Source organism: Dipodomys merriami, unplaced genomic scaffold, assembly GCF_024711535.1.
Source record: "Dipodomys merriami isolate MVZ:Mamm:240054 unplaced genomic scaffold, mDipMer1.0.p SCAF_21, whole genome shotgun sequence".
Classification (NCBI taxonomy): domain Eukaryota; kingdom Metazoa; phylum Chordata; class Mammalia; order Rodentia; family Heteromyidae; genus Dipodomys; species Dipodomys merriami.
The window spans coordinates 2,765,341-2,826,288 of NW_027203493.1; the positions used below are offsets into that span (position 1 = coordinate 2,765,341).

Below are 60,948 nucleotides of genomic sequence, written 5' to 3' on the forward strand. Positions count from 1 at the left end.
CTTGTTTGTCCCCATCTCCTCCACATGTTATACTGACATCAAATATAGTGAAAGCGGGGGTTACACTGTGGGGGAGGGACATACAAAGCAACAAAGAAATAATCTTATAAATGCGTTAGAAACACATGCATGAAAGAAACGAAAACATTAAAATACATATTTAAGGGTTCATTTTCCTAACATCACATTATCTGACCTTTTCCGCTTGACTCATACCTATACTAGATATTGCAAATAAGGGAAACCATGGGACCTATGCTTCTTTGGGCCTGGCTTACTTCACTTAATATAATTTTTTCCAAACCTTTCCATTTCCTAACAAATGGGGAAATGTCATTCTTTCTGATGGAGGCATAGAATTCCATTGTGTATATATACCACATTTTCTTGATCCATTCATCTACTGAGGGGCATCTGGGTTGGTTCCATATCTTAGCTATGGTAAATAATGCTGCAATAAACATAGTTGTGCTGGTAGCTTTAGTGTGGTCTTGTTTGTAAACATTTGGGTAAATGCCCAAAAGTGGGCTGAATATTTCTTTAAATAGTTGCTAGACATTTTACTGATCGTTTTGGGAACTATTCAATTTATTTGCCCATTTAGCAAACTTTATTTTTGGTATTTATTGTTGTGTGTCCTAGATATTAATTCCTTGTCAGATGAAGGGAGTCAGATGTTGCTAAATCTGTAGATCAATTAGGGGAATTTACAAGGCTGCCTTAGCCTTTACTTCCTGATTGTGTGGAGCATTCATGCCAGCTACAGATAAAAGGTTAGGAATTCTAAGGGTATTTCCAGGGAATGAAAGAATCCTGTATGTGCACATGTGCAGGACTCAATTCCTATTATTTCTAGTTATATATTAATTTTCCTATTAATTTTGATGTTCTATATTTGTTTTATTATGTATAAGACATATGCATTACAAAGTATTGGCTCATGTGATGATGGAGGTTAAGAAGTCTTATGATCTCTATCTACAAACTGTATATTAAGGAAATCTAGTGATGTAGTTCAAGGGCCTGAGAATCAGAGAGTGGATGAAAGAGATTTTAGCATAAGTCTAAAGACAGGAGAGCCAGGAAGGCCAAGGACAGAAAGATCAATTTCCCAGCTCAAGGGTATATCAATGCTAGAGAGCTAATTCTAGAAACTTCAAAAACCAATTCAGAAAACTCATCCTTACAACATCGTTGCTTTAGAAAGTTGATCAGAGGGAAAGGAGAATAGAACAAAAGAGGGAAATGGGTAAATAATTATGATCCAAGTATATTATTTGCATGTATGGAAATGCCACAATGAAACCCACTATTTTACAAAGTTAATATATGCTAAGAAAACTCTTACTTTAGAACAAGTTTTTGACTCCAAAATGTATTCCTAAGGTTGAATGTATAGACTGCTGGCCCCATAGGTCTATAATGGATATATATATATATAAAACTATATATATATAAGACTATATATATACATATATATGTATATATATAAAACGTTCCCTTTTGAAGTTGTGACTATGTCTTGCAACATATTTCTCAGGTGTCTGTGGTGATTTTGGTGTAAACAAACCTACTGTGTTTCAGCCGTATGTGTAGTACTACAATTACATATAGCACACAACACTTGGCTGTGGTATTAAGTGGCTGATGCTAGCTTAGACACTGTACTATATTTTAGTGATTACGTCATAGAGCACCCTTTGAAATATTTAAAAAGTGAACTTTAAAATAGTGCTCTAACATCATACTCCTGGGAGATCCATTTCATGCTTGCTGTTTATCTTGATACTATTAAATTCCAAGTTAAGGGATTGGTTTAAACATGTAGAGCTTTGTAACTATGATAACACATACGCTTTTTTCTCTGGGAAGCAACCTTATCATTTAAGCAAAATAAGAGTATCATACAGTCATACATTTCTATTCATTTGTTAATGAATATGTATTTTGACTCCAGAGAAAACATTTACCTAGCACATTATTGTATATTATTATACACATAATATATAATATATATTATCTAGGATATGTAAAGAAATCAAACCCAGCAAAAATTTAAAAATTTAAAAAATGATAAAAATATGGGAAAGACCTGAATACACAATTCTTAGAAGATAAAAATCCTCAGGGAAATTATAATAGTTAAATCTGGAATGAGGTATCACCTTATCACATTGTGAATGGCCATGGTCGAACAGAGATGATGGGGATGTGGAGAAACGGGAAGTTTTTGCAGAGTATTGGTGGGAATGAAGTCATTATGACCATTGTGAAAAATAATGAGGGGATTCCTCAATTACAAATAGGACTACAATGTGGTCCAATACTTCCAGCCTTGGAGGTATACCCAAATTGATGAAATCAGCATGTTGAAGAAATATAGTGTATTGTAGTTCTTTTTTCTAGTTCATAAATGAGACTCAATTATAGGAAGAACCTGTTGAATGACAACTGCATTATACAAACAGGTTGTACAACTACTTAATAATAACATATAATAATATTAACAACAAAAAACACATAAAGACTGGCATACACACACACACACACACACACACACACACACACACACACACATAATCAAACATACATATGAAACTTCCCTCCAGAAACTGTAGGTCACTTTCCTTAACTTTCCTATCATCCATTTCTATCATTGATACAATTGCCATAATACTTTTATCCATTGGAGTAGGTGACTGTAATAAATCAGAACATGTTGAATGCTTGGGATAATTGTGCATTTAATAGGAAGTACTCATTAGTATCAACTTCTACAAAATACTTGTTATAAGTATTTTGACTCTTTCCAGTACTGGGTATTGAACCAGGGCCTTGACCTTTTGCTCAGCTTTTTCACTCCAGGCTGGTGCTCAACCACTTGACCCACACCTTCATTTCTACACTTGCTATAATGGTGTCAAATTCATAAAGCATAATAAAATAATATAAATAGTGAAACTACATTCATAAAATGATAAAAATATAAGGATGTATATTAGATTCTTGACCACATTTTCTTCCTCTTCATTCATCTACCTCTTTCCCTTTGATTTCACCCCACCCATTTCGAGTACTCACTTCCTTCATTTTACTGAAGTTTGATTTTGACTTTCTAAAGAATTACACTATTTAAGATCTCCCTTGAAACTACCATATTTCAGTGAATACATTTATATACACCTGCATGCTACCCAATGTAGTTAATTACAAGTTGATAAGCTAAAGGTAGCTTCTACATATAAGGGAAAACATGCTTCCTTCGTCTCTCTGGTCCTGACTTCATTTTTTCCAGGTCCTTCCATTTCTTTACAAATAGTATCATTCTTTCTGTTGGATAAGTAAAATTCCATTGTGTGTGTGTGTGTGTGTGTGTGTGTGTGTGTGTGTGTGTGTGTGTGTGTGAGAGAGAGAGAGAGAGAGAGACATATTCTTGATCCAGTAGTCCATTGAGGGCCATCTAGGCTGATTCCATACCTTGGCTGTGGTGAAGAGTGCTGCAATAATCATGGTTGTGCAAGTGGCTTTATTGTATCCTGACTTTTAATCTTTTGGATTAATGACCCACAGTGGTATTGCTGGATCATAAGGTAGTTCTATGTTTAGTTTTCTGAGTCATCTCCAAGCTGCTTTTGAGAATGGTGAATAAATAAAATTTAAAAAAAATCCTATTTTACCTCCAACAAAATCTTTGTGAATGCATTCTTGACCTCCTTGTTCCTCAGGCTGTAGACCACAGGGTTGAGCATGGGGATGATCATAGTATAAAACACAGATGAAATTTTGTCAGTGTCCATGGAATGACTGGAGCTGGGCTGTAAGTACATGAAGATAATGGTGCCATAGAAGATGGAGACTGCAGTGAAGTGGGAGGCACAGGTGGACACAGCCTTCCGATGTCCAGCACCTGTGTGCATCTTGAAGATGGTGATAAAAATGAATATATAGGATATCCAGATAACCAGGAGAGCAAAAAAGACATTAAAGCTCACTACATAAACAAGAACTAGCTCACTAACATGTCTATCAGAGCATGAGAGAACCATGACTGCTGGGATATCACAGAAAAAGTGATGGACCACATTAGATTGACAGAAGGAGAGACTGAATGTGTCCCCAATGTGGATGGAGGCATTCAGGAAGCCACATACATAGGATCCTATGGCCAGACACACACACACACTAGCTCTCATGGTGGTGGTATAGTGGAGGGGCTTACACACTGCTGCGTAGCGATCGTAGGCCATGGAGGCCAACAGGTAATTTTCCACAGTAGCAAAGGCTACAAAAAAGAACATCTGAGCAGCACAGTCATTGTAGGAAATGGCTTTGTTTCCCATGAGGAGTCCAGTCATGACTGTGGGAGTGACAGCTGAAGAGTAACAAAAGTCCACCAGAGAGAGATTACTGAGGAAGAAGTACATGGGGGTGTGGAGACGAGAGTCCAAGAGGATCAGGAGGACCATCCCCAGATTCCCAACCAGCGTGAGGATGTAGATGATGAGGAAGGTGATAAAGAGGGGCACTTGAAGATCTGGGTCCCTCGTCAGTCCCAGTAGGATGAACTCTGTCACCTCTGTTCTGTTCTCCATCACCGTTAAGTGAAAGTCACTGGGTGCTCTGTAGCCATGAACAAAAAGAAGGAATTCCATGATAAAGAAAATGAATTAAAATGATAAAGCATAACTACAATGCACATTCTTGCATTGAACAACAAGTTGTATTTTAATTCTGTAGATAAAGCCTGAAAACCAGATTTGGCACTTCAATTTGGTACTTCAAAAAATACATAGAGGGTTACATACTTCAAAGAATATTAATGGAGCATCTTCCCAATTTCTTATAAATTTTATGATTTATAAACGGAATGTAGCAATAATAGCAAAGATAACTTGATATACTGGAGATGACTTGTGCTCATGAATCTCGCTACCGTTTCACTTTTCCTGAGCTCAGTAAAAGACCACTTTTCTTTGTCAGTCATCTGCCATAAGTGGCTGTTCACAGGCTAGGTGAGATTGGTTGGTTGTTAGGTTTATATGAGTGAAGTTGTACAAGTACCTGAGTAACGTATTTATATTGCTCAAGTTTTCTCTGGAAATCTGTTCTTCAGATCCATAGCAACATGTAGCTTATAGCCCGTGGTTCTCAAGTCTAAGTCTAAACTAAATTTAAACAAAATGAAAATAACTAAATTTCTTTGTGGGTTCAAGTGTTTCCCTAGGAATGCTGTAAATGTTTAAATAGTGTAACTTCACTAATATCTTTTTCACTATACAGTTCCTTCTCATTGGAGGTAAAACAGACAAAATCAGAAAAATGAATGATCTTTTCAACTGCAAAAGCATCCTAAAGCGGTGTAAACTTTCTGAATGACATTTTAATACTCCCTAACCCCAACTGATGCTCATTACTACCAGCCGATCTGCATATATTTATTGTGATACAGAGAAAAGCATAAAGTTTTTAAAAAATTAGGCTGAGTCAGACATATACTAGTTATTGCAAATAAGGATAAGTTGATGTTAGGGAACTGAACCCTAAGATAAGTATTCAAATTTTTTTTTCTTTCATACGATTGTTTTTTTAACACATTTATAAGATTATTTCTTTGTTGCTTTGTATGTCCCTCCCCCATGGTATAACCCCTGCTTTCACTGTATTTGATGTTGGTATAATTTGTGGAGGGAAAAGGCAAAAACAAATCGTTTAAACAGGGATACAGGTGGACCCATTGCAACAATGAGATGTACAAGTCGTTATGTCGAAAACGAACTTTACAGCTTTGGTGGGGGGCGGGTTGAGGAAGATTGGGTGTGGGGGACGGGGAAGAATGGGAAGGGATGGGAAGGGGAAACAAAGGAGCAGGCAACAATGCTTGATAAGAAATGTACTCATTACCTTGCCCATGTAATTGTAACCCCTCTGTACAGTATTTTCACAATAAAAAAAATTAGGCTGAGAAAGAGTTTTACTGTTGAATCAATGTAGCACAACTCTACTCATCATGGAGGTGGTGGGAAAACTGACACAGGAGCAATTTCAACCTGTAGATGTGATTCTGCAAACAGCACGTCATGAGCTGCAGGAGACACAGAGCTTGGATTCATGGGAGGGATGCTGGGAGGGATGCTTGCCATACCTACAACTACCCTCTAGGACTCCCTGCTCCTACCCCGACTTCCCTGAACACCATTTCCATCTGCAATACCTTCAAAGATAGTAGTGAGGCCTGCATTGAAGAATGAGAATTAATGGCAGGGTATGGCTGAAATAGTAGAGCATATGTCTAGCAGGTGCATAGCTCTGAGACCAACCCCTCACTGCTGCCCAAATAATAAGATAATGTAAACTAGTAAATCCCAGGTCTTGAACATTGATAATGAGGTCTAGTAATTGTGTTAGTATTAGGGTGGGATAATGACTTTTATGTGGGTTTTGTTGAAGTGGATGCTGACATGCAGGTCTTCAGTTACAGACGACTTTGACTTCTAAAATCTTCCCAAGTTTCCTTTCCCTTCTTCCATTTTTCTGTACTCTTTAATCTTGCTTGTTTCCTGACTCTGAGCATTGATTGCTGCTCTGAAAAATCTATGTTCCTCTTTCTCAGGATTTCTTTCTTGACTTTTCTTGTTCTTTGGACATAAATGTTATTTTTTATTAAGCAAAGTCTTTTTTGTTACTGTCATTTCATAGCCAAATCATAGAAATCAAGGCTGGAAAGCCTCTCCACCCCCTGCTTTATAGGCTATCCTTAGATTGCAGGGTTTTATAAAATTTAAATATGTTGTCACATAGTAACAGCATTTTAAATTTCTTTCTTTAGGTCTTTTGTTTTTTGGGGGGGAGGGTTAGCTCTCACTATGATATTCAGGCTGGTCTTGAATTCCAAGCCTGAGTGATTCCTGTGACTCTCAGCCTTTTAAGTAATTGTAGGTACATGTGTGAACCAAAATACTCTTTTACATTTCTTGGTTTGTAATGAAACCATTAGAAGAAGATTATTAGAAAAGTAACAACTATTACCTACTATTTTTCTATTGAACCTTTGTCTATTTAAGTTTATGAGTCTGCCATATTCAGACATTGTGTTGGCTAACTCTTAATCACTTTTAGAAAATACTACATTCTACAGTCAACTATGAGGTCTTTATGAATGTGAGAGGTTATGCATATCTACTTGTGTATTTGTATGTGTATGTGTTTGTGTGAGATCGGAATGATTGTTTTTATTACTACCTGGCCATTAATACAATTGAGCATTTAGAAGTTATCTTCTAAATTTATAAAGGTTGTATGAGACAAACTTTAACTTAAAGCCATCTTCAACCTAACTAAAAATGTATGCTTAAGCTCCATTATTGTCAACAATAAGTGCAATGATAACAATAATAATTGTAATAAGTATGAGATTGTAAGGCTAAGATGAATTTCCTAGCACATTAATCCTCATCCTAGCTATTTGTAGTTTAATAAATCATCCTTTTCACTCTTCTGGGTTTTTGTGTGCTTGTTTTTCTGTGTTGGCTTGTTTGTTTACATCTAATGATAGGTAAAACCATCAGTCACATAGTGTCTTGTTATTTTTTTGCTCATGTTTTTAGAGACATGGACATGATGTTTCACGATACTATCTCACCTCTCTACAGAGGAAAATTTAACATTTGCATAAGAGACACTGAGTTTTACAGTATTGATCGAGGCCATCTCTCTCTCCTGTAAAATAACTCACAGCTAGGCACATGGACTTCACTGCTTTTGACTGCATTGTACTTCTCATTAACAACGTTTTTAGGACATAGAAACTTACCAGTTTCCTGGAGGAGAAATAATAGTCAGTCCAGAGCAGTGAGTCTGAAGTCATAAAAATTCCATATAGAATATTGCATATATACCTTTAAAGAAACTGCTCTCTCTCATGTAGTGGTCAAAAATATCCAAGTCATCTAAGGCAGCGGAAATGGAGAAACATACATTATTATAGATCAGCTTTCAAACCTAGCACATTTTTTTGTTATTTCATGCCTCCTCCTTTTTCGCATAATAATTTTGATAAGATATGGCTGTCATGTAATTTACAAATTGTGACTACAAATAACACACAAGAGATGTCTGTCTATACGGCATCTTATGAACAGTTTATGAAGTCAATGAATATGCTTTTTAAAAATAAAAGTTTTGGAATTTGAACTCAGATGCTTAGGTAATTTTTTTCTTACCACACAGCCATGTCTCCAGCTGTAAATTTTTTGCTCATTATTGTAGAGGTAAACTTTCTCTTTCTATCTGACTGCCTGGATATCATCCATCATTGTCAGGCTTCTGAGGAACTAAACTAACAGGCATACCCCATCCCGATCAGTCCTTTGTTGAGAAGATGGTCTCACAAACTTTCTTTTTTCCTGCCTGAGATAGCTTTGAATTGTGGTCCCAACTATCCTATCTCAGTTGCCCATGTAGTTAGAATTGCAGGCAATAGCCACTAGTGTTTGCCTTATCAATGTGGAATTTGTTTTTCCATGTTTCCCCAGATGATAGCTGAAATCTCAAAGAAAATCCTCAGTTCAGAAGCCGGCCTGTATGAGCAATTGTCATTCAAATGAATAAATAATGTCCAGCAGAGTATAAAATGAGATGAAGCCTTTCTAATGCTACCTGGCACTGATCATGTTGGGATTTAGAAGGCAAATTCATGGATCTGGAGAGAATCAGATAGGCTTGGAGATCTCTGGAGATTTCTCCCATGAGAATATCTGCAGCCCTCATCTTGCTTTCCTAGGGAGAAGCAATTAAATAGTGTCTGGGATGGAGTTATTTATTTTTAGTGGGAACACACATCTTGCATTGCTTCTTATTTCTTGTTTCCAAAATTCTCTAATTAATGCGTAATTTACATACACTAGTACCTAGATTTTAATATGTACAGTTCTAATAATTTAACCAATGTGTTCTCTTGTTTTGCTACCACTATTGCCTCAAGAAATTGATCTTAACTTCTCTTAGATAAAGTTCTCTCTCCTATTGCTCATGGTATCAATACATTGTTCTGCTGTTATTTTGAAGTAATATTACTTTTGGTAGAGTATTCTTAATTATATTCTAAAATATATAGTCTTTGAATCTGGCACCTATTTATGCAGTGGGTTTCCATTATGTAGACATAAGAAATAATTCCATCTGAAGTTGAGAAAATTGTGTTGATTTTGGTATTTTGTGGTTGTAAATAAGGCTGATTTAGTCATTTGCTCAAGGCTTTTCATATGGACATAGGTTTCCATCTCATACAAGTAAATACTTGGCCAAGATATGGATCTGTCAAGTTTCCTGTGTCTTAAAAAACCTGAATAAGAAGTTGCTAGCAGTTTTCTAAATGGCAATTTCTAGTGTGAACTCTTCTTTGCAATCCACTGAAATAGGGTTATATATTTATCAAAATTTACAATTTCAACTCTAAAAATTATGATTTCACTTTCACTTTTGTTCACTCTGTAGCAGAAGTAAATTAAGCCTTTATAATTTTTTTTAAAACCAATTAATGTTACCATCCCAACACTGGCCAGAAAATGAATTTTTCTGAAAAAAGGGAGGGATTTACTTTTGTCCTTTGCACAGTTGCCTCTTAGTCCACACTCCCAAGCAAACTTATCACACCTTTTCAAAGGCACATGTGGTTGAACATTTGTCTTGGGTAGCTAGGCTCTTTAGTTCACATATAAGGAAGGGTTCATCCTCTTCAGATTTTAGTCTTTCAAGGGATACAAGTGGACCCATTACAACAATGAGATGTACAAGATGCTATGTTGAAAAAGGAACTTTACACTTGGTGGGGGGTGTAGTCATGGAGATGGGAGGGCAGGGATGGTAGGGGAAAAACAAAGGAGGAGACAACAATGCTTGATAAGAAATGTACTCATTACCTTGCTCATGTAACTGTAACTCTCCTCTGTGCAGTATTCTCACCATAAAAACCATTAAAATTGCTATCTTGTTATTCTCATAGGATTTTCAAAATGATTATGGCCCTCAATATACCATTGGTCTACATAGCAAGAGCCCATAGGTCAAATATTAATATTCATTATTCATACAATTTGGTAGAATATAGCACAGGATTTAATGTCACTGGATTAAGCTATTTGCTTACTGTTATGCTCAAGTCCCATTTCTATAAAAGGGACATGTGATAGTTCCTCATAATAAATGGCTTGAATTACTATGTTGGCTGAAATGTTGTAAGAAAACTCAGTTGGGAGAAACAGAGAAGCCACCGCTTAAGAGGCCAAATTGTGAGTCTTCATTGGAGAGCCGGAGCACTGCATGTGGACTCATGCCTCAAAGAGCAGCAGCCCCGAGTGCAGCTAGCACAATGCTTAAATAGGCCAAACCACATAAGGTGTGAGGAATTAGAACTAACAAAAGTGTTAAATAAAAGCAAACCATCTAGGCAAACAAATAAGGGGAAATCAAGGGCCAATTATCTAGGGAAAACATAGACCAAGTCTTCTTGCTTTATTCCCCACTGGTTTTATGTATGTGGAGTCAAATCATTGATGTTGGAGGCCTAGGCTGCATTTGGAGGCCTTCGGATCAAGGGCAATGCAGAAGTCTGACTTTCAGTGGATTTGAAGTGGCTTGTGTCTTTCATTCTGAATCAGCAGGCTTCAGTTGCAGGCGATGGTGCCAGGCAAGAATCCCCTCTTCCTTCACCCCTGAAGATAGGCCCCTTGGCCCATCTTAAGTTTTCATCCCTCTTGCTGGTTGAATGTTCTAGAAAGTGGGTCTATAAATGGGGAGGTCTTCATCAGTTAGAGTGACACACGAGATCAAGCCTTTCACTCATCTCTACCCACCTGTGTAGAGAATGTTTAGACCATAAGTGAGAAACAAATCTACTAGAGGCTAAATAATGACTGAATCAGAACTTGAGACTTGATATCTGTAAATATTAGCTTACGTGACAATGGGATCACAGTGGTGATTAAATTCAAAATTTCAAACATTCAGCAAAACGTTAGAGATATGTAAACAACAAGAAAGCATGTGTCATTGCTAGAAAAAATGAAAAACCTAGACCTTTGCCTAGTAGTTAAATATTCAAAGTCTATGGATATAAATATAGCCAAAGAGAGTGAGGAACGGTTGTTAGAAATATAAATAAAAGAACCAAGGAAATTAGTGCTTCCAAGGAGATAAAAATGATAAAAATGAGCTATATAGGAAAGCTCTGTGAAATCAGAAATTTACAAGAGGGTTTTAACAACTGACAAGTAGGGAAAAGAAACAATCCATGGACTTGAAGGTAATTGCAGTAGTAATATTGCAGTAATTTTGAATGAAGAGCTCAAAAGAAAAAAAAGAACAATTATTTGTAAAACAGAGCCTCTGCGATGGGAATGTGGCTTAATGGTAGAGTGCTTGCCTAGCATGTATGAAGTCCTGGGTTCAAGTCCTTACCACATAATCAGAAAAGGCCAGAAGTGTTGCTGTGGCTCAAGCAGTAGAGTGCTATCTTTGAGCAAAAGTTCAGGGACAGTGCCTAGGGCCTGAGTTCAAGGCCCAGGACTGGCAAAAACAAACCCCCCAAAACCAAAAAACAGAGCCTGTGAGACATACTGCTTGCCACCATGTATAATTACACAGGCATAATAGGAATATCTGAAGGAGCAATGAAATACTAGTAAGGGTAGGGATAATTTTTGAATGAGCATGTCCAAAAATGCAAGTAAGTTTTGAACGAGCATGTCCAAAAGTGCAAATTTGGTGAAAATAACCTTATTTCCAGTAAGTTTAACAAAGTCAAGAAGGATAAAGATAAATACCTCCAAACAAGTTTTAATCAAGTTGCATACAAGGGAAGCAAAGCTTATAAAAAATAACTTACTGCAAGAAACAACCAACTTGAGACATGGTTTTATCTATCAGCCTAGGAAAATGAGAATTTGAGGTACCAGTACAGAGACTGTGGCAGATACAGCAGAAGAGCAATAGGAACAATGAAAACAGGACAAGTACAGAGACACTGAAACGTAACAGAGTAAATTGGGAAGTCTGCACTTCTGTCCTCTACTTTCCCAGGAGGAGGGAAAACCAAAACCTCCACCATGAGGTAAACTCGGTTGTTTTCATATCTGACTTGCAGACAGGCTAATATGGTCATGAAAGACATTTTTTCACTCCTCATACCTCAGAGAGCCATAGCAAGGTGCCATTTTGGAATTGAACTACTTGTTGACCTTGAAAACAAGGAGCCTTCATGAGTTAGGGAGTCATGGGAAATCCACTCATTAGAAAGCCACAGGAAGTGACCATGGAAAGGACGACTGTCTGACAGGGAGCAGCTGAGAAGCTTTAGCAGCTGGTAGCTTAGAAAAAGAAGCATGAGTGTTCGAGAGTGGTCTCACCCTTCCAGACTAGATCGAGAAAGCAGAGAAATGGCTCTATGATTGACAAGTATCTCAATACTAAAATCTCACTACTGAATACATTTTTTTTGCAGAAGGGCTGGCTTTAGGACTGAACTATTTGGGGAACATTAAAAACCAGGAAAGAGCGATTACCTACGGAGTCTCTGCGCACTCTGTCGCAATGGATTAAATTGGTGACAAAATCAGAGGTGGTAAATAGAATACACAGATAAAGAAAAAATGAAGTATGGATGAAACATACCACTTTGGTAAAATTAAGCGAAAGAAGGAGGAAGACCCAGATTAATACAATTGGAGGTGAATAGGGGATAACACAATAAATGCCAATAAAATTTAGGAGATCATGGTGCAATACTTCAAAAATACCTATTCTAATAAACTGAAAAATCTAGGAGAAATGCACAAATTTCTAGACAGATATAATCTATCTAAATTGACTGGAGAAGATAGATATCAGTCACTTAACAGATCTATACTGGTCAATGACACAGAAGCCGTAATAATGGATCTTACAACAAAGAAGACCCTTGGAGTTAATGGATTCATGGCCAAATTATATCTACATTTAAGCAAGAACTAACACCAGTTCTTCTCAAACTATGGGCTGAATATTGAATCATACACTATTATTGTGTTGTGTCTATCTGTCCAGTAGTGTTTTACGAAATCCAGTGTGTCAAGCGATAGATGTATATTTTTACAGTTGCTTTCTACCTTTGAAGGATTATTGCCATTCTTGCCATTTTCTTCAGAAAATATTTGGTTTCAAACTGGCTTTGTGAAATATAAATATAAATGTCCACTTTGCTTTGGGGTGCCATTGAATGGGCTTATTTTTTATTCTTTCACTTTTAGCCTGTGTTTTTGACAGTGAGGTACATTTCTTAGATGCAACAAATGGTGGAGTATTTTTAAAATATTTAAATAAAACTGTAGCTCCTAGGCATGGGTAAAACTTCCTAAGTAAAGATCCAGAATCACAAGAAATCAAAGTAAGACTGAATAAATGGTATTGTATCAAACTGAAGAGTTTCTGCATGGCAAAGGACATAGTTAGCAAGATAAATATAAAGCCCATCGAATGGGAGATCTTTATCAGATGTGCATCATATCTAAAATATATTTAGAGCTCAAAAAATTATATACTTAGAGCCTCAATAAAATAATCCCCCCCAAAACATCAACCAAATTGATAAATGGCCTGAAGACTTAAAGAGAGACTTCCCCAAAGAAGAAATAAGAACGGCCAATAGACACATGAAGCAGTGTTCATCATCTCTGGTCATGAAAGAAATGCAAATCAAAACCACATTGAGATTCCACCTCACTCCCGTTAGACAAGCCATTATCAAGAAAACTAACAATAACAGATGCTGGTGGGGATGTGGCCAAAAGAGAACGCTATTACACTTCTGGTGGGATGCAAACTTGTCCAACCACTTCAGAAAGCAGTATTTCAGAGTTAACAAATTTCACATGGCATATGTTTCTTTAAGGAGAAATATTTTTGAATTCCTGAAAACCAAAAGTAAGCCATGAATATTATGGTTCATGTTATTAATGTAAGTGTATCTTGTGTTTCTTCTGACAAATAATGTCATGCTTATATTGTACAGGGAACTCAGCATTTCAGTTAATTTTATAATTTTATGTGTAAATTATAATTTCTGAAATATAACCAGACATGAATCCTCTCAATAATTTCATATTCATTGTTTTATTGTGAAGTATGAAATAATACCCATTGTGCTACTAGCCATTTGATGAGACATTACTTCCCTTTAAAAGTATGAGAAAGTTTGAAATGATCCATGGTGATGGGATATTTAGGAAATTATTTTTTCCTCCAGTGAGAGTGAAATTTGAGTGGCAATGTAGACAAAAATACTCTAGCAAATCCAGTCTGTCTCTTGTGATAGATTGTATGCTGAATGTGAAATTGATTTTATTATGCATGAATACCTATCAGAATGATTGCTTTTTGACAATTAACATGTACTTATTTTATTCATTTATTTATCAAATATATATGGAGCGTCTATGATGAAATTCCGGAATTGATGTGAGAAAACATGTAGTGTCACTACTTTTGTGGTATTCACATTCTTGTTTGGGCAGAAACAGGTAAACAGAAAAGAGATAAAGACTTAACAAACACATGGGAAGTAAAGGTTGATAAAAAAAATCTATAAGAAATAACAATCACATGCAGATGGAAAAGTGTTAACAAGGACTCTGTGACAGGGTCAAAGAAAAAGAAAGACCTGAATGGAGTGAAAGCATTTTCCCCAGAGAGATGCAGAGGCTCAATTTCACAAGTATGGTTGGTGCTCTGAAGAAATGTCAGGAAATTAGTGAGAAAGGGTAGAAGTCTGGTGGGTGGGGTGCAGAGTTGGGTGACAACAAAGACAACTCAACAAAACAAAAAATGAATGGCCAGCATTATCAACTGGAAAGCATTTGCTGAAAGGAAAATTGAATGGAGGAGGATGGGGTAAGAGAGAACAAGAGAAGGGCATATTCTGAATAAAACACAATGGATGTCCATGCACAATACCATGGTGAAATTGTTTAGTACAATTGATTTATACTTAAATAAACAAATGGCAGCAGAGTGGAGTAGCTAAGTTGAGGGGAGGCTATCAGGGTAGAGAAGGTGAATAGATGGAAATGATGGTGAATATAATTGAAGCACGTTATACACACATATGGAAATAGAACAATGTACGTTGTTAACTTGTCTTAGGAAGAGATGAAGACAGTATTAGAGGGGATGAGGTTGAGGAGCCATATAATATTCATGTATGGAAATGTCACAATCACCCCCACCCCCTGTACAAATAATGGATACCAACTAGTAAATATCTTAACAAAACCTCTTAACTTCAGTGCAGACATCAAATATAACTGTCTATGGAAAATATCAAGTTATACATGAAGTAATTAACATCCTAGAAAATTAAAGCCATAATCCTAAAGATTTCTGTTGCATCCACATAATGAATGCATTCTTGAGATTTAAAAATGCACACTTAACTTCCTTGTTCCTCAGGCTGTAGACCACAGGGTTCAGCATAGGGATGACCGTGGCATAAAATACAGACGCAATTTTGTCTGTGTCGGAGTGAGCCACGCTGGGCTGTAAGTACATGAAGATAACAGTCCCGTAGAAATGGAGACCGCAGTGAGGTGGGAAGCACAGGTGGACACAGCCTTCCGGTGTCCCAAGGCTGAGTCCATCTTTAGAAGGGTAATAAAAATGAACATGTAGGATATACAGATAACAAGGAGAGCAAGAAATATATTGAAGGTCACTACATAGACAAGAATGAGCTCACTAATGTATCTGTCAGAGCAAGAGAGAACCATGACGGCGGGAATTTCACAGAAAAAGTGATGGACCACATTGGACTTACAGAAAGAGAGGCTGAATGTGTCCCCAGTGTGGATGGAGGCATTCAGGAAACTAATGAGGTAAGAGCTTATGATCAGCCAAGTACACACATTCGTTGTCATGGTGGTGGTATAATGGAGGGGTTTACACACTGCTGCATAACGATCGTAGGCCATGGAGGCCAACAGGTAATTTTCCACAGTAGCAAAGCCTGAAAAGAAGAACACCTGAGCAGCACAAGCATTGTAGGAGATGACTTTGTCTCCCATGAGGAGCCCAGCCATGACCTTAGGAGTGACAGCTGAAGAGTAACAAAAGTCCACCAGAGAAAGATTACCAAGGAAGAAATACATGGGGGTGTGGAGACGAGAGTCCAAGAGAATCAGGAGGACCATCCCCAGGTTCCCAACCAACGTGATGATGTAGATCAAGAAGAAAGTTACAAAGAGTGGGATCTGCAGGTCTGGGTCACTGGTCAGCCCCAGCAGGATGAAATGCGTCACATCTGTCCTGTTCTCCATCAATATCATTGATCCAAGACTCTCCAGATGATCTGCAACCACAACACAAAAGGAATAGAACAATTACAAGATTGAACTGAAATTGTAAAATATGAGATGTATTCTCTCACTGAAGTCATAACTTGCATTTCAAGGTTTCGTGGAATCAGATTAGGCTGCTTCAGAATATACTGTTGAATCTAGTCATTGAAAAGATCATGTACACAATATACATTTTTATATGTCTGTTAACTGACATGTGGACAATTATGTAACTGGATGACAATGATTTGCCTACTCATATCTAGCTTCTAGTTCACTTGTCCAGATGATATTTGCTGTTGCTCACCTCTTAAAAATGGTTATAGTTTCATTGTGTAGTTGCCACTCTACTCAATATTCTAAGTTTGCTTGGCTGTTACCATCAGGAAAAGTGTAAGACAGAAAAACTTGAATAATTGAGTCATATTTGCATATTTATTAAATAGCAATGTCGGCCCCAAACACATGCCAATTTTTCACCCATGTTGTTCCTAAATCTCCGGGTTTAAATTGTATTTAAGTTGAATTTAACAGAATTTATAATTACTCCTTTGATTCAAACTTGATGTTTGGAATTTCACAGTGAACTAAAGAAGTAGTTGATTCTGGGTGATGCCCTGTTGTTTAATATATATTTTCTTGTCTTTGAGGTAAAAGAAGGAGAAATGCAGAAGAATAAAGACATTTTTCTTTCAATGACAAAACTGTCCCAAGTGAATTAACAAGCTCTGAATTGTGTTTCATCTTTTCCTTACTACAACATGTTTATCATTACCACACATATACATATTTACTGAAATGGTCAAAATATTTCTTCCTTGCCATCTATATTTAACTTTGGAAGGAATGATCCTATGGTCTTTAAATCTGATTCTTTCTCGTATTACTTAATCAGGCATCATCAGATCACAGAGACCACGCTTTGAATGTTGGTTGAACTTGATGGACTGTCTTTAGTTTACAGATTTGTTTCGATGGAAATTCCCACTTTTATAATAAATTTTATTGGAACCTGTTCTCATGTAGCAACACTATTTAAATTCTTTTATTTTAACTGAAAACTTTGGAAAGATATCCCTATAAACCCAACTCACATTTCCTACCATTTTTCTCATAAGCTTTTGCAGCTTTAATTCATGAGCCATTCTTATAAAGACATTTTGCTTTCCAATCTTAACACACATACACACACACACACATACACATACACACATATACTGTTAGTATATATAGTCCTTTATAAACAATGATATTGGACTTATATGCAAATAAACTGTGTGTTGTTAGTATGTGTATGAAGTGAATATAGACAGAATTATTATTATTTTATTATTAAGAAAACTCAGTATTTGAGAAGCTAATGTTCTAGAATTAGGTGAGTTGTGAGCAAAATTTACATTCAAGAATTAAAGACACTTTCCAGTGTGAAATAATGGCTAATGTGATGGAGTTTAGTAGTTTCATTTTAGCTCTTTCAGGAACCTTTTGAAATTGAAAAAGGTTAAATTCACTCAAGTGATTTTTTGGGGAGGGGATGAATCTCTTTATCCATAGCTTTAAATGTTCTTTAGCAGAAATTTATGAATTTATGAAGTAAATCTCCACTCAACCATTCCTTCTCCCAAATATTAGTAGATTTAAACAAGCAAGCCGTTGTTAGTTGTGTTAGTTTTACTGGAATTTATTTGTGTGCAATTGTTTTCTATCTTGAATGAGATGCAGAGATTATGAACAAGATAATCACCTAGTTAAAACATCATTGATCTTAGCTTTTTTTCCTTGGGGGGTGGAAACAATATTTATGAATCACTAAAATTCTTACTATAGGTATTTTGACTCACATTTGTTGGCTCATGTCTTTAGAATGGCTTAGAAAGCATTCTCTTTTCCACTGCACACTTCTGTGGCATGAGCTAGGCTTCTCATATAAGTGTTCATGGAATATAGCGTTCTCCCTGTTTACTTCAAGAGAAAGAATGATCAATCCAGAATGACGCATCTGAAGTTGTAAAGTTAGGCACAGAATGCCTCGTACGTTCTACTGGCGGAGCTCCCCCTTCATGAGAGGGCAAATGACCTCACAACATCTGTGTGGCAGAATTAAATGGAAGGGGATAAACATCAACATGGGTCAACTTCCAAATCTCACATCAATTCTTTCTGTACACTTGGCAGAAGCACTTGGATCATCCTAATTTGTAACATAAATGTGACGAGATTGCCTAGCTCATAATTTGAAGATTGCCTCTGTAAGTAATGGAGCATAGAGGCTTATAAAATAACTCACAATCAACCATAGTGTCTGGTGAGTACCACTGCTGCATTTCTTTACCCTTTGTTTCATACAATTTATGGGTGGGGACGGGAGGGAGGGTGTAAGGGAGGGTCTGGGAGAGAGCAGAAGACACTGTTTGAAAGGGAATAGACTCATTACTTGACTCATGTACTTGGAATCCCTCTATACACTACTTCTATAATAACAACAAAGTAACTTTATTTTAAAAAAGAACGAATGAATGTGTTCTGACCCCAGGAACAGACTCATCTCTAAAGAGTACTCTGTCTTATTACTGCAACTGATCTACTTAGTAGAAATATAACTAAACCTAGTAAAAAAATGTACTCTTTATCTGACTTATGTAGCTATAACCCCTCTGTACATCACCTTTATAACAACAATAAAAATGCATGGAAAGAAAAAAAATCCTGGAGATAGCTAGAGTAATTTTTCCTATGTATTTGAGAATTTAATTATCTGCATACTTTAATAATAAAATGCATTATACAAAAAGTGTACACAGGGAATAATTTAACTACTATTAATAATATGCGCCCAATAATATCTGCTTCTTCCTTCTCAGGGGTAACCATGAACCTTACTTCTCTTTTTATGCCCTTCATTTTCATTATAGTTTTCCCATGTGTTAAAGTTCTGCTTCTGAAATAAATAAATGAAATACATATTGTCTCTTCTTAAAAAAGTAAAATAATTCCTGAAGGCTTTGTTATTTACAAGTTGTGATTTTTTTTGTCTCTGAAGCTTTCCCTGACCATAGATGAAGGCTCACTGCAAATCCTCAGGTCAGAGGCCTGAGTGTACTTACAATGATGAATAAATGACTTCCAAAGAGTATGGCATGCACAGCATCCCTTCTAAAATGATATGGTGTTGAGATTTTAGAGGCTACTAATATATGGATTTCTGGAGAGAATTTCACAATTGAAAGCTTTGGAGACCTCCCCACGTGAGAATATTTACTATTTTCCACTTTGCTATCCTAAGGAAGAACCAATTAAGCTGCCTAGAGGGATTAAACTGGTTATTATTGAAATTAAAATGTATTTTAAATTAGTAAATAGAAATAGACATATAGTGTTATACTAATATTATATTGTGTCACATTTAAAGCAGTAAATAAAATACCTTTTAGTGACACAATAATAATAATATATTGGGTTATATTTAAATCATATTACACATGTCTATCTTCTCAAATATTTATTCTTTTTGGCCTTATGGGTATTGATATGGTCACCTTTTATTCTTATCTATCCAATAAGACTTTATATATTCCTACATTTCCAGAATTTTAAACTTATTTTTCCTGAGCCTGTAGCACTCACTCCTCTGTGTGTGTATATTTCTCTATTTCTCTCTGTTTCCCTGGTATCAACCAGCAGTCGTCTATTGGTATTGGTATGTTGTCACTGTTTCAATACTAGATGACATGGTCCAGGGGAGTGGCTATACAAAGAAGTCCATCATCGTACGACTCTCTGACAGCAGTGTTGGCCCATAGTCCTTAGCACCTTTGACTTGTCTGTGCAAGGCACTTTAGGAGTGTGTTTGGTTCTGCAAAGAATCACCCTGGATGGACCAGCCACTGATTCCTGTGCCACAGTTTTGGACACTAATAATGCAGTGTACAGTCTGATAATACTAGCAGTGTACAGTCAGTCTGATAATACTAGCAGTGCACACTCTGATAATAATAGCAGTGCACAGTCTGATAATACTAGCAGTGCACGAGGCAAAGATCAGACTCACACTACAGTGGCTAATATTTAAAATGATCATAACTTTCTGGGATAAAACTGGCACATTTACATGGAATTTTTAAGGTTGATGCTTCACTAATGTGGAAGGCCATCCTGACAAAACAATTGCCAATGTAACACAGAGTCTGGGATTATGAACATTTTTTTTTTTGTTTGTTTGTTTTGGCTGGTCATGGGGCCTGAACTCTGGGCCTGGGCACTGTCCCTCAGCTCTTTAGCTCAAGGCTAGTGCTCTAGCACTAGAGTCATAGTGCCATTTCTGGCTTTTTCTGCTTATGTGGTGCTGAGGAATTGAACCCAGGGCCTCATGCATGCAAGGCAAGCACTCTACCACTGAGCCACCTTCCCAGTCCATGGGATTATGAACATTAAGCACACATACAAGGTTTTATGCATTCCTAGAAAAAGGCGTCAGAATGATTATATTCTCATCTCTAATTCATTTTGAGGGAAAGTACAATAGGAAAGAAAAATAAAAAATTTAATAAAAATATGTTTCAACATATGCATACAGGCAAGGAGTTAATTAATGTTTTAAAGACGTTAGGTAATAGGAGTTGGGGAGGTGGGGAGGGAAGGGATGTTAGGGGAAAATCAAAGGAGGAATAACAATGCTTGATAGGAAATGTACTCAATACCTTACTCATGTAACTGTAACCCCTCTGCACAGTATTTTTACAATAAAAACATATAAAAAGAAGTTAGGTAAATATGAGAATTGTTAATTGATCATTAAGCTGAGTAGAAACTTCCATGGTCGTCCAAGGGCATGGAATACAGGATTAATCCATATATTCCAGAAAAGTCACAAAGCTCACAAATGACAGCACTGATATTAACAGAACCTTCTTGGAAGGGAAGACAGAATTTTCACACTGTGAACTGTTTTATTAATATGACAAGTATGGCTTTCGATAGAACCCAGTGGCAGAGCACTTGATTAACATGCATATGGAACTGGGGAGAATCTCCAATCCCTCAAAATTGAAATAAAATGAAAATCACCTAACTATATTTTAACAGAAACCATGAATCACACAGAGAAAGATGAGAACACTAGAATTACACATTTAAAAGTTGTCATGGTACACTTGTTTGTGTGGGTCTACATATTTGTCTTAATAAAGATTATTCGAAGTTAAACCAAAACTGCTTTGATTTAGATTTGATATACTTAACATAAAAAACTTTTGTGAGAGTTTACTTTCTCTACAGCCTTGGTAAAGGCTTTCTTAACCTCTTTGTTCCTCAGGCTGTAGACCAGTGGATTCAACATGGGGATCACCATCGTGTAGAACACAGATGCTACTTTGTCTGTGCCCATGGCGTGACTGGAGCTGGGCTGTAAGTACATGAAGATACCTGATCCATAGAAGATGGAGACTGCGGTGAGGTGGGAGGCACAGGTGGAGAAGGCCTTCTGGCGTCCTTCAGCTGAGCGCATCCTTAGGATAGTGATGAATATGAACAGGTAGGAGACCAAGATGACGAGGATCGAAAAGATGTCATTGAAACCCACCACAAAAAAAATAACCATTTCACTAATGGAGGTGTCTGAGCATGAGAGGGCTAAGAGGGGAGGGGCATCACAGAAAAAGTGATCCACCACGTTATCCTTGCAGAAGGAGAGCCTGAAAATGTTCCCAGTATGGATGGAGGCATTCAGGAAGCCACAGACATAGGAGCCTGTGGTCAGACAGACACACTTATTTGTGGTCATGGTGGTGGTGTAGTGCAGAGGTTTACACACTGCTGCATAACGATCATAAGCCATGGAGGCCAAGAGAAAACTCTCTGTTGTGATGAAACCGACAAAGAAGAAGAACTGGGCAGCACAGGAATTGTAGGACATGGTTTTCTCTCTTGTGAGGAGTCCTGACATCACCTTGGGAGTGACAGCTGATGAATATGCGAAGTCCACCAGGGATAAGTTACTGAGGAAAAAGTACATGGGGGTGTGGAGACGAGAGTCCAGAAGGATCAATCCCATCATCCCCAGGTTCCCAATCAGCGTGCTAAGGAAGATGAGAAGGAAGATGATGAAGAAGGGGATTTGGAGTTCTGGATTATTTGTTAGTCCCACAAGAATGAACTGGGTCACTTCTGTGCTGTTCTCCATTGGAAATTATATGGCTAGCTTGTAGTGATGAGTGTGGAGAGTCAGAATGACAAATGGCAAGCAGATGTTGACCTCAGTTGGCTTGCTTGCCCTATGATTTATTTTAGTTTTGCAACGTCTTGGTTTTAAGATCCAATATCTACGGAAGGCCTTCTAAGCAGGGCATGATGGTATCTTAGAAGCATTTTTCCTTTTAACTCAGTGGATATTTGGGTAACAAATTACTAACTATATTCTGAAGTTGAAACAAAGAGGAACACTTGTAGGCATCACAAAAGGCATAGAAGGGTGGCTGAAAAGTTGAAAGAAAAGGTAGAGGAAATGTGAACATCAGAAAACAGTCCTATACTCCATCTCCAACTCTAATCCATCAGGAAGTGGAGTCCAGAAACTGAAGCCACAATTGCAAAGTAAGAACCATCCATGGTAAATTTATCTTCTAGTTACAACGTAAGCACATACTTCCTACTTGCCTTCATCTAAGTCTGGGGTTTAGTGAGACAGTTGTCATTCTGATGTGAAGGCCAGCTCTAGTAAAAAAGAACAAAAAGGCATTTGGTCCCTCTCTTTATCTCAGACATACAACAAGTGTTATCTGATAGAGAACCTATTGAAAGGAAACTACTCTGGAGGCTTAAAAACAGGAGCAATCAAGGCCTAGCCTCTTGGGGGGCACCGTGCCACAGAATCTGGGTGAGAGATAGAGGGCATAAATGGAGTTTATGGGAGAAAAAAAGAAGAGTTTCTGATGCAGTTCTGCTGAGGAGTTTAAGCAGCAGCAAGTTCCAGGCACTGGAGATCATGGCAGCTGGAGGCCTCATGGGTGGTACAGCGCCAGTGTAGGAAGACTGCAGTGGAAACAGAGCCCTAAGCCTGTTGGCAATATACTCCTTGCCATTCATGTCCTGCCCATCTTTGGATATGTGGTTTGGCTGGCTGATGCCACTGAGATCACTACACATAGGCCCTCATGAATCAGGTGATTTCCATAGCCTCTTCCTCCTCTGGCAGGTGAAACTGCTGGGCTGGGTCTCAAAACACAGACACACCTGCAGGAAGGGTCTTCTGTGGCCCTTTTGCTTCTAGGTGAGACTGAGAGTCCTAGGAGCAGGCTCTCTTTTCTTTTTCATTTACATCATGTGATATACCTAAGTTTACTCCTGGGATTTCCACCACGGTGTTGAGATATAGGGTCTCTGATTGAATGATACCTAAGAAATAGGAAAATGTTTAAGCCTAAACTCTTTGAAGGGAGAATGGCTGTCTGGATGCATTTTCTGCTTACCTGGGCCGCTGCAATGTCATGCCAAAGTGGATTTCACCTAGGCCTGCCTTCTTGTTTGAGTCATGAGCACGAAGAGTCCAGCAGCTTCATTCATGGTCAGGCTTCAGGTCAGAAATTCAGTTCTTGAAAGAGTCCTCTTTATTTGAGGATTCTCCAGGGCGTTGTCAGTAGTTTTATAATTCCTTAGAAGCAGGTCAAGGTGGAAAATAATGCTAGTGGCATTGCCATCAATGAATACAAGTCCTAGCCCTGGATCTGCCATTCTGTCTTTCTAGATAAATCATTTAACCTCTATGAAATTCAATTAATCTATGAAAAGGGAATATTAGACAGGTAGTGCCTGTAGGATTCTTCCTGAAGCACTGATGATTCGAGCTGGAAGGAAGTCCTCATGAAGCCTTCTATTTATTAAGGGATGACCATCATAATTATAACCCGGTTTTTATTTAATCAGAAGGGAGGATTGTATAGTCATAAAGCTCTTGTGACACAATTCCCCCAAGTGGGCTCCCACAGGGCTTATTTCCATCCTCTACAGATGGATAGATGATTTACAAGTTCTGGGAGGGAGATCTTGGGATTATTTCCATCCTATTAAGCAATTCTTTTTTATAGTAATGCCCAAATCAAGACACAGCCTGACATTCATGGCTGCAATTTCACTTAAATATTGGGAGATCGAAACATACATTCTGTCGATTTAACAAATGTATTCATTAGTGCTTTTCTCAACTGACACCCCTGATATTTGAGCTGTGGAGAGGAAATGTCAATGCAGTCAACTGCTGACTGATTCTGAATGACTATCTCTTCCAATAATGATCTTTGGAAACACACATGCATGGAAAACTCATGACCATCACACTCATGGTGCTGAAATAAATGGGGAACATAGTAAATAAGTAAATATTTTAAGAAACACATGGTGTGTAGAGAAAAATTATGCACTGTATCTTATGAAATATAATATACAATATACATGGTATATATAATATAATTCTATGTTGTATATTTAATACAATATAATATATAGAATATTATATATTTAAGATCATCTAAATGGAGGAAAAAGGACAATTTGTATATTACCAATGTTTATTCTTATGGTAATAAGGCAAGAGAAGTGAATAAAAGTAATACATATAGGAAGATGTCAAGCTATCTGTGTTAGCATCACTAGCATAAAGTATGATCTTCTGCTTTAAAGCCCCTTCAGAACCCAGAAGGGATACATACCTGTCATCTCATGTACTAAGAAGACACAGTCAATAGGGTCACAAGCTGAGGATGTATCCAGGCAGAAGTATGATATCTTATATGAAAACAAAACTAAAGCAAAAAGCGTTTGGAGCTTGACCCAGGTAGTAGAGAAATTGGTTAGAAATTGGAGGCCCTGGGTTGAAAGTCTAGTACCACCAAAAGGAAAGATCCTAAAGCCTTGCCAAGAAAAGTCTTGATTCTGGCAAACACTTTTATCAAAGTATCTACACACAAGATCAACATATTAAAAAATATCAGTATCTTTTCTATATGATAATGCTGAACATGCTGATGAAGACATCAAGAAAACAATCCCAACCACATTTGCCTTTGGGGAAAAAAATATCTGGGAATAAACCTCATCAAGGAAGTGTGAACCTTTATAATGCAGTCTGAACTACACAGAAAAGATACATCGAAGATGGAAAGGCCTCCCATGTTCCTAGATCTGCAAAATGAGTACTGTGAAAATGACTGATTTCTGAAAACAATCTTCAGATTCACTGTAATGGCCATGAGGAGTAATAACATTTTTTGGCTAGATGGAAAAAATTTAAATCTTAAATTTAATATAGAAGCACAAAATACTGAGCGTAAAGAACAACTCTGGCGGTATCACAATAGTTAATTTCAAATTGTGCTCTAGAGCCCCACTAGAAAAAAAATGGGAACTGGCACAGAAACACATAGACCAAAGAAATAGAGTGCAGGTATAGTCATCTTGATTTTTGATAAAGATGCCAAAAACACATTAGAGGAAAGACAGCCCCTTTGATGAGTGGCACTAACACTGGATGTTAACACTGATAAGACTGGAAGTTGCTTATTTTCATTGATTTGGTTATTTGGGCACTAATGCTTTCATAGGCATTTCAGGGCTCCTTTATTTTATTTCTGTGAATAATGCCAATGAAACTGTAGATCATCTTCAGTAGTGTCCACATGTGCCAGTGGAATTCGTATATTAATGGCATTGAATCATAATAAGTATCAGAATGCAAATATTTCTATATAGTAAGTTGATTGTGATACTTTGGGGGTATCAACCCTATATAACTCTATCATATGTGGTTCTATTTTTAGTATTTTGAGGAATCTCCATATTAATGTCCATAAGGGAGACACTGATTTACATTCCCACCAACAGTTGATAAAGGTTTCTGTATAATAATGGATACATGTTTTGCAGAACAATAGCAAACACATTAAAGAAAGACATCATGAAAACTAAAAACGTTTGAATGGAATAAAATTTAATCTAAAGCATATACACAAAGCAATAACTCCAAAGGTAAATACACTACTTTTCTTCTTCAAACAACCAAGCTAGGTCTCTGGGGAAGGTTCATTTACCATTTCTCTAATAATCACTTTTGCTTCTACCTCTTTGCCTCCAGAGAACTTTAGTCTTTGTGACTGGAAAATGAACTTTACAAATTCGGTGCGGGGGCCGGGGGAGGGGGGGCGGGGGGAGGGAGGAGGATGGGAAGGGATGGGAAGGGGATACAAAGGAGGAGGCTACAATGCTTGATAAGAAATGTACTCATTATTTTGCCCATTAATTGTAACCTCTCTGTACAGTATTTTCACAATAAAAAAAGGAATAATTTGTTTAACAGAAGCTTTGTCAGCCTTCTTTGGGTGGGACTTGCAACTGGAAAAACCCCAAGCGAAGTTGTGTTATCTTCCTGAAGTGCACGATAAGTTTCTAGCTTGCTTCTTTCTTTGATCTGTTCAGGCTATGCCAATTCAAGAAGTTCTGTGTAAAGGGTAATGGCAATTATTTATACAGTATACAGCAGTATACAGAGTTTAGTGCTCCAAACTTTAATGTTGTTATGAGTTTGTGACATTTATTTATGGAGCAAATTCCAGAAACAAAGAATATGGTGATTCATTCAAATGATGAAAGAATAGGATTATTCTCATTCTTTAAAAGCCTTGTGTTTTGGATAGTGCTTCCAATAGTTGAAGTAAATATTTGTTGAGACACAGGGAAAACAAAAATGAATAACTGAATAGATGAAGAATATCAGTGAATGGACAATGTCTGGTTTCTTCAGTGCATCCTGAAATATGCAGTCCTGTGTTTCTGAAGCCAACTCCGGTGCATATTGTTCCCTAGTATTTAGAATGTCTTGATCAACTATTTAGATTACTTTCAATAAGGAATCCATAGGAATAAATATGATTTATATTGTGATCCTGTAAGTATGTGTGGACATGCCCGCACACACACTTATAGAAAAAGTTAAACCTTCTCATCTCACTTTAAAATTCACCTCTATCTGTTCTCTTCCATCCTAATTGAGTTAATATATACAAATGCATAGAAGAGCAGTTCAAAAGTAGACTGCTTTATGTTAGAATTTATTATTATAATAGGAGTTAAATTGAATTTTTAAGTAAAATGCTTGTTTTGACTTGCTCTTTGGTTTCATATTTCATGAATGCGTAGTTATCTGTCATTTTAAAAATGTGTTGTTGGAACAATCTGTGGTGAATTAATTCTGGAAGATTCACTGAAAAAATCATGGATGGTTTGTTTTCTGCAGATTTGGTGAATATAATCAGTATATGTATAATAATAAATATACCCTATGTATATTTATAAAGGCGTTCCATGGAATAGTTTTCTTGTTTCAAGACATATTTATCTATATACCTATATCTGTATCTATATTTGCTTCTTTGATTTCAATAATTTTGTTCAGAGAGTTTCTTCTTAGGAAAAACCTACTGTTTGGAACATAATGTGCAACAGAAAATTATATTAAAGAATACACATATGAAAATATCAATGGAATGTTTTTGAATTTCATTCTCTTTAGATTCTTCATTTAGGGTCTCAGAGAAGTTGTCATTGAAGACAGTTTAATTTCTCAGTGCAAATTCCTCTCTAAAGAGCAGCTTTTGCAGAACAGTAACAATTTCTTCTCTAATTCATCCAACCAAAAAAATATTAATGACTAATGTTATATGTTCTAGACACCATAGTAGACATTTAAACCCAGGAAAAATAAATTCAGGGTACTTCAAGTTTTGATTTTGTAGGCAAATATACTTTGCTATTTACATAGCAAAGTATAATAGGGTTTCCAAATAATTATGAAGTAGTTAATATAGATAACCTTCAGAGAATTTAAAAATTGTAAATATTTAGAAAATAATTAGGAGAGAAACCTAAATTACAAACCGGGCCTGGCTTCAAACAGTAATCTTCAGATCTCAGACTCTTGAGTAGCTAGGATTACAGGCGTGAGCCATTGGTGCTGTGGCTTGAATAAATATTTCTAATTGTAAGTATGAAAGTTACATGAGCCAGGCACCAAAGGCTCACTCCTTCTTAGGAAAAACCTACTGACATTAACTGTTTGAAACATAATGTATAATATTGAAAATTATATTATCTCTGAAATTATGTTGATGTCATTATTTATTTCTATTTCTTCTGAATTATATAATATACCATAGATAAATGGGACTCTAAGTTAACTAGAATATTTTAGTGTACTTGAAAGTTGAAAATTATATAACTTTCTGATTATTGGGTACAAGTGTGAGAAAATAGTGACTTACTTGGTGTAAGTAACCAGAAAAATAAATCATCATTATATGAGATATGGTGAATTAGAACAGTAGAAGGTTCATAGTGGAAGGTGTCCTGGGTTTCATTCTAATACATGTGGTGTCTTTTGATTACCACATACAAGTTTAGCATTAAAATGAAAGAAATATATTTGGGAAATAATAGCATTAGGTGGCATTTAATACCACGAGAATGGTTGATATCTATAAGGAAAATACAAACATGGAGATGGGGAATTTGTTGCAAGGCTGAGGTCTGGAGATCTTTATTAGTAAGAGGGCAGACAGATTGGTTGCCCGTAAAGGTGAGCAATGTCCTGAAAACCAAGCATGCGGTGTTTTTTCAGGGAGGATTACAAATACCAAAGTTGCCTGTAGATCACATAATGTCAAGACTAACATTTAACTTCAAGTTAGATGCATATGAAGTTGATTTCTTTTTATTTTATTTTTTTATTATTATCTTTATGTAATTGTACAAAGGAGTTGCCATTTAAGAGAGAAGTTTAAGAATGCAATATATCTCAATCAGTGTCACCCTTTCAATCTTCTCTCTCATCCTTTCCCTCCCTACCCCTTCCCCCACTCTTCTTCATTTTGTAGGCTATACATTGGATTCTTGACTGCATTCTACCTCTCTTCTCCTCTTTATTCGTCTGTCTACCCCTTTTTCCTCAACCCCACTCCATCCCTTTTGAGTACTGTTTCCTGGTATTTTATTTTGCTGAACTTGAAAAAAAATTAACAGTAAAAATATAACAAATGGTGTCTATGTAAGCAAATAAGTGAATTTCATATATGTATTGTGATAGGTGAAATAAGGCAGGTTCATGAGGCTAGTTTTGTGCTATAATTCCATGTACATTGATCTCTCTCTCTATGTATGCAAAATGTAACTCATAAAGACAAAAATCGATTTATTCTATGAAGTATTAAGGCAGAAATTTTGAATACCACCCAATATGATAATATTTTAGATAGATGAGATTCTTCTTTATTGGTTACATGAGCACATATATTTATTCAGACTCAAAAATGTATCCTAAAATGATTGAACAACTAAAATAGTAAATGACAAAAAAATACGGATACAGCAGTGTATCCACTCAACAAATGAAGTTAGTTCCTTAAAGCAGTTTAATTGCTTTTTTTTTTTTTTAAGGCAACTGGAACAGGAGCCTGGGGGTCCCTCCACGGGGAGCTCACTCCCTTGAGACTATCATGTCTCTGAAGTTTTCTCTTGGATCCAGGTTATTACCTCTAAATCCCAGCATGATTTTTGTGTCTGACGTCAGTTTATCAGAGACAGACTGCGCTCATGGACACTTTGCTAACATGCTTAGCCTTCTGAAATAGAATAGTTGTTGGTACAATATGGCCTTCTCCAAATGGAAGAACGTCTCAATCTGAAACTATCAACAGGAAAAATACACCAAGGTAAAGGTTATATATATATATATGCATATATAATATTGAATATTTAAAATTATAATGCAATTATAATTCATGACTGAGGTGATTAACAGACTTCGTTTTATACAGACATAGCTCTGTAAATGACACAGGCATGCTTGTGATATGAATAGAGAAACTGAGGTTGGAATAAGGGAAGTGATAATTATAAAAACATTTTTTGATCAATTCCTAAAAAGGAGAGCATCTCCAAAGGAATTTATACATTCTTCCCTGGCAGGATTTCAGATAACTGAAAAGTTAGGATTTCCATCATGTTTTTTTCCCCAGGAGTGAGGTAAACTTTTATATACCTTACTTTTAAATGAGAACTATAATATATGTGAGTATAATAGGTAGGTTAATACTATTAATTAGATGCGCTCGTGAGCCTTTTGCTTGGAAACAGAATGGACTCCCACTAGCAAAAACTCTATGAGTAGTAAGTAAAGTGATATTTAAGAAGCACTTGGCTACAGTTTAAATGTAGACAGGGAAGGTCAGGTGATGCCTTGATTTAGTAAATAGTAAACTCATCTCATAACAATTTGAATCTATGTCCTGAGACTTAAGAAGGGTCCTCATGTAGTTATTTACTGCCATCTTAATTTCAATTTTCTTATTGCACAATTGCATCATTTTATTACACTTATATAAAAGCTATAGAGCAGTAGTTCAGAGCACATAATGTAAAATCATTCTTCCTTTATGGAAATAGTGGGATTACTTCATATTCAACAGATAATTTGGGGAAATAATCTAACATTAATTTTTAATCTACAAATTATGACTCATTTTATGTTAAGGAAGAGGTATATATTCAAATCGATAATTTAAAAATTATTTTTATGGAACATAGCACACTCTATGTTGTTTTCAGTTGTATCATCGTGTATGTTAGAAGGGTGTAAACACAAATGCAAATGCTTACAGAGATATAATGCAATACAAATCTGTAAAATGGCCAAAAGGAGGACTGGAAAGGAAATAGGTATCAGAGAATAGTTTCTTAAGTTCCAACTTAAAAAATATAAACATAGAAACCTCACTGCTGTGAATTTTCAACCTTCAACTCTATGAGTCAACAAATGAAATGAAAATTATGTAAGAATGACTTAAGGTTTGTAGATTATTTTGTGCCTCAACTGCAAGTTATTTAATCAAAAGATAGACTAAATAATCCTGAATTCTCACGCAAGTGGCTGGTGTGGAGTAAGATGTGCTGGAAGCCTAGGAGCGCTAAGTATACTGGCTAATCAGGAGAAGCATTTCCAGAGGGCTGCCTGCCAGAGTCCACACTCAACCTCCTGTTGCAGCCCTGCAAGCCACCCCTTGGGCTTTCCAAGCTGAGGTGGAAACCATCATCACACCTTGTGCTCACTTCTTAGAAGTCACTCACTAAGTTTGTGATGAACTCCTTAGCTTTGCTGTCTTTTTAATCTTCTTTAACTATTACAATAGTCTGCTTTGAGATGTCCTGTTACTGTCTTTATTTCACAAATAAAGAAAATGAACTCAGGACCCATCTCTCCTAGGCAGTAATGGATGAGGCTACTAGTTGATTGATCTTTCACCTCTTTCTAGAGTCTAAACACTGACAAATCTCTTCAGCACTGTTCTAATAACGATGACATTAGAACACTTCATTTACATTACATCTGTCTCTCATTTATTCTCCTAGGCATGCAAAGCATTGATTTTTTAATCACAGATCCCATCAATAAATATGAACTAATTTAAATTAAATTCTATTAAACCTCTTAAGTGCATAGGTATTGGGGCACTATTCTTTGTGAGATGAAACCCAGATAATTTCCATCAACCAATACAATGTACTTAAACTTCTGTAGGTTTCTTAAAGAAGACAACACATGAATATCTTAAGTCCGTATTGATAAAAATCATTATGTAATTGTCAGCTTGCAACAGTGTCAGATGATGTGATTTGGGAAGTATTTATTACCCATATGGGACCAGAGACAAATACAACAATGTTGTCTCAGTTTCTTTATTCATACAATAGTGCATTTGGTTATTGATCTCTAAGGACTTTTGTAATTTTAACCATCTGAATCTATCTAGGTGACTTTTTCTCCTTTACAGTTTTGACCAAATTTTTGCTTTAGATCATAGGAATAATAATGTAATAATACAGTAATATACAATATATATGTATGTAATATACATAGATAATATACACACATAATATATATGTATGTATGTATGTAATATACAATAATACATCCTTCAGTTAAAATTCTTTTTTCATGCTCCAAATGCTCCTTTCTTATTACTGCAGGGAGTCTATACTTCCTATGATGAACCACACAGAAGTGGGGAATTTCCTCCTGGAGGGTGTTAACCAAAGCCCAGAACTTCAGATTCCACTTTTCATCGTGTTCACCATCATTTACTTCACCACTGCTTTGGGAAACCTGGGCATGGTCTTGCTGATTGTCTTGGATTCCCATCTCCACACTCCTATGTACTTTTTCCTCAGTAACCTCTCTATGGTGGACTTTGGGTACTCTTCAACGACCACACCCAAAGTGATAGCTGGGTTCCTTATAAAAGAAAATGTAATATCCTACAATGCATGTGCTTCTCAAATGTTCTTTTTTCTAGTCTTTGCTTCCATGGAGAATATCATTTTAGCCTTAATGGCTTATGACCGCTATGCCGCAGTCTGTAAGCCTTTACATTATACCACTACCATGACAACAAGTGTGTGTGCATATCTGGTCCTAGGCTCCTACATCTATGCTTTTGTGAATTCCTCTGTCCTCATTGTGAACACATTCACCCTGTCATTCTGTGAGTCCAATGTGGTCCATCACTTTTTCTGTGATATCCCAGCCGTCATGATTCTCTCTTGTTCTGACAAACACGTGAATGAGATGGTTCTGGTTTTCATTTCCAGTTTCAATGTCTTTTGTGCTCTTCTTGTGGTATTGATTTCTTACCTGTTCATATTTATTACCATCTTCAAAATGCACTCATCTAAGGGCTATCAAAAGGCTTTGTCCACCTGTACTTCTCACCTTACTGCAGTTTCCATATTTTATGGGACTGTCATCTTCATGTACCTCCAACCTAGCTCCAGTCACTCCATGGATACAGACAAAATTGCATCTGTTTTCTATGCAATGATCATCCCCATGCTGAACCCTATGGTCTATAGCCTGAGGAACAAAGAGGTCAACAGTGCCTTCAGAAAGGTAATTGACAAAGTCAAATCATCCCCCGGTTTTAATGTGTTTGGATGCACAATAAACTAAATTTCGGGTTCATTCTTCTAAATTGGCATTTTAAAATGCAATAGCCATATTAACTTCTGAAATTATATCCTGTCCCTTGCAAAATCTAGAGTTCAGTAGAAAACACACTTATCTAGAAATTTAATACCACAATGAGAATTATTCTGAAGAATAGAATATGATTTCTTATTCTCTTTGTAAAATGTGTTTATCTTTTAAAGTTTAGTGTATTTATTTTCATTTTGAAATTACCATACAGTTGTAATATGGATATTGTGATACTTTCATAAAGCACGTAGAGTACTTTGAACAAATCTACTCCCTCCTTCAGATGACCATTCCTCGACTTCATCTCCATATTCTTTCTCAAGTAGCATCCGTTGTGTTTGTTTTTACTGCATTTATATATGTATTTAGAAGTAAATTCTAATATACTACAGTTATCATATCCTTTGTGAAGGAAGCCAAAAGCATACACTAGAGAAAATGGCAGACTCTTCAACAATAATACCATTAATGAGACTAAAATATTAATTTTTAACTAATATGTGTTGATGCATGTATTAGTAGAATTGTGGCTGATACTAATACTTGTTCCTAATACTTAGTTGTGGGTGATACTAATTATGAGTGATCTTAATAAATATATTCAGACCTTGATTAAAACCAGACTTTCTTTTTTATTGTGAAAATACTGTATAGAGGGGTTACAATTACATGGGCAAGATAATGAGTACATTTCTTATCAAGCATTGTAGCTTCCTCCTTTGTTTTCCCTTCCCATGCCTTCCCATCCTCCCCCTGCCCCCCATCAAATCCTCCTCCCCCCCCACCAAAGTTGTAAAGTTCGTTTTTCCACATAAGGACTTACATCTCATTGTTGCAATGGATTTTTTAAATCTACTCCATCTTTTTCCAAATATGAAATAATCACTATTTTACTTTCGGGACAACTTTTCTTTCAACATCTACACATGAGAGGTAGAATGTCAGATATGTCATGCTGTGTCTTATTTAACTTGAGATTAGGTGCAATTGATAAATGAGGTTGGGAGAATTTGGAGAACAGTGCTGCTTAGGAAGTAATGCTGTCAGTGCAGACCTGTTCCCAGAGCCTAATCTCTATGGCGGAACTAACTCCTTCTGATGGCTGTGCATGTCCCTTCTGCTCCTGTTTCCTAAGCTATCTACTGTGCATCTGTCTCTGTCTCTCAGTTACTTCATTTGAAACCAAAACACTGAGTTTACCTAGCCCTATGGTGACAGTGACCTATTGTAATTAATTTACTGTCTACACCAAATGGTTGGTATGTGTGAATAGTCCATAATGGAGGACAAAAAGGAGTGGTGCTAAAATAAAGACATAAATGGAGTGAAAAATGTTCTTCACAGGGAAAGAAAATTAAAAAAAACTCATCATAAAAGCATGGTTGATGTTCAGAAGGGACAAAGAAAGCAATAAGGAAAACATAGGGTAAAAGACAATGAAAGCAACATAAAGACATAAAATAACTAAAGCAAAACTGAGTGTCCAGCATCCTCAATTTCAAAGGATTCAGTGACGGGAAAGGGATACATTATTGACTTCTCAGTTTAGTTTTGAAATGGTCTGAAACTTTGGGGTAATCTGTGAATAAGCTGAAAATTGCTTCTAGTCTCCTTCATTTTATTATAATCTGATTATTTTACCCATTGAAAATTACAGTGACTGGGAAAGAAGGAGGGAAAGAATGATATCGTCCAAAAAAGAAAAATACTGTTTACCTGACTTCACCTGTAACTGTAACCCTTCTGTACCCGACCTTTTATTATAAATAATAATAATAATAACTTAAAAAAGAGACAGTCACAGTGAGAACAAGTGGGCTGTATAAAACAAGTCTTCTCTTTGTTTCTTTTGGTTAGTTTACTTAAAGGTTTGCTAATCTTGCTTAGCTATTTAGAGAACTTACTGTTTCAATGGCCGTTCATTTATCTTTAGCTTATTATTATTATTATTCTGAGCTTATTCTCTTATCTTTATTATTTCTTTCTGCATTTTTTGCATTTGACTTGCTTTTTGTGTAACAATTTGATGTGCATCGTTATTTAATTGAACCTGTTCTGATGTTTTATTGTAGAAACTTGTAGTTATAAGCTTTCTTCTCAGCACTGCTTTGCCATGGTGTGATTTCATTTACCTTTGGTTCTAGATTTTTATTGCACCTACTTATTTTTCTACAATGCATTGGTCAGTCCCCACATGTCTGGATCTTTTACATAGTTGCTTTCGCTGTTGATTTCCACTTGCTCCACTGGGATCTGATAACCTGCAGATTATTTCAATCTTCTTATATTGATTGAAATTTGCTATGTGTCTTTTTATTGTTATTGTAAAGGTGATGTGCAGAGGGGTTACAGTTACATAGGTCAGGTAATGAGTACATTTCATTTTAGACAGTGTCCCCTGCTATATGTCTTTATATATGCTATGTCCTTAATTTTTTGGGATCGGCTTGGTAGGAAGCAGCCAGTTGGTGAAATATTCCATTTCCATCAGTTATGTCCATTTGACCTGAGCTGTTATTTCTTTACTTTATTTTAAAATTAGTTTATTGTTATTATAAAGGAGATGTACAAAGAGATTACAATTGCATGAGTCAGATGAGTACATTTCTTTCTGTAAATGTCTCTGTTCCCTCACTCTCTCCCAGTCCTTCCTTCCCATCTCCATCCACAAGTTGTGTAGTTTACTGTGATGTAATTTAACTCTAAGATGTTTTTCATGGTGATGTATTTATTGGTGAGAAAGGAGAATCTTCTTCCGTGCTCATGATTTATATGTTTAGACTTTGAATGGCATTGCAGAAACCTTGCCTGTTCCATTATTTCATTATTTTTTTTATCTTTTCATTATTTTTTATCTTCTTCTCAGTGTTCTAATTGTTTGTCCATAAGCCATGATACTTAGGCTTCATTTTTGCCCCTCTATAATAGAGGATTTAAGTTGTGTTTTTTATGTGAGTTAATAAGTTTTCATTTTCTCAAATTTTTGGTAGTTTTTTCACCATTTCCATGTTTTTGATTCCACATTCATATCCTTCATTGCCTTCTTTTATTCTTTCTGCTGTTCTATTTCTCTTCTTTGAATTTACTCAACTATTTCCTTATTATCTCTTTAAATTCATTTATTTTTCAATTTCTCTTTAATCTTGTTGATTATTCTTTTCATTATCCTTTGAGATTTCATTTGCTTAATTATCATTCCCTTTATTTGAGAATTATTGACTTTTACATGAGTTCTGTTGCCTTGCATTTTCATAGTTTTTGTGCTGCTGCACTGCGATTTGTATGTCTAAGGTCAAATATAAATTATCATGGAGAAAGTGGTGATATATTATATCTTGGAATGACAACAGGTAAAAATAATAACAAAAAGAGCATTCAATTAATGAATAGAACCAATCCAAATAAATAATAAAAACATGTCAGTGTTCCTTCATTATTGAGGAGATGGGTACATTCCATCTGCACGTTATAATGCAATATGCTTTTTCCTCTAATATCTTGTCCCTCATATTCTGTTGTTTTCCTGAAGCTGTTGAAGGCATGTATGGTAGCAGCTTTTGGTCAGTGAGGTGGGCTCTGGGCATAAGTTGTTGGTTAGAATGGGCTCTACTAGATATACTCTAGTGCCCAGTACCTGGCCCAACACAGGGTATCCAGTGGCAACTTCCAGCTCATCTACAGCTCAGTTTACCATTTCCTACATAGCCCTCTTGATTTATATTTTATTTTAATAGTGAAAAGTGGTTACTGTTTCCTACCAGCAGAATCTGAGGTGATTATGATTCTTGTTGACAGTTTATTTTTCTTGCTACTCTCTCCTGGCCTATACAATTTCAATTGAAATAAGCACAAGTGTTATTTGGGTTTGTTTGGAACATTTTTATTATGTTTAAGTAGTTGTATAAAGGAGTTACCATTGAACAAGGCACTTTATCATGATAATATGGTTTGTACACTAAGTGGAAGAATGATATTGTACCGTTCATAAAGAAATGGAAAACCTTGGAAAATTTTGTATTAAATCAAGTAAGGCAGACCCAGAGAAACAAAGGCTTCAAAGCTTCTCTCATTAGTGGTAGCTAGAATGTGCCTATAAATCTACACATAAATACACTGAGTGTGTGTGTGGGGGTATACAAATGAATGAACTGAAGTCTAATAGACTCTATGGACAGCTCAAATAGTATAATTCCTTAGAAAGACTAAGTCAAAGCCCAACAAAATAAGTACCAGGAAAAGGGTACTTGCAAGAGGGGGATGGGGCCAAGGGGAAAAGGGTAGACAAATTAAGGGAGGAAGGGGTCAGAATGTAGTCATTCGTTCATTGCATATACCACAAAATTAAGAAAAATAAGGGAAGGGCTAGGTGGAAGGGAAGAGTGAAAATGTTGAAGCGAACAACAGATTAAGATACATTGTACGCATAACATAACAAGTCAATCCATATCCTAAAAACTTAAGAAAAGAGGGAAGAGGTAGATTGGGGAGGGGGCCGTGAGAATGTTGAAAGGGCTGAGTTGATCAAGACCCACTGCATGGGCTGGGAAGGTGGCTCAGTGGTAGAGTGCTTGCCTTGCATGCCTGAGGCCCTGGGTTCGATTCCTCAGCACCACATAAGCAAAAAGAAAAACGCCAGAAGTGGCGCTGTGGCTCAAGTGGTAGAGCACTAGCCTTGAGCTGAAGAGCTGAGGGACAGCGCCCAGGCCCAGAGTTCAGGCCCCATGACAGGACCCCCCCCCAAAAAAAGACCCACTGCATTCATCAACTCCTTTGTGGAAATGTTCTCAATGTTGAGACTTCAGACATTCTCAGGTGCTAAGTGTTTCTTCTCTTATTGCCTAGAAACCTTTTTTTTGGTATTTTACTTTTGAGTTTGGCTATTTGAGATGCACTGGGAGGCATGCAAACTAATTGAGTGAAACATGACTGAAGCATTTGACATTTGTGTATCTGGATATTTTTGTCATTTTCTAAGATAAGGTCACTCACCGTTTTATTTCTTTGAATATACTCTCCACACCTTACATATTCTCAAGACTTTTTTTTTTTTCTTTCTTTCTTTCTTTTTTTTTTTTTTGCTTATGTGGTGCTGAGGAATTGAACCCAGGGCCTCATGCATGCGAGGCAAGCGCTTTACTACTGAGACAAGTTCCCAGCTCCCTCCTTTATATTTTAAAATACACCCATGCTTAAGCTCACCAAAGCTTTCTTTTACTAACTTTTCTTGCTTTGATGCTTTCTATTAAGTTTTTAATTCCACAGGCACTTTTTTTTTGCAAAGTTTTCTGTTTGACTTGGTAGGTTGCTATTTTTCCTCTCAAGTTTCATTTTTAGCTCATTACATCATTGATCTATTTTTCTACTTCACTGAGGTTTTTTAAATTTTATTTTATTTTGTTTTTTGGTTGTGGGGCTTGAACTCTGGACATGGACACTGTCTCTGTGCTCTTCAGCTCAAGGCAAGCACTCTATCACTTGAGCCACAGAGCCACTTCTGGCTTTCTAGTGGTTTATTGGAGATAAGAGTCTCATGGACTTTCCTGCCTGAGCTGGCTTTGAAGCGTGATCCTCAGATCTCAGCTGCCTGAGTAGCTAGGATTACAGGCGTGAGCCACCGGAGTCTGGCATTATTACTTCACTGAGTTTTACTTGAGTGATTTTTTAAAACTAACTCTGATCTTACACCCATACTCTTACTACATCTTCAGTTTCTGAAAGTTTATTTCAGCTTTTTATCTGAGTTCATGGTTTCCTTAAAACTCTTGACATTTCTGGCATGCAGAGTTTTGTGTGCACTGGTAGAATAGTTATTTATCTAACGATATCCAATCAGACTTCATTTGTGCCCCTCATCTCTGTAATTTTATACAGACTGCTTATTTTCTCTAGCCAAGAGCTACCTCTGCTATTTTAGTGCTGGATGACACCCAGGCTCTGCTCTGCCAGGATCTTTTGGTTGACTGTTACTATTCCAGCAATACATGGCAATTTTACCCCAAATTTACCCGAGCCCACAGTTGGTGGGTTGCTCAGTATGATCAAAAAGAATGCTGAGAAAGTATAATACATCCCCACAAACTCTTCCCTGAAGAAAAGACAAATACAAAGATCACAGAATTGCAAAGCAACTATTAAGAAGGTAGAAAGGGAAAGAAGGGCAAACGAAGCAAGGGGATCCAAAGATTAACCACAGAAAGGCCAGACGCTGGTGGCTCAGACCTATAACCTAACTACTTATGAGGTAGAGACTGGAAGGATCATGGGTCCAGGCCATGAAACTCACGGCTGAGAGCAGTGGTGCATGCCTGTCATTCTAAGCTGTGTGGGAAGTGGAAATTTGGAGGATCATGGTTCCAGGAAAACCCAGCACTAAAGTCAGCAAGACTCCACACCCACTGCAAGCAGTTCCACACATCTATATTTTCAACAAGTACATGAAGGTTCATGTATTCTGATATGGCTCAGGGGCACATACCCAAGTGGGAAGTAAGACCCTATTCTAGAAGAATCCAGTGAAAATGAGAATGAGATTCATAGATCTGTGATAAAGTGACAGTCTAGCCAGTATGAGGTCCTGAGATCAAACATCACTCCTACCATAAAACAAAAGGGAGAAGAAAAGGGAGCAACAGGTATGGTAAAAGTATCAAAGTAAAATTCTAAACACATTGGAAGTGTTATAATGAAATATTTGACTGTGTGCATTATATGTGGAATAATGAAAAAGTGACTTATTAAAAGCATTGAATTTGACATATAATTTTATAAAAATGTATAATAGTCAAAACATATTGTACATCTATGTGGAATAGAAGAAATATTTGGTTAGAAGGTACAAGTTTTGTTTTTCTACAACAAAGTATGTTACTATTGTTACCATAAACTATTACACAGTTTTTGAAACCTGAAAGATAAGACACAAAGGTTAGAGATGTAAGGAACAATAAAGAAAGGAGAATACTATTTACCTCTATTTGATCAGGATATGCTTTACTCAAGTGTTGAAATACACACCCAAACTCATCAATAGATCTCATTGACACACATTAATCAAATCAGTTAATTAACTTAAAATGATATAAAGATTAAACTAGATATATTTGAAAGTGTTTAAAAATTTATAATTATATAGTGCTTTAACGACTTTATGTACAAATTTCATAAAAACAAGTCAAATTATTCTTTTTACTAAGAATGTGTTCTCTGACACCAGATTAATTGCTTTGTTTTGTATTCTAAATATGAAACCTACTCTGAACGTCTTGAACAAATATTTCTTTTTCTTTTTTTTTTTTTCCTGTTGTGGGGCCTGAACTCAGGGCCTGGGTACTGTCCTTGAGCTTTTTCACTCAAGGCTAGTGCTCTACCACTTTGTGTCACAGCTCCACTTTAGGTTTTCTGATAGTTAATTGGAAATAAGAGTCTCACAGAATTTCCAGCCTAGGCTGGCTTTGAACCACAACCCTCAGATCTCAGCCTCCTGAGTAGCTAAGATAACAGACATGAAACCTCAGCTCTCTGGCTTGAATAAATATTTCTAATTGTCATTATAAAATTACATGAGCTGGCACCAGTGGCTCACACCTGTAATCCAGGCCAATCAGGAGGCTAAAAATACAAGGCTCACAGTTCAAATAGGCCCGGCAGCAAAAAGTCCATGAGACTCATCTCCAATTAACCACCAGAAAACTTAAAGTGGAGCTGTGGCTCAAAGTGGTAGAGTGCTAGCCTTGAGTGAAAAAGCTCAGGGACAACACATAGGCCCTGAGTTCAGGCCCCACCACAGACAAAAAAAAAAGTTACATGAGATTTTCATTTTCATATTCAGTGTGTTTGTGGATGGTGTTCATATGTACATATGATTGTATATACACATATTTGAGTTTGGATGAGCATGCCATTACAAAGGGATTTTTTTCTTCTATTTTTTTTTTTTTTTGTAAAAATGCTGTACAGAGGGGTTACAGTTACATGAGTAAGGTAATGAGTACATTTCCTATCTAGCATTGTTACCTCCTCCTTTGTTTTTCCCCTCCCCTCCTTTCCCTCCCACCTCCCCACCACTCCAACTCCCCCCCCCCCCCCCCCCCCCCCCCCCCCCCCCCCGCCAAGTTGTAAAGTTTGTTTTCAACATAGTGTTTTGTACATCTCATTGTTACAATGGAATTGTTACCATGGAATTCTATGCCTCCATCAGAATGAATGACGTCACCCCATTTGTTAGGAAATGGAAAGATTTGGAAAAATTATATTAAGTGAAGTAAGCCAGGCCCAAAAAGAGTTTTAAAAATCATTATTCTATGTTTTTGAATAATTCTAGATTATTATTTCTAGTTTGCTCATCTTTTACTTTCTAGACTTAAATTAACTGGGAAAACTCAATAAAAGTAGGTGGATGGGGTAGGGAAATAACGTCAAGATGTATATAGGTGAGGTGAGTGAAACCACATTATAGGTTCTTTTGAACTAAAATGTGAATGATATAGAAGATTTTGCTTTCCCCACAGCCTTGGTAAATGCATTCTTAACCTCTTTGTTCCTCAGGCTGTAGACCAGTGGATTCAACATGGGGATCACCATTGTGTAGAACACAGATGCCATTTTGTCCGTGCCCATGGCGTGACTGGAGCTGGGCTGTAAGTACATGAAGATGACTGTGCCATAGAAGATGGAGACTGCGGTGAGGTGGGAGGCACAGGTGGAGAAGGCCTTCTGGCGTCCTTCAGCTGAGCGCATCCTTAGGATAGTGATGAATATGAACAGGTAGGAGACCAAGATGATGAGGATCGAAAAGAGAGCATTAAAACCCACCACAAAAAAAATAACCATTTCACTAATGGAGGTGTCTGAGCATGAGAGGGCTAAGAGGGGAGGGGCATCACAGAAAAAGTGATCCACCACGTTATCCTTGCAGAAGGAGAGCCTGAAAATGTTCCCAGTATGGATGGAGGCATTCAGGAAGCCACAGACATAGGAGCCTGTGGTCAGACAGACACACTTATTTGTGGTCATGGTGGTGGTGTAGTGCAGAGGTTTACACACTGCTGCATAGCGATCAAAAGCCATGGAGGCCAAGAGAAAACTCTCCGTCGTGATGAAACCGACAAAGAAGAAGAACTGGGCAGCACAGGAATTGTAGGACATGATTTTCTCTCTTGTGAGGAGTCCTGACATCACCTTGGGAGTGACAGCTGATGAATATGCGAAGTCCACCAGGGATAAGTTACTGAGGAAAAAGTACATGGGGGTGTGGAGACGAGAGTCCAGAAGGATCAATCCCATCATCCCCAGGTTCCCAATCAGCGTGCTAAGGAAGATGAGAAGGAAGATGATGAAGAAGGGGATTTGGAGTTCTGGATTATTTGTTAGTCCCACAAGAATGAACTGGGTCACTTCTGTGCTGTTCTCCATTGGAAATTATATGGATAGCCTGTAGTGATGAGAACGGAGAGTCAGAATGATGAATGGAAGGAACATTTCTGAGCTCAAGTAGCTACACTACTCTATGCCAGTTTCAGAATTGCAAAACCTTGTTTCCATGACTCCTGTTCTAAAGCATGAAATGATAACAAAATGAATCTTAGTTACACAGTGTATCAGAGAAATCTTTTTTTGGAGATGGTGCATCTTATTCCTCTAACAAGGCCAATGACCACACCAAGGTTCAAAAAGAGACATGTAGAAGCCCAGAATAATTACTAGAAAACATCTGGAAATGATCAAACTTCATACTCTGATTTTTAAAACATAATTAAAAAAATATCAAACTAATCTATTGCCTTAGTCCATTTATGGTGCTCTAACACAAATACAGTGCATTAGACTACTCCTGTATGCCTTTAGCTTTTTATTTTATTTTAGTTTTTGTTTTTGAGGTACTAATGATGATCAATCTCATAGCATAGAATATAATCCAAAAGTAATATACAACTATGCCTTATCTTGAGCCCTATAAGTGCCTCCTAAATAAGAGACATTTATTTATTTCCTCTCAGGGCTGAGATGTATAAGATCAACATTCCAGCAGATACTTTGCCTGAAGGTTCCCCACTTCCTGGTTCATAATGGCACATTTACATTATCTCTTCATAAAGTAAAAAGGTCTAACTAGCTCTCTCACTTCTCTTTTTATAAGAGCACTACTCCTAATAGTCCTTCTTTTCTTAACCTTAGAGGTTAGGATTTCAGGATATCAATTTTGGTAGGACACAACATTGATTCCATGGCAATCAGTAAAATTGAGGTGAAATTAAATTAGTTTTACTTTGAAAGGTTTTGTCTTTTATATTGCATCACTGTTTTTTTTTATCATAATGAATGATAGTTAAGTGCAATATCTTTGACTTCCTTTTGTCTGGAAGCTATATTAGCCACCTTTGTGATCAATACATGTCACACCACTAAATTCATCTTAGTGTCCAAAAAGTCACATCTTTCTGGTTAGCATTATGTCTTTTCAGTTTCACATATTTGTAGATCATAGTAGAGTAAAAATTTTGATGATGATACAACCCAATCCCTTAAGTATACAGATGATTGAACTGAGGTCTAGAAAAAGCTTAGGTTATGATTATAGTACAGTTATTACACAGGATGTATCATTTACTAGGATGAGAGAACAGTGAAAACCAAGATAGTCTGAATAATGATATATCTAACATGATAGTTTTTTATTTTATTACTTTGGCAAGTTGTTAACTTACAGATTCAATGTCCTTGGTGCTAGACATTTAGTATGACATTTCAAAAGTTTATTTGACTGAATTTTCTGAGGGAGAAAGAATCAATAATGATTGCATGCTTTTGATTTTTGTATAATGCCATAGAAGGGGAAATCTGAGAATAAGATCTTTTCACTAGCATTCTTTCTGATGGAAGCATAGAATCCCATTGTGTATATATATATCACATTTTCTTGATCCATTCATCTACTGAGGGGCAACTGGGCAGATTCCATATCTTAGCTATGGTAAATAATACTGCAACGAACATGGTTGTGCTGGTAGCTTTGGTGTAGCCTTGTTTGTTGTCATTTGGGTAAATACCTAGGAGTGAGATTGCCGAATCATAGGGAGGCTCTATGTTCAGTTTTTTGAGGAACCTCCACACTGCTCCCAATGTGGTTGAACAAGTTTACTCCCACCAACAGAAAAATTATATTAAGTGAAGTAAGCCAGACCCAAAGAAACATTGGCTGCGTGTTTTCCTTCATTTGTAATAACTACAATATGTCTAGGATATTCTTAGCAGAGGATGACAATGGCTCAATAGTGATATGGATATGGCCATATAAAATGGTGCTTATCAAAATGAACTCCAAGAAATGGAAGGAGGTTTTTTAATTGTACTATTTGCATTTATTTCTTGCTTCTTTCTTTCTCTTTTTCCCTTTAGTTTGTTCCCTGTTGTCACTGTTTTTGATTTCTTTTTTTAATATGTATTTTTTAGTGTAAAGATACTGTACAAAGGGATTACAGTTACATGAGTAAGGTAACAAGTACATTTCCTATCACACATTGTTACCCCCTCCTTTGTTTTTCCCCTACCATCCCTTCCCTCCCCACCTCTCCAACTTCTCCCTCCTACTACTTTGCCCCCCCCCCAAAGCTATAAAGTTCATTTTCAACATAGTGTCTTGTACATCTCATTGTTACAGTAGGTCAACCTGTTTTTGATATCTGTACCCTTTGTTTTATATATGTTTAACTGATTTGGGGAAGGAAAGGGAAATCACAGAAATGGAAAAAAGGGTGAACCAGTTCAATAGTGATACTCATTAGACACTATATTGGAAATGAACTTTATAACTTGAGGTAGAAGAGAGTTGTGATGGGTGGAGGGGTAGAATTGAGAGAAAAAAGGGAGGGGATAATACTGTTCAAAGAGAAATGTACTCATTACCTTACTTATGTAACTGTAACCCCTCTATACACCTTTACAATAAAAATTTTTTAAAAACCAAGCCACATTTGAAACTAAAAAAAAAGGTCATTTCACTGAATTTGAACATTTTTAGCCATTCATGAACATAAACATTTGGATGTACAAGTTACAAGTACCAGGGAGAGGGCTGAACATACTTAGGTAAATTTGAACTATGCAACTTCATCAAGCTTATATATCTATAATGCATGTATAATATACATATATACACACATTTCTTACATATGTCAAATCAACTTCACAAGATTAAATAAGATTGATAAAGGAAAGATTGTGCACTAACAAAAATGGAAGCTTCTGTGTTGTGGATTAAAGTAACAGGGGTGAAATATGAAAATATTAAGTTGAACCAAATGCTTAGCTCTCTATCATGATGAAATATTAAATTTAAACCTATTTTCACTCTAAACTTGGCACTTAGTAATTCATTTAATTGTTGATATTCAGTGATAATTCATTGAGTGACTTCATCTACCATAATGGTTAATTTGAAAATCATCAACTTGGTAATAAAATATAGGAACTTATTTATGTAACTTTGTATTAATAACATGTCTTTCTGGATCTATGTTGAATAAAAAGACCCCAAATCTTTACAATACCATCATTACACACGCAAAAAATCTTTTAATGGTTAAAATGGGACATTTCATTTGTAACACCAATAAAGCCACATAAAGTGTTGGATGCTGGCCATTCCTTCCTTTTCTCCATAAAAACAAGGTCTCTATGGTGTACAGGAGTTTTGCTAGTTTCTTGATCTTCAATAATGCATAAGACACAGTTCTTAACCTTGTGATGCTTTACAGAATGAAATAAACATTCAAATCAGTAAATATTACCTCTGTTCTTAATCTCCTCATGGAAAAAATGTCTTTTCTATTTGTTTATAACTTTCAGATTGGTGGCTAATATATTTGCAACTGTAGAACAACAGATAATTCCTGCAGTGGTTACTAAACTGATTTTAAAAACAAAGTCTTTAGTGGCAGAATTAGGAAATACAATGCATCCTCTTATTGTCATTAATTTTGTCTTGTGTAATTTTATACCTCACCATGTCAGTGCATTTGTGAATGTCTATAGGTTTGATTTATTCCTTCTTCTTAATATACATTCATTTAAAATATATTAGTATTATCTTTCACATTATAATATTACTTTACATTGATGAGCTGTTTGATTCTTTCAGCAAGATTGGAATTATTCATTATTATTTATTGTGAGAATACCATACAGAGGAGTTATAATTACATGGGCAAGATAATGAGTACATTTCTTATCAAACATTGTTGCCTCCTCTTTGTTTTCCCTTCCCATCCCTTCCCATACTCTGCCCACCTCCCCCCACACGATCCTCCCCCACCAAAGTTGTGAAGTTCGTTTTTTGACATAACGACTTGTACATCTCATTGTTGCAATGGGTCCACCTTTATCCCTAGTTAAACGATTTGTTTTTGCCCTTTCCCTCCACAAATTATACCAACATCAATATAGTGAAAGCAGGGGTTATACCGTGGGGGAGGGACATACAAAACAACATAGAAATCATCTTATAAATATGTTAGAAACAATTGCATGAAAGAAAAAAAACACTTGAATACTTATCTTGGGGTTCATTCCCCTAACATCAACTTACCTGACCTTTTCTGCTTGACTCAGACATATACTAGTTATTGCAAATAAGGGAAATCATGGGACCTATGTTTCTTTGGGCCTGGCTTACTTCACTTAATATAATTTTTTCCAAGTCTTTCCATTTCCTAACAAATGGGGCAATGTCATTCTTTTTGATGGAGGCATAGAATTCCATTCCCATGGATTGGGAGAAGATCTTCACTAGCCATACAATGGACAAGGGGTTCATATCTAAAATATACCTGCAACTCAAAAAATTAAATACCCCAAAAACAAATCTTCAAAGAAACAACTGCCCAATAAATAAGTGGGCTAAAGACTGAAAGAGAAACTTCTCTGAAGAGGAAAGAAGGATGGCCAATAGATAAATCAAGAAATGTTCAACCTCCCTAGCCATAAAAGAAATGCAAATCAAAACAACATTGAGATACCATCTCACCCCAGTTGGAATGGCTATAATCAAGAACTCTAATAACCACAGATGCTGGAGGGGATGTGGACAGAAAGGAACCTTACTACATTGTTGGTGGGAGGGTAAACTTGTTCAACCACTTTGGAAAGTAGTATGGAGGTTACTCAAAAGACTCCACACAGAGCTCCCCTATTACCCAGCAATCCCACTTTCGGTCATTTACCCAAATGTTCACAAACAAGACCATACAAAAGCTACCAGAACAACTGTGTTTATTGCAGCATTATTTACCATAGCTAAGAAGTGGAACCAACCCAGATGCCCTTCAGTAGATGAACGGATCAAGAAAATGTGGTATAAGATTGGAATTATTAAGGTAATTAATTTTTATCTCTTTTTTTGGAAAATAAGATTGGTATTGCAATGGTTCAAAAACATGAAGTGATTTTAAAAACATACACGTTTGTGTTTATCAAAGGAGGATTCATAATCCTATTATACTTTCTTTGTTCATGTCACATGATCTCTATCTCTATCTATATATGGGTATATATCTATTTCACAGGAATTCATTGGTGTTCAAATGTACAGCCTCTCATTTTATTGCATAAAATATAGAAACTTGTGAAACATTCAAGTCTAAACTCTCAATAAAATACAAACTTACCCTCCTCCCTGCGTTACAATATTGAAGTCTATCACTTTCATACACAGTCAGGTCTCAGGTCAGAAATTCAATTCTTGAAAGAAGGAAATTATCTTTATTTAGGGACTCTTCTTTGGTGTTCCGCAAGAAAGTTTAGAAATCTCTAGAAGAAGAGAAAAAGCTAATGGCCTTGCAATCAGGTTATACATATTCTCGTTCTTGATCTGTTCTTTGTTCTTAGGCAAGTTATTTAATTCCTTCTAACTTAGTTTTCTTCTAAACTTTCTGTGTTGCATTAAGAATTGCCAAGTGTTTAATCTACTTCAAGTATGGAAGTCAATCTATCTGAGGATCTTGCTTACCACAAACAATAATTTAGAGTAGTGTTTCAGTTGCCTTGAGGTTAAAGATAAGTAAACATTGTGTAGAAACAAATATCAAAACAAAAGGTAAATTTCTCATCCAGACTGACCTTGAATCTCATTTACAAAAAGAAGTACGAGACAATCCCACATGTATCTTCTCTGAGGATGATGTTACTGTGATAAGAAAGTAAATCTCTGAAAACCCCATTATTAATTCCCCCTGGTAATGGTAACATCCTTAGAAATAAGGTATCTGGGGAAGAAGTTATTTCTGAATACTAAACAACTATTACCTAGAAGATGAATAATGAAGGGTAGAAGAGGAACTTGTTCTGGGGGGTAGTCCCTTTGATATAAGGCCAAATGGAGTCACGTGGGGATTTGAAATGTCAAGAGTTACACAATCCTGGAGTTGTCATGGGACAGTGTCTCATGAGAGAATGGTGAGTGTTTACCTCACATGCTTAAGGTACAGATGATTAAAAGTTGTATGGGGATCCAGTTGTACTTGTTGGGGGAAATCATGGATTTTTTAAAAATTATTTTACACAATTCTCTGGTAGTGCACAAATCAAGCCATGTTATGACCTCTAGTATTGCAGTTTGACTTCAACACTGGGAGATTCAGATTCTGTTATTAAAAAACTGTCCCCCATAAATGTTATATTGAAAATAGAATAAATTCTAATTTATTGATCTCCAGTGGATTTTTAGCTACAGTGAGAAGTCTTGGAACACACACACACACAGACACACATACACACACAGAGGCACAAACACACAGACACATAAAAAATAAGCATTGTTCTCATAGCAAGTAAACATGCTAAGTAGCACACAATTTTACACAGAGTATACACTTGCATTATGAAATAATTGCATAAAAAAGAAATAATTGCATATAATTATTAAATAAGTAAAATTTACATGTAGATAACTAAAGGGGAAAAGAAATATTTTGTCACATAGTGGTTGGTCACAGTGTTTCTATTTCTTTTTTTCTTTTTTTGTTCAAGGGATCTTATCTTGACCTGTCCATAAAGTCATACAAAGTAAGTTAATCAGACTCCACCTCTACTTCCCCTCCCCCATCAACCCCTTCCTCCTCTCACAAAACCAATCTTAACAGGTTTACATGGGTCCATTTTTACACATGTACATAAAGTATTTCAATATTCACTCTCTTATGACTCCATGTCTCATACATCCTCCTAGAGGATGGAGAATGTTTTCCATTCTGTCATCTTAAAAGTATGTGCTATTTTTTTCAAAGAGATTTTACGTTGGTATTTCACACACACACACACACACACACACACACACACACACACACACGCACACACACACACACATACTGTACTTTAAACAGATTAGCTTTCAATGAATTTTATTATGCTTCCTTCACACACAGGTGTGATCATATTTTTTTTTGCTCACCTCTTTCAAACATTCTCATTTTCTTTCCTCCTCCAATTCTTGTAAATGTTCCCCAAAGTGCACATGTGCATACACACACACTGTTCATATACATATAGATAAATAGATATTCATATATAGATAATTACTATCATATATCTGTCTATATATGTGTGTGTACATAAAGGCGATACAGATTATAAAAGACAGATCATTTATATGTGGGCACTTAGCAGAATAACTGTAGACTTCTCAACAGAAACCGTAAAAATCAAGGAAGGTTTGGAACCACATATTTAAAGCACTAACAGTAAATATCTGCCAATGTGAACTCTACCCAGTGAAGTTTTCATTCATGAGTGATTGTGGCTGCAGCTTCTGTCATGGCTGAGGCTTTTCATTTTATGAGATGATTGAGATGTCAATTTGCATGTAAGTCTATTCAAAACATCCCTTGCAAAACAAAACATCCTAAAAAATACAAAAAAATACATGAAAATGTCAAGAATGTAATGTTTCTGTCTTTAAAAGCTTTGAAATATTGAATGGTGCTCATATTCTCTAGCTTTTAAGTTGTTTTGTCTCCTGTCTCTACCAAACTAGATCCATTTATCCTGATTGAATATTACTATACATAAGGATGCTTCCACTATTGATGAAAGGCAATAATATGAATGGATCTCAAGCAAGCAAGACTCAGAAACTATATAAGGTAGGTTTCTTTCAAAGATTAATTCAAAAAAGGGGTTGAGTCATTTTTATAGGAAATGGATAGAAGAAAGGGTTGACCACAAAAAAGTGTGGTACTTGATTTAAGTAAAGTGAGCCGTTCTACAATATCTTGTTTTGGAGATTGGAGACATGGCTCATGTGGTAGAGCAACAGGCACACAAGCTTAACACTCTCAGTTCAGACCTCAGCGCTGCCAGAAACAAAACAAATAAAAAACAATCTTACCAGTGGTAGTGATAATGTCACATACATTTTAAACAGATTCTTAGAAAGGCACACACTAAAAACATGGATCATACTCTTTACAAACTATGCATCAGTAAGGAAACACCAAAAACCACACACAATTTCGAATGCATACTCATACTCTGGGCATAGCACCAACTCCCCGTCCCCAGTGTACTTGTTTCTTTCACGAAAGCATATGATGCGTTGCTGAGTATACCCTTGTGTGGGGGGTTCTCTGGAGAGTTTCACTTCCTATAATTCCCTCTTGGTTGCCTTGCATTAGTCCCCGAAATCCTGACAAAATGCTATATAACATCATTTTAAAGAAGAATACTGTATCTGGGTCATACTATATCTTCATCTGATTGTGGATCTATGTCAGTATCTGCAGGCTTTCTGCAGACCTAGGGATTTCCACTAGAACTGCAACCATGGCCTCAAGATAAAAAATATATATATATTGAATGAGTGTTAATGACTCCTTAGTAAGTCTTTTTATGGATTTAATCCCATGGATTAGGTAACAAGGAATTTTATTATGATTATTTTTTTCTGGCATAAATTTTTTACTTATTTTAGAATCAGAATTTTTATTTCATTTTATTTTGTTGTTATTGTAGAGTTGCTATACAGAAGGGTTACCGTTACACGAATCAGGTAACGAGTAATGAGTACAATTGTTTGAACCATGTCTCCCCCTTTGTTCACTCTCTCCCAGTTTTTCCCTCCCATCCCCACCCTCAATACACACAGTTCATTTTCCACATAGTATCTAGTGAGTACTGCTGTATTTGATGACTATTTTTTTGCAAGTAAGGAGAAGGTAATTGACTTGTCTGAAGGCATAGAAGACGGAATGGTGGATTCAAGACTTGCTCTCAGGACCTGTGGTTCCCCCTCTTTTATTTCTTGTCATAGAGCACTTGGAACAGCAATGAGGGAAATTTCTAACACCATTCATTCATTATTCCACAGATGAATTTCTTATTTCTGGCTCTACTCAGGATTAATAATCCCTTCTTTTCCAGCAGAAAGATAAGCAGTCCATATTTCATAAACTTTTTAAATGAAAACTTTTTTGTTTTTCTAAATTATTGTCTTTAAGCACTTGTACAAAAGAGTCGCCATTTAATAAAGCAGTTTATGAATATAATGCATCTTGATCAACATCATCCCTTTAATGAAAATTTTTCTAGAAAAGAGAACAAAAATTCCTTTTTTGTTGTTTAGATTGCCATATAGGCAGCTGTTTTTACTTGATAGAGAAATTTTAATTGTATATGCAAGCAGAAGCACAGATGTACCTAATTTATTTAGGCACAGAAGTATCTGTTTTGAATATAATTTCTAAGGCTGGGATCTCGATGTTAAAACTTTAATTTGTAGGGAGAGGGTTAAAAGTTGCAAAATATCCTACTACTTATAAGAAGACAAGCAAAAGTAAATTATGTTCTGATCAAGTTTTAATTGTATTTTGTTCACCATCAGTTATACTTCCACTGGAGATGAGACAGAAAAATAATAGAAGTATAAACCAACAGCTATTTAAAGTTCAAATGGAAATATAATGATTTAGTGAAACTTGAATTTTAACCTTTCCCCCACAGTAGCAAACTGAAGCAGGATGATATCAAGTTGGCAAAATGTAGATTTTTTTTTTTTACAAAGCTGAAACTGAGTTTCCATTTTGAGACATGAAAGGTTTTCACAGTAATGTGTAATTGGAGAATGTCATACAATCCTTTTTTTAAGCTACATTTTTATTAAGTAGTAAAAAGGGTTATCATTCAACATGTCAGTGTATATGTACAACACACTGTGATGGATATCACCTCTTTTGTCCTTCTCCCCCATCCTTTCCAACTTAACCCCTCACTTCTAGTTCCTCATTTTCATAGACTACACTCCCCCTTTCTCTTTTTATTCATCTGCTCTCCTGTCATACAGGAGAGTTACATTTTTTTCAAATCTCTAATTCCCACAATTAATAATAATACCAGACACATGTGAAAAGCTCTTAACATGAGTTGCAGAATATAGTATATTTCAAAGGTATTAGGCATTTTAAGGTTGACAAATACAAATTATTCATGGGCTTAGCTTCTCAACTCCCTGGCAGAAAGAGAGTGGAGAATAGTTAACAAAAGAAAGATAGGTTTTCTATTCTACCAATGAATTGATTGAAATAACTTTACAAATAGTGTGTGTGTGTGTGTGTGTGTGTGTGTGTGTGTGTGTGAGAGAGAGAGAGAGAGAGAGAGAGAGAGAGAGAGACATTAAAACAACTCTATAGACTAAAATTTTTATTTTTTGATTACTCTATTTTTGTTGTATTCATTGGTACATTGTGATATTTCAATACGGTAATACTGATCAACTAAGGGCAGTGAGTATTCTTATCATTTAACTTTGAAGCTCTCAACCTCCTCTCAGGATTTTATGAAATTAATTAATACAGTTAAATGCTAACCCAATATCCTGCAGCTCTTCCTTGCTTCTTTCCCTTCCCTTCCCAGACTCTGGTAAACACTACCCCATATATCCCAGATTGACTGTTTAAGCTTCTACATATGAGTTACAATTGGTAGTGTTTCTCTTTCTGTATAACTTATTTGTCTAGCTTATTTCATTTATTATAATGCCCTACAGCCATCTATTTTGCTTCAGATGACAGGATTTCTGGTTTTGTGTCTGTATGATATTCTTTGTGTGTATATATCATAATATACACATTCATATACACAGTATACACAATCTCATATCTCCTCTCTGATGATGAGCTCCTATGTTGATTTGATACCTTAGTTATACAGCTGTATCTGCTGGACTGACTTTATTTCCTTTGAATATCCACACAGAAGTGAGGTTTCTGGGTCACATGGAAGACTGCATTTGCTTTTTGTTATTGTGAACATACTGTACAGAGGGATTACAATTACATGGGCAAGATAATGAGTACATTTCTTATCAAGTATTGTAGCCTCCTCCTTTGTTTCCCCTTCCCATCCCTTCCCATCCTCCCCCCCCCACTCCCCTCCACCCAATCTTCCTCCCTCCCCCAAAGTTGTAAAGTTCCTTTTCAACATAAAGACTTATACATCTCATTGTTGCAATGGGTTCACCTGTATCCCTATTTAAACGATTTGTTTTTTCCCTTCCCCTTCACAAATTATACCAACATCAAATACAGTGAAAGCAGGGGTTATACCGTGGGGGAGGGACATACAAAGCAACAAAGAAATAAGCTTATAAATATGTTAGAAACAATTGCATGAAAGGAAAAAGCATTTGAATACATATCTTAGGGTTTATTTCCCTAACATCAACTTATCTGACCTTTTCTGCTTGACTCAGACATACACTAGTTATTGCAAATAAGGGAAACCATGGGACCTATGTTTCTTTGGGCCTGGCTTAATTCACTTAATATAATTTTTTCCAAGTCTTTCCATTTCCTAACAAATGGGACAATTTTTTCTGATGGAGGCATAGAATTCCATTGTGTATATATACCACATTTTCTTGATCCATTCATCTACTGAGGGGCATCTGGGTTGGTTCCATATCTTAGCTATGATAAATAATGCTGCAATAAACATAGTTGTGCTGGTAGCTTTAGTGTGGTCTTGTTTGTGAACATTTGGGTAAATCCCCAAAAGTGGGCATGCTGGGTCATAGGGGAGCTCTATGTGGAGTCTTTTGAGGAACCTTCATACTGCTTTCCAAAGTGGTTGAACAAGTTTACCCTCCCACCAACAATGTAGTAAGGTTCCCTTCTGTCCACATTCCCTTCAGCATCTGTTGTTATTAGAGTTCTTGATTATAGCCATTCTAACTGGGGTGAGGTGGTATCTCAATGTTGTTTTGATTTACATTTCTTTTATGGCTAGGGAGGTTGAACATTTCTTCATGTGTCTATTGGCCATCCTTCTTGCCTCTTCAGAGAAGTTTCTCTTTAAGTCTTTAGCCCACATATTTATTGGGCAGTTGTTTCTTTGAGGATTTGTTGTTGGGGTATTTAATTTTTTGAGTTGCAGGTATATTTTAGATATGAGCCCCTTGTCCATTGTATGGCTATTGAAGATCTTCTCCCAATCCTTGGGTTTTCTACTGATCTTGATAGCTATGTCCTTTACCATGCAGAAGCTCTGCAGCTTCAAGCAATCCCATTTGTCCAACCTTTCTTTGATTTGTTGTGTTTCTGGGTCTCTATTAAGAAATTTTCCGCCTGTGACATGCATTTGTTTTTTTAAGTAAGCTCTCTACCATTCTCTACTAATTTATATTTCTACCATGGTATGAGTTACATTTTTTTTTCATATTTCCACATTTGTAATATTTTCATAAGAGCCTTTCTAACTAGAATAACATAATATCTCATTGTGGTTTTGATCTGAAACGGAATCTCATTTTTCTTTATCACTCTATTGATTCATTTCTCATTGCTCTGGAACATCTGATACCTAGATAACAGATAGAGAACGGTACGGAAGTTACACAATTCATCTTCCTAGGATTAACCCCTGACCCGGAACTGCAAGTTCCCTTCTTCATCGTGTTCACTCTCATTTATCTCATCAATGTGGTTGGGAACCTGGGGATGATCATGTTGATTCTCCTGAACCCTCGTCTCCACACCCCCATGTACTTTTTCCTGGGAAACCTGTCTTTTGTGGGATACCCCTCAGCTGTCACTCCCACGGTCATGACTGAGTTCCTTACAGGATATAAGATCATGTCCTACAGTGCTTGTGCTGCTCAGATGTTCTTTTTTGTAGCCTTTGCTACCGTGGAAAATTGCCTCTAGGCCTGCATGGCCTATGATCACTGTGCAGCACCACCACCATGACGACTAGTGTGTGTGTTCAGCTGACCGTAGGGTGCTATGGCTGTGGTTTCTTGAAGTCCATGTTTCATGTGGCAGACATATTTAGTATCTCTTGTCCACCACTTCTGCGATGTTCCAGCCGTCATGGCTCTTTCTTGTTCTGATACGTACGTTAGCGAAGTGTTTCTGGTTTTTATGTCAAGCTTTAATGTCTTTTTGCTCTTCTAGTTATCTCACCCTCTTATCTGTTCATATTTGTCACCATCTTGAAGATGCATTCGTCTCAGGGACACCAAAGGCTTGTCTACTTGTGCATCTCCCTTGATTGGAGTCTCCCTATTTTATGGGACGGTCATCTTTATGTACTTACAGCCCAGCTCCAGTCACTCCATGGACACAGATAAAATGGCATGTGTGTTTTATACAATGGTTATCCCCCACTCTGAATCCTGTGGTCTACAGCCTGAAGAACAAGAAGGTCAGCTGTGATTTAAGAAGACGTTTCAGGCTGGGATTTTAACATTGGAATGTAAAGTGCAATTAGAGCTATTGCTCTCAGACTTCATATATTGTGGTAGACTTAGGGTTCAAAGTACATAAAAATTCATGAGCTAATGCCTTATCTCTTCAAAGATCTGTTGTCTCATTAAAAAAAATCCTATATTCTGAAATGTTATGCCTGAATAAGAAAACCTAGGGATAATTGTTAGAAGTTTGGGGTTTATCAAACCTTATTAATGGCATTTAACTTAGTCACTCATTATACATATATTTCTCTTTACCCAGTACAAGCATACATGTTAAACAGAGGAAAGAATGTACATCTATGTGTTTGCTTGTGTTTACATGTGCATTGAAATGGAAAAGTTTTCAGAAGTAAATAGAATATGGGTTCTTCTAATAAAATTATTATAACAATTAATTTTAATTTATAATACAAAGGTATTTTATTTCCTAAATAAAAGATATTTTTAGACCAGGTTTAGGTTCTTCTGAGAAGGTACAAATATTTCATATACACTTTCTTCTCTAACATTTATATGACCTTATCAATAGAGGTTATTAATAAGCCATTCAAGAATGATAAATTTATTACAATTGATGAGACATATACTCCAAGATAGCAATTTACATTCTCATTCACAATGGAAAATGTATATTCTTTTTTTGTTTTTTGTTTTTTGGAAAATGTATATTCTATTAGTTTTAGACAGGTGTGTAATGACTGATAGTCATCAATATAAAATCATTCAATATAATTTGATTGCCCTAAAATTCTAGCTATTCTTTGTTATTCCAATTTCAAGTCTAGTTCAGCCTTTGCCAGAATTTAATATAGTTGGAACTATACAACAGTAGTCTTTTCAATTTATAATATTCAACTTTCACAGTGTGCTTTTCTGTGATTCTCTAATTCATGTATTTTTAAAACTGAACAATAGTGCATTGTCTGAATGTACTTCATATTATTGACTATTGAAAGCTATTTGAACTCATTCAAAGACTGGCAATTATGAATACAGTTTCCATAAACTTCTATGCTTACCCCTTTTTTCTTAATTTCAACTTCACTAGATAGTCTGCCAGTTTTTCCTCATTGTTTGGCATCCTATACTGGAATCTGTGATGTTCTCCCATGTTCAGTCCATTCACATTTTATGGAACTTTTCATTGACTTTCCAAAGGTAAAACACACGAAACTCAATTCTTGGTGCTCTTCTCCGAATCCACATTCTGATTGCACTTGGTGTGTACCAAAATTCTGTACTCAGAGTAAATCCCTTAGGTATAGCCTCCAAGGACTTTATGATCTCTCTGTTGCTCGGCTCATTGTTTTGTACAGCTTAATGACAGCAGGCTTTGTTGAGTTCTTGAATACAGGAAATAACATTCACAGTGAAAGAAGCTGCCCATTGCTTCTTTATCTCTCATGTTCTTCCTTTGTCTCACTTTATGGCATGCTTACTACTAATCTAAAAATTCTACTCTTATATCTGTTATTCTCCATGTCAGCATCGGGTGTGTCTGTTTCCTTTTTACTGTGGCAAGAATGCATATTATGACATCAACTTTATAAAATTTTTGATTAAAAATGTGATTGTAGACATTATTAATTACAGCCATTTAGTTGTATAGTAAATCTTTTTTAAATTTTATTTTATTGTAAAGATGCTGTACAGAGGGGTTACAGTTACATGAGTAAGGCAATCTTTAAAATTTATTTCTTCTTGAATATTCTTCTTACATATACTCAAATACAGGAGCATCAGATCTTATGTATTTTTAACTCTGTGTGTGTGTGTGTGTGTGTGTGTGTGTGTGTGTGTGTGCGCGCGCTTGCGGGCACGTGTGCACATGTATGCACGCCAGGCCTGAGTCTTTAACTCAGGTCATGAGTGCTGTCCTTGAGCTTCAGTAGTTAATTAAATGTTCTTGTCCAGACTGGCTTAGAACCACAATTCTCAGATCTTACCCAACTGAGTAGTTAAGATTACAGGTGTGAGTCATCACTGCCTGGCTATCTTTAAGTTTTTGAGGACTTAGCTTGCCATGTTCTAGTGGTGATAACATCTCCAAAAACAATGCACAAGGTTCCAATTTCTTCCCATTTTTTGTTTTCTTAAAAATAGACATCTTAATAATCAGTTTGAAGTGATATCTATTTGTGGATAAGTTTACATTTCCCTGATGGTAACTAAATGCTGAATATCTTTCTCTAAACATATTGCCCATTTGTCAGTCTTTGAAGATACATTCTTTCAAGTTCTTTGCCTATTTTTAGGGTCATTTGCTGTTCATTCCTTATATATTTCCAGTTATTGTTTTGTTGTGAATACTCAATGTGGCATCAAGTCTCATGTGTTCAAGGTTTAGCCCTCAGCTGCCGGCCCTGTTGAGAGTGAAACTTTTTTAGAGGCATGTACTAGTGAGAGGAAGTTAGGTTATTGGATGTGAACTCTTGAAAGAGATGGTGGAATTCACCTCTCTCCTTACTTCTTGCCCAGATAGATAGGCCTCAAAACATTATCCTCCCAGTCTTCACCTTGTAAACTACTGAGATTACAGATGTATGCAGAGTCCCTAATTATTATTTTATTTTGTTTGTTTTGTTTTTGGGTCCGGTCGTGGGGCCTGAACTCTGGGCCTGGGCGCTGTCCCTCAGCTCTTCAGCTCAAGGCTAGCGCTCTACCACTTGAGCCACAGCACTACTTCTGGCTTTTTTCTTTTTGCTTATGTGGTGCTGAGGAATCGAACCCAGGGCCTCAGGCATGCAAGGCAAGTGTTTTACCACTGAGCCACCTTCCCTGCCCCTAATTATTATTTTAAATAGTTACTTAAGTTTTTTAGAATTGCTTTGAATTTATGGAAATATTTCAGAAGGTAGCACAGATTTCCAGGTCAAAAAGGGCCTATGGAAAGATCCACATGCTAAGTTCTAAAATCTTTTGACTTTCTTCTACGTGGTTAAAAAGAAAACCTATACACTTGTGATTATAGATTTTAAAAAAATTGAAGAATAAGTTGTCAAGATTATCCAGTGGATAATCCTATTTTTAAACTTACAAGGTGGCCTATTTATTACTATAGTGTTAGAAAGATGAAACCATGGACCAAAGGGGAGTCAGCAGCCTAGCTGCCAAACAGGGAATGATGGGACCACAGCACCTACTAGTGGAGAAGAGATGTAAGGAATGGGGTGGTGTTCATGGGAGCCTGGGAAGAATCCAGGCCTCTTATAGCTCTTATTTTGACCTAGTGGAGCCATTTTGGGAATTAATAACTTTTATCCTGTGAAAGAATAAAAATGCTTTAAGCCTTCACATTTGCAACAATTTGATAGGATTTTCCTAAGAAACAGAGAAAAGCCTTTCATGGTTTTTTCAATGTATTACTATTGCATGTGAGTTTGGGAGAAATGGCCCATTCCTGGACTTTTCATTTTGAGGAAGGTCTTTGTTATTGATTCAATGTCTGTACTGTATAGGCAATATTAATTTCTTTCTCTCTCTGTAGTCAGTTTTGTTAGTGTAGATATTTCCATGTTACCCAATATGGTAGTATGCATGAATTCATAGTAGTCTCTTACAATCATTATAAGGCTATTCTAACAAAAGAAAAATGATTTGCTGCTAAGAGAAGAGTTTTAGAGAAGTTATCGAAGACAAACTCAGGTGAACTAGGTTTGGGTGTTGTGGTAGTATTTACATGACCATACTGGAGGCAGAATTCTTTAAATCATCTGCCCCAAAGCAAAGGCATCAGTGTATGTAAATTATGCATTAATTATAAAATAAGGAAGGAAATAAAAGTAGTATAAAAGCTTTTTTTCCAACATAAAAATAGCCTTCTTGATCTCCATAGACAGTTTAAGTGCTTCTTCTTCAAACAATTAAACAATGTGTAGGTCAGGATGGGTGGATACTCCCAAAGGAAAAGTCTGCAGAGGTCTAGATGTCTTTGTAATTCTCTGAAGACTTCCATGTGTTAGCTTCTCTAGTCCCAATATTACTTAAAATAATGCCATTTTAGAAGAAGTACAATACGTGTCATGCTTCATTGGTTCTTAGTTTTTGGTCCAAGTGATAATCATTTTGACTACTGTAGTCCTTTTGACACAAAGATTTCTATGAGATTTCTTTTATGACCAAGAAAACTAAAACCACACATAGATTAACTTCAAAATGACCACCTCTTCATAAGATGGTTTGCAAACCTCCACTATTTGTTAGCTTACACACATGATTCTATTAATTATGTGAGAAATGTAATTTCATAACGTTAATGTGCAAATGAAAAGCAAGCGAATGTTTCTTCCAAGAAAACAGACAGAAGGAATTGCAGACTAAGAATCTGAGCCATGTTAATATTTTTCCCTCTATTACAAAACTTGGATCTTTTGGACCAGTACATGATCAGGAGCACAGATAATTAATAATGATAGTAATGTTAGCAGTGCTTATGTAACACTCCATGGCTGACTCTGTGATTTTGGATTTCTTGTTCCACACATTTCTTTTTCTTTCAGGAAACTGGTAAGCTTTCTATATTTCATGAGTCTTTTAGTGAGAAGTGTCATCCTGCAAAAGCAGTGTGGTACTTATATTTATATTAAGCTAATTTTGACATCTAAAGCATTCTAAAAATCTGAGGTGAATGTGGAGTATAAATGTGAATGCTCTCACTAGAAGGTATTTAGAGTCTCATAAAACATCATGCTTATTTCTCTAAAATGTGAACACAAAATAAGATATATGATGTTGCTGTTGATTTGGTGATAATTTTATCTGATTAACAATGTATTTGCTTCTCA

At 36.3% G+C, this 60,948-nt stretch overlaps 4 protein-coding genes and 2 pseudogenes across 5 annotated transcripts; 2 read left to right on the forward strand and 4 right to left on the reverse strand.

The window, feature by feature from the left end:
* Positions 1 to 3,086: 3,086 nt before the first annotated feature.
* Positions 3,087 to 4,595, reverse strand: LOC138833541 (olfactory receptor 5B3-like). Of its 2 annotated transcripts, XM_070031819.1 has the most exons (2): positions 3,685 to 4,595; positions 3,087 to 3,111 (listed from the first exon to the last, which is right to left on the reverse strand). In XM_070031819.1, the coding sequence occupies exons 1-2, from the start codon at positions 4,590 to 4,592 to the stop codon at positions 3,087 to 3,089; spliced, it is 933 nt and encodes a 310-aa protein (XP_069887920.1). In that variant the 5' UTR covers positions 4,593 to 4,595. The 2 variants fall into 2 exon arrangements, with proteins under 2 accessions (XP_069887920.1, XP_069887921.1); XM_070031820.1 differs by lacking the exon at positions 3,087 to 3,111 and having other exon boundaries at positions 3,669 to 4,595.
* Positions 4,596 to 15,384: 10,789 nt separating this feature from the next.
* On the reverse strand, positions 15,385 to 16,349 carry LOC138834116 (olfactory receptor 5B3-like; annotated as a pseudogene).
* Positions 16,350 to 21,594: 5,245 nt separating this feature from the next.
* Positions 21,595 to 22,539, reverse strand: LOC138834117 (olfactory receptor 5B12-like). Its single transcript, XM_070032884.1, has one exon. It carries the CDS (start codon positions 22,537 to 22,539, stop codon positions 21,595 to 21,597), a length of 945 nt encoding a protein of 314 aa, XP_069888985.1.
* A 9,900-nt stretch (positions 22,540 to 32,439) lies between these two features.
* LOC138834118 (olfactory receptor 5B2-like) lies at positions 32,440 to 33,402 on the forward strand. The gene has a single exon (XM_070032885.1). The coding sequence runs from the start codon at positions 32,440 to 32,442 to the stop codon at positions 33,400 to 33,402; it is 963 nt and encodes a 320-aa protein (XP_069888986.1).
* A 509-nt stretch (positions 33,403 to 33,911) lies between these two features.
* On the reverse strand, positions 33,912 to 44,421 carry LOC138833542 (olfactory receptor 5B12-like). The gene is made up of 3 exons (XM_070031821.1): positions 44,410 to 44,421; positions 41,914 to 42,834; positions 33,912 to 33,941 (listed from the first exon to the last, which is right to left on the reverse strand). The coding sequence occupies exons 1-3, from the start codon at positions 44,419 to 44,421 to the stop codon at positions 33,912 to 33,914; spliced, it is 963 nt and encodes a 320-aa protein (XP_069887922.1).
* Positions 44,422 to 48,873: 4,452 nt separating this feature from the next.
* Positions 48,874 to 56,157, forward strand: LOC138834119 (olfactory receptor 5B2-like; annotated as a pseudogene).
* The last annotated feature ends 4,791 nt before the right edge of the window (positions 56,158 to 60,948 follow it).

Bases quoted from the DNA above. Each gene is read 5' to 3' on its own strand.
- LOC138833542 (XM_070031821.1), bottom strand. The intron at 33,942-41,913 runs ATATCATTCACA...TTCTACTAATAC, and splicing joins TGGGGAAAGCAAAATCTTCT to ATGCATCAACACATATTAGT.
- LOC138833541 (XM_070031819.1), bottom strand. From the start codon at position 4,592: ATGGAGAACAGAACAGAGGTGACAGAGTTCATCCTACTGGGACTGACG. The intron at 3,112-3,684 runs GTTGGAGGTAAA...TTCTTTAGAAAG, and splicing joins AATGCATTCACAAAGATTTT to TCAAAATCAAACTTCAGTAA.
- LOC138834118 (XM_070032885.1), top strand. From the start codon at position 32,440: ATGATGAACCACACAGAAGTGGGGAATTTCCTCCTGGAGGGTGTTAAC.
- LOC138834117 (XM_070032884.1), bottom strand. From the start codon at position 22,539: ATGGAGAACAGCACAGAAGTGACCCAGTTCATTCTTGTGGGACTAACA.